At 49.2% G+C, this 53,723-nt stretch overlaps 4 protein-coding genes across 5 annotated transcripts; all 4 read left to right on the top strand.

Annotated features, from left to right (window-relative positions):
- The first annotated feature begins 5,983 nt into the window (after nucleotides 1-5,983).
- LOC141568878 (CMRF35-like molecule 6) lies at nucleotides 5,984-10,990 on the top strand. 2 transcript variants are annotated; one of them, XM_074319854.2, is made up of 4 exons: nucleotides 5,984-6,667; nucleotides 7,460-7,567; nucleotides 10,016-10,139; nucleotides 10,753-10,990. In XM_074319854.2, exons 1-4 carry the CDS (start codon nucleotides 6,607-6,609, stop codon nucleotides 10,898-10,900), a joined length of 441 nt encoding a protein of 146 aa, XP_074175955.1. In that variant the 5' UTR covers nucleotides 5,984-6,606; the 3' UTR covers nucleotides 10,901-10,990. The 2 variants fall into 2 exon arrangements, with proteins under 2 accessions (XP_074175955.1, XP_074175954.1); XM_074319853.2 differs by having other exon boundaries at nucleotides 5,987-6,667; nucleotides 7,232-7,567.
- Nucleotides 10,991-14,471: 3,481 nt separating this feature from the next.
- LOC141568911 (CMRF35-like molecule 7) lies at nucleotides 14,472-33,535 on the top strand. The gene is made up of 4 exons (XM_088802364.1): nucleotides 14,472-14,738; nucleotides 20,692-21,015; nucleotides 23,048-23,135; nucleotides 32,128-33,535. The coding sequence occupies exons 1-4, from the start codon at nucleotides 14,699-14,701 to the stop codon at nucleotides 32,132-32,134; spliced, it is 459 nt and encodes a 152-aa protein (XP_088658490.1). The 5' UTR covers nucleotides 14,472-14,698; the 3' UTR covers nucleotides 32,135-33,535.
- A 545-nt stretch (nucleotides 33,536-34,080) lies between these two features.
- Nucleotides 34,081-39,822, top strand: LOC148756588 (uncharacterized). Its single transcript, XM_074320091.2, has 3 exons — nucleotides 34,081-35,035; nucleotides 38,336-38,458; nucleotides 39,584-39,822. Exons 1-3 carry the CDS (start codon nucleotides 34,701-34,703, stop codon nucleotides 39,714-39,716), a joined length of 591 nt encoding a protein of 196 aa, XP_074176192.2. The 5' UTR covers nucleotides 34,081-34,700; the 3' UTR covers nucleotides 39,717-39,822.
- Nucleotides 39,823-43,398: 3,576 nt separating this feature from the next.
- LOC141568928 (CMRF35-like molecule 7) lies at nucleotides 43,399-52,000 on the top strand. Its single transcript, XM_074320227.2, has 4 exons — nucleotides 43,399-43,559; nucleotides 47,629-47,952; nucleotides 49,813-49,900; nucleotides 50,586-52,000. The coding sequence occupies exons 1-4, from the start codon at nucleotides 43,520-43,522 to the stop codon at nucleotides 50,746-50,748; spliced, it is 615 nt and encodes a 204-aa protein (XP_074176328.1). The 5' UTR covers nucleotides 43,399-43,519; the 3' UTR covers nucleotides 50,749-52,000.
- The last annotated feature ends 1,723 nt before the right edge of the window (nucleotides 52,001-53,723 follow it).

Genomic DNA, 53,723 nt, shown 5'->3' with positions numbered 1-53,723 from the left:
ATAGTCTGGCCCAGTCCCTCAGCCCCATCCTGCTCGTCAGCCTGGGCTATCTGTCTCAGTAGGGATCACCTTGTCTGTCTTGGGGCCGACCAGATGTGGGCTCAGACCTTCAGGGGACCAGCGTCCAGAGCTCAGGGTACAACCAGGGCTCTGGAACCCAGTGGGCAGTTCAGACTGGAGTAGACTGAGGCCCTAGAGTCTGGGCCCAGGGGCGGGACTAGAGCCAGGCAGGGAGGACTAGGACACATCTGACCCCAGGCCAAGCCTTCAGCTTTATGGAGAAGCAGCCTCACTCGGCCTTAGGATTCCTTACGTCCGGGAGAGGTGGAGAGACCCAACTGTTGTGCGGGGCGGCCTGCGGGGTCTCTGCTCCCGCTCCCCACATAAGAACACAGGACATGGTGAGGCCAAAAAGGAACATCAACGGAGCCATAGATAGGGGAGTCATACCATTATACTCTCGCTGGCGGCTGGGTTGGAGACACAGGAAGCAGGAGCCACATGATCTGCAACCTGCCGTCTACTTCTCTGCAATCCACAACCCACACTCCGCCGTGCTAACTGCAATCCGCTCTTGCCAGCCACCATCTTCTTGCTAGCCCCCATTTTTCTGCTAGCGTAGCCACAGCAGTTATATTAGTGGCCAATGGCTCATTGGTTACAGCTGATGGCCAACTAGCCACAGCTGATGGCCATCCAATCACAGTTGATGGCCATTTACTACCTAGGTGAGCACCTTTCCACGTAAGGGCGAGAGCCTGGAAACTGCACTCCTGGCTCTGTCCCCACACTGCACCCCTACAGGCTCTTGCCTCACATGTTACGTAACAAGCGTCTTCTGCGAGTGGCCCTGTGCAAGGAGCCTGGAGGTGAATGTAATATCCTGAACACAGCCAGGCTCTCCTGGCACAGACAGACTTCCTGGACACAGCCAGGGCTCTCAGGGCACTGCCACTCTCTCTGGGCCTCTCAGGGTACCATGCTGGAACAACAGCGGCTCACAGTCAAGGTACTTACATATTCTCGATGGCGGCCGGTCAAGACACAAAAGCAAACATCCACCAGTTCCACTACATGGTGGTAAGTTCCAAGCAAACAGTCAAACGGTCCATTAAATTAGGGATAGAAGGCAATTCCCCATAGTCCATAGTCATTCGGCAGGGCTGTCCTGGGGGTGAGGGATGACCTTGACCTCACCCACATCTCCCACAGAGGACTCAGCAAGCCTTTCCTCCTGGGACAAGTCCCGCATCCATGCTGCCTCAGCAAGAACTTCCCAGCTCACAGGGCCGCAACGACCTTCACTTTCTCCAGCCTATGCTGGTGGGAGAACCGTCCACGTCTTCCCACCCCTCCACGGGGGCTCAGCTCTCTGGCAGCTGCTCCTCCTGGTCTTCCTGAGACTGAGGTTTCATATGCACAAACTGCTCAACCATCCTTTGGAGAGCTTTGGCTGGCACCGTACCCTGCTCGCTGCACCATTTGTCATGCAGGGCGACCTGCGGAGTCTCTGCTCCCGCTCGCCACATGAGAACACAGGACACTGTGAGGCCAAAAAGGAACACCCACGGAGCCATAGAGAGGGGAGTCATACCATTATACTCTCGCTGGCGGCTGGGTTGAAGACACAGGAAGCAGAAGCCACATGATCCGCAACCTGCTGTCCACTTCTCTCTGCCAACCAATCTCACTTGCTAACTGCAATCCGCCTTTCTGCAATCCGCAATCCACACTCCGCCACTTGCTAGCTCAGCCACCACCTTCTTGCTAGCCCCCATTTTTCTGCTAGCGTAGCCACGGCAGTTATATTAGTGGCAAATGGCTCACTGGTTACAGCTGACGGCCAACTAGTTACAGCTGACGGCCAACTAGCCACAGCTGACGGCCATCCACTACCTGAGCCAGCACCTTTCCACATGAGGCCGAGAGCCTGGAAACTGCTCACTGGGGCTCCGTCCCCACACCAGCATTCCCAGGAAACATGTTCAGAGGCTTGGGACCTCATGTGGCGACAGCGATCAGTGCTTCTTATTACCCACGAAAAAGGGAGCACATTTTGAAGGACTGACTATGATCAGTGGCAGGAAAGGTTGAGGAAGGGCAGCTGTGGGATGGAAAACAGTGAGATGGAGGGGCAGGGGCTGAGCAAGCGGGGCAGGAAGTGGGGAGGCTGGGCTGGGCTGGTCTGTCTGCAGTGTCCTGGGAGAGTCTGCACTTGGCCCTGGCCTAGATCCCATGAATGGCCTCAAAGTCAGTCTTGAAAATTATCTCTAAATTGAATTATCTGTATGATAATGTTCTTGGGGCTGCGTTGACAGAAACGTTTATGCTACGTATTCTTCTATGTGTTGTATTCCCACCAACCACCAGGAAGTTAAATTTTCAATGCAATAATCATCCTTTTTTTATAATCCAATTAATTCTACTTTATGACCCTTTGTATCAAATAGGTTATTTGTGAACTTGACACATTTAAAATATACCACAATTTTTGTAACCCAATTTGACATCTCTCTTTTTTCAAGATGCTGAGAGCTTCAAAAATAAAAGTGGCCCTGGCCTCCCTGTTCCTCAGAGAGACCCTGAAGGCCAGAGAGGAACAAAGCAGCTACTTCTGATTCCAGCCCAAGGAGAGACAATGACACTTGGCTTTGACTTTATCTTGGCTTAATCATCTTGTCCCTTGCGGAAGAGAGACCCGATTCCCTCTATGGGTGGTTCCCATGCTATTTAAAGCTCAGCTTGCTGATTTCTTAGCTTTTATCCTCTGTTTCTCTACAGCAGCCCCTTGAACTACAAATATTTTATCAACTCTGGGAAACGTTTGTGGGAAGGTCACTCTGCAGGTGAGAGCAGGGCCGAGCTGGTGAGGTTTTGGGTCTTACTGTGTTGAGTTGTCACCTCAACATCCCGAGTTACGCTTGAGAGTTGAAGCCGTCAATTCCCACGGGGTCAAATACACACGCCTATCTGTCAGGGTTCTCTAGAAAAACAGAACCAATATATGCAACACACATATTGCATGAGCCAGTTCCTTATAATTTATATATAGAATTTATACATGGATTATATCTAATTTATATATGCTGTATAGATATAAATTATAAGGAATTGGCTCATGCAATTATGGAGGCTAAGCAGTACCACCCTCTGCTGTCTGCAAACTGGACACCCCAGAAAGCTGGTTGTGTAATTCAGTCCAGCTTTGAAGGTCTGAGAAACAGGAGTGCCAAGAGCAGGAAATGATTGATGTCTTAGCTGAAGCAATCAGGCAGGAAGGGGTGAATTCCTCCTTCCTCTGCCTGTCATTCTATTCAGCCCCTGAATGGATTGGAGGACGCCCACCCACACGGTGGGGAGGGCAACCTACTTTACTGAGCCCACTGATTCAAACAGAATCTCATCCGGAGACATCCTCAGAGACACACCCCGAAACAACGGTTCATGGGGGCACCACAGCCAATCAAGATGACTGACACGTACAGTGAATCATCACAGCTCGTACTCAAACCTAAAGCCAATGGCATAGTCCCAAATGCTGTTGCCTTTGCACTGTCCAGCTGTTAGATCTTCCAACTAACCAGCCCAGCCAGGAGCGGGCAGAAACTGTGTTTAGTTCAAGAAGAGTTTTCTGAAAACAAAGATGCAGAGGGGACGTAAGAGAGAAGGGAGAGAAAGTGGTGAGTGAAGAAGACTCAGCAAACACTGACGTCCTGTTGTTTCTCAGTCTGCGTTACCATGGCACCTGCTGCCTAACAAACCCCTCATTCTGTTTCCTGGGTCTGAAGATGGTGTGTCTCCATTTTGCTGGCCATGGGCCACTGTCTGCCCTTCAGAGTCATGGCATGGTGGAAAGACACTGGGGCAGTCATGCCAGACAATTGTGGGTTCACATCCTGCCACCATCACTTATGATATCCTTCTGGTCAGGTTGTTTACTCTCTGATCTGTGGGCGAGGTCATTGGGAGGAGGAGCGATGAATATATATAAACTCTTTGCTACTTGAAAAAAGACCATAAATAATAATCCCACCCCCCCAAATCAAGCAAACTTTCAGGGGTGTAATTTCATGTTTTGTTTTTTAAATTCTTCCATCGAAATATAAGATACAAACAGAGAGGTATACATATCATAAATATACAGCTCAGGGCAATTTTGGGAAGTGGATATTCTTCTGTATCACCTCCCAGATCAGACATTCCTGCCTTTGTGTGGGCCCCACCCACATTATATCAGAGTAGGTCTGTGTAATCCACGGATATGGTAGAAGCAATGGTATGTGACCTCCAGGGATAGGTCATAAAATGTATTAGGATCACTCACTCCGGGAGAAGCGAGTTGCATCTCATGAAGACACTCAAGCAGGTCTGTTGATCAAGGAGCTGAGGCTCCAACAGCCACGTGAGGGCCCCGTCTTGGAAACAGATGCTCCAGCCCCAGTCCCACCTTCAGATGACAGCAGCCCTGGCTGACATCCCGACTCTAACTTCCTGAAAGAGACACCCTGAGCCAGAATCTCTCAGATAAGCGCTCAGATTTGTGACTCTCAGGAAGTGTGAGATAATAAATATTTCTAGCCCCTAAGTTTTGGGGGGATTTATTATGCAGAGATGGATAGCTAATATAGTGGGACCACACTTGGCCAGGGCCAGTCTCTGCAGCCACCTCAATCCTGAATCATTCACTTAGTCACTCATTCTCCTAAAGCCCAATGCAGCAAGTATTTATCATTAGCTGACCATTTGTCACATACTGCAGTTGGGCACTGGGCGATTCTGGGATGAATGAAACAGACCCCAGATGCCACTATGATATAAGCTATATCCTAGTTGGGGAGAAGAAAACATACTAACAATGTCTGGTGAACTGTGGAGGAAACAAACAGGGAACAGCGATGGAGACAAGCAGGGTGACCCCTGGGAAGGGTGATCAGGGAAGGCTTTCTGAGGAGGTGACACCCAAGTGGAACGTAAAGGACAAGGAGGGGTAAGCAGTGAGGAGAGCTGGGGAGGGATCCAAGGAGAGGGACACACAGGTGCTAAGCCCTGCGGAGGGACAAGCACTGGGGCTGGGACACAGGGTCCCTTTGAGGCAGGGGGAGCGAGATGAAACTGCAGAAGCAAGCGGGGGTCGGGTCCACTTGGGGCGTGTAGGCCCAGCAAGGAGAGTGGGTTTTATCTGAAGAACACGGGGCCAGGCGTGACACCGACTACATTGGACTTCGCTGCAAGAGCTCTCTTGCTGAGAAGAGGAGAAGGGAGAGAAAGGGCATGAGAAGGATTAGGAAGAAGAGGGAAGTCACCGCAGAGGAGAGAGGACTCTTGTAACATCAGGGGGAAAGGAGGGGCAGGGGCAGGTTGGAGGGAGTCAGAGTAAGGACTGATGGGGAGTGAGGAGAGAGGAATCGGGCTTAGGGGATCTGGGTTGCAACTACTCAGAGGTTATTATCGCTCGTAGTATGAGAGTGAGGAAGAGGAACAGCTATGGGGAGAATGTGTTTACGGGGAAAGGGTAGATGTGGATTGCGCAAGACAAAGCCAAGAAACTGAAAATCCGAGAGACGTTAAATGGCCTCTCTGCCATTTCCAGGGTAAACTGACCCTAAAGCCATCACGACATGAGAGCAGACCTACCTGAATTAGGACAGACCCCTCTCCCCTACTCCGGGGAAGGACCATCCCCATCTCTGCAGCTGGATGAGGCCACTGGTCATCCCTGTGAACACAAGCGACACCAACTACCAGGCCTCTGGGTAGACTGCCTCTCGTCACACAGCCATGCGCTCTGTGCGTTTGGATGGAGAGGACAGTGTCAGTCTCAGCTTTACAGGCTCCCCAACTACCTATTTAGCATCTTCACCCCTCTGAACTGTCCTCTGTCCTGAATCTCACAGTGGAGTTGACTTTGAAGAAGAAAGAGGAAGAAGTGAAGTACTCAGAGGGTTGGTGACAGCGGCTCCACGTCTGGGGAACAGGAAGATACACAAGGAGGGAAGATGCAGCTGAGGAGTTTGTACCCTGGATGGGATCTAGAACCGAGATGGGACCATTGAAGGCATCTGAGGTCACAGTGCCAACCTGTGTGGGAAGAAGAGTTGGGGTCCCACAGGGGCAGGGCTCTCCATGGATGCCTAGAGCTGAAATTTGGGGGGTCATAACATCTCTGTGGTCACGACCAAGGCCAGAAAGGATGAAAAGTTCTGGCCTTCATCCCTAGAACCATACTGACCACAGGAAGTGACATATCATAGAAGTGGGAACGCCCCACTGAGGAGGAAATGTCCCAGCTTGGCTCTCGGGTGTGACACAGTGAGAAGAGCAGCTGCGGGCCATGAGGAAGGACCTTGGTCTTGTCCAGTCGTTGGGACTCAGAGAAGCCAAGGGCACCGAGAGCCAGGGGTCTGCACCAGCCCGTACAGCTTCTCTCCCTAAGCTTCCTGTACCCTGACCAGCTCCAGCATCGGACTCAAAACCAGGCTAGACAAGAAAGCAGAGGGGCCCAGAAAGGCAGAAGTGGGCACACGGACATCAGGCCCTCTGTGAGGAGGCTCGGTCTCATCCACGTCCAGAGCCTAGTGCTTCTGCAGGTGACATCTGTGCTGGGCAATGACCCTGAGGGTTGGGGCTGCATGGCTGCCTTCAGCCCTGCTCCTTCTCCAGGTCCTAGGTGAGCGAGCGGGCCTGGGTGGGGAGCTCTGGGTGTGGGAGAGAGGAAGGGCCCGGGTGGAGGTGGGGTGAGGAGCTAGCAGTGCCCAGAGGAGCGAGGGAGGGAGGACGTGGCAAGGGGCAGGGAGGCAGGGAAGCTCCAGGAGCGGTCAGGACCTGCCTCAGTAGCGTCCACGGGGATTCAGTGCATAAAGCAGGTGAGTATCGTCCACTGCCCTGGACAGAGTAGCGCTGGTGGGGAGGGAAGCTGTGATGGTCACCTGATTGTCACAGTCAGAGATGAGGTCTGGGTTCATCACACACACACACACACACACACACACACACACACACACACACTTGCACACAATTTTTACCATCAGGCCCCTCTTTTCTCCACGGACACCCTCCCCCCGTCCCACCTTGTGAGAAGGAAGCTACTCCCCCTCGTCCCGGTGCCTGGTCTGAGGGAAGGCCTATCCCTGACATGGCCTCCGGCCCCTGAGGGCCCTTGAGGGACCCGCACCCCAGAGCACCCGACCCTGGCCCATCTGGTGAGGAGCTGGGACGTGGCTGTGTCTTCCAGGCTCTTTGTCTCTGAGTGGCCCCCACACCGTGACGGGCACTGTGGGGGGATCCCTGAGTGTGCAGTGTCGGTACGAGGAGGAATTCAGAGAACATATCAAATACTGGTGTGACGACTCATGCTCGTCACTGATATTGAAGAAGATTGTGCAGACGACAAGATCAGAGAGAGAAGTGAGGCGAGGTCGCGTGTCCATCAGGGACCATCCAGCAAACCTCACCTTCACAGTGACCTTGGACAGCCTCACAGAGGAAGATGAAGGCACGTACACGTGTGGGATCGATATACCATTGGATCTGGACCCCATGTTCCAGGTTAAGGTGTCTGTGTTCCCAGGTGAGCCGCACACCCTCCCCTTGTACCAGCTCCGGGGCACCTGAAGGGTCTCAGGTCGGAGTAGCAGAGGCAGGAATCAGATCAGAGACTGTGAGAAAAACAGGAGCGGGGAAGGGGGGGGAGGGGAGAGAGAGAGAGAGAGAGAGAGAGAGAGAGAGAGAGAGAGAGAGAGAGAGAGAGTTGTTCTCTGCACCGACAGTGACACGCACACCTCGGGCTGTCCTAGACACATCTGTGGGTCACACCCTGGATGTTTCTGTGGGTCTCGGGCCTGGGTCTTTCCTGGGTGGGGCAGGGTGGGAACAGACCTGACTCTGGGGACATGCTGCCTTCCTGTCCTCACAAGAGCCATGTGACTCTAAAGGAAACCCTCTTTTCCTTCCGGCACCTCTCTTGGTCGTCCCTGTGGGAATGGTGCTGCTGGAACATTTTCTCCAGGCTGCCCTTGACCTGGTCCATGAGAGGACATCACTGTGCCATGGATGGTTGATGAGGTACCAGCCTCACAGCTGTGGGCCTGGGGGTCTGCTGCAGCCAGAGGTGGGAACAGAAGGTCCCTTGTGGGGCTCCTTTGATGTTCTGGGGACCACCCTACCCCTTCAGGCTGACCCTATAACTCCCCTTCTTTCTCTGACACCTTGTACGAGGTCACACAATTAAGTTCGCGAACTCATCCTAGAAAAAGTGCTACACACCTCATTGCTGAATATCACTACGGTCACCTTCAAAGTTGTCCCCTTGGGAATCTATTCACTGACGCTAGTGCCTCATCCACCCTTCAAAGCAGTTTAGGAACTCTTTTTCTGGAATGGTCACCAGAGCTGTCGTATTACACTTGATGTCCTGAATGTCATCAAAATGTCTTCCTTTCAATATTTCCTTTATCTTTGGGTAAAGAAAGAAGTCATTGGCGGCCAGATCAGGTGAGTAGGGAGTGTGTTCCAATACAGCTATTTGTTGACTGGTTTCTCCCTCACAGACAGTGCCGTGTGAGCTGGTGCATTGTCGTGATGCATGAATCATGAATTGTTGGCGAAAAGTTCAGGTCGTCTAACTTTTTCACGTAGCCTTTTCAGCACTTCCAAATAGTAAACTTGGTTAACTGTTTGTCCCGTTGGTACAAGTTCATAATGAATAATCTCTCTGATATTAAAAAAAAGGTTAGCAACATCATTGCAACAAGTTCGCAAACTTAATTGTCAGACCTCGCATCCACAGGAGGGAACCCAGAGAAACCCCTGAAAATACCTCCCTCAGATAAAGGCGAAGAAGATGATTAAATGGGCTGTTAGGTGCTATGGCCCCCAAAGTTCTAACGTGTTCTCCAAACAACTCTTCAACAGATCATTGGTTTTTATCCCAAGAACTGAATCAAGACCGTGTGTCTGTGTGTCCATTTTCCCTTGCGTCTCATTCTGCCGTTGTCTCTGACTTCCTTCTTGTGGGTCTTAGTTTCTCGCTCTCACAGGGAGGTGTCCTCACGTGTCCTTTGTGCGTTCCTGTTTAAGATTCAGGAAAAGAAAATCCACTGATACGGCTGGTGTGTGGGAGGGGGTCTGTCCAGTTCACTCATGTTCCGTGGGGTCCACCTGGTGTGTGCCTCTCTAGATCTTTCTTTCCGCTCAGTCCCTCCCCCACAGAGCCATGTAGTGGCCGCCCGAGGCCATAGGCCAGGCTGACAGTTTCGGGGGACTGAGTGTACCTGCTTAGTCCTTTCGGGCGGCGGTAACAAAATCCCCCAGACTGGTAGCTTATAACCAACAGAATGTACAGCTCGCTGTGCCTGAGGCTGGAAGCCCCCGGTCAGGAGGTCAGCATGGGGGCTGAGGGCCTCACTCTGGGTTGCAGACTTTTGCTGTATCCTCACGGGGTGGGGGGGCCCTTTATACGGACACCCATCCCGTGGATGGGGTCTCCACACTCATGAGCTAATCACCCCCCAAATGCGTTAATTCCTACACCATCTCTCACTAGATTTTAAACAAAAGGATTTTGGGGGACACAAACACTCAGCCATAGCATGTACTGAGGGATTGCGGGGTGCTGTCCGTGCACACGCTGCTGCAGGCCCTGTCTCATCTGAGCGTCACGCCAGCCGCAGACGTGCCCGAGGGCCCTATCTCCCCACCACCCAGTCAGTCGCTACAGAGTAAATGTCAGCCCATCTCCTGCAGGGTGGACGAGGAGGAGGAAGGTGTGACTGTGGCTGGGCTGTGACCTGGAGCCCAGGGCTCTTTCCAGACTCTCAAACCCCCTGGTGAGCAGAGCACCCAATGGAGAGGGGGCCCAGCTGCTGGTCAGTCCTGGCTGTGGCCATTCAAGGTGTGGGACACAGCACATCTGTCCAATAGCCTGAGTGACCTTGACTGCTTGAGTCAGAGCCACACAGCTGACAGAGTGGGGGGCTCAGGGGGAGGCCACGGGGCCTGACGTGTGCTTCTCCCTTAGCCCCCACAGAAACCCCCAGCACAAAGGTCTTCACTAGCAACCTGGGCCCTGCATCCTCTCTGCCAGCGACCACCTGGCCCAGCATGACCAGGCAAGACACCCCGGACCCCAGGCAACACCCTCGGTAAGGGGTCTGCCTCTGGAGACTTTGACACCTGGGTGGTTTCTCTTCTAGGTGAGATTCGGGCTGTGGGATGTGGGTGTCACCCCCTCATCCAGGTCCCTCATTTATCTACCTCTCCCACACCTAACTGTGACACTCCGACCAGGTGTTCTCAGCTTTGGGACACAGCATGAACCACCCAGACATCATCCCGCTCTCACAGGAGTTGTGATCTAAGGGGATTTCACACAGTGAACAAATCATACTCATGTTAACATATGAATATGCCAGCTCGTGATAAACACTATGGAGAAAAGACATCACTGGGCAAGCTTTGTGGAGGGTGGTGGGGTTTGCTATTCTCACAATCATCAGGGAGCCCTCACTGATTAGAGGACGCCTGAGTGGAGACGTGCAGGATTGGGAGGGCCAGGCACTTGTAATTCTCACGGGCACTTGTTAGGCAGAGAGGCAGGGGGCGGTGGCCCTTCCAGTGGGGCCGCCCTGTCCATGGTTGATCTCTATGTGGAGTATCATGGCTGTGGATCGGGGCTCAGGGCCTGGAGGAAAGTGGAGGCCCCCAGGGCCTCCCCCTGATGACGTGGCTCACTGTGTATCACTGTGTCCCCTGCAGGTCCTTACTCAGCGACGTCCACTTCCTGCTGCTGGTCTTCCTGGAGCTGCCCCTGCTCCTGAGCATGCTCAGTGCTGTCCTCTGGGTGAACAGGCCTCAGAAGAGCTCTGGGCGGAGGGGGAACCAGGCTGATTATGAGAACCAGTAACACTTGTCGCCCATCGATGCCCCGCCCGGGAACCCAGCCCCTCTGGTGGATGGAAATGATCTTCTGACTAATAAACCCAATGTCATTGTCCACGTTTCTGTCAGAATATTCTGTAAACTTTTTGAAAGCTTTTTCTTGCAATATATCAGACATGTACAAACACGTGTCTAATAAGTGCATCCTCCTTAAGCCAGGAAGACTCTTCCACACTGTGTGGCCGCCTCGTACCTTAAGTAGTAAATAGCATTAATACTCCTGTTGCCCTGAGCTCCTCCTCTGAGGGAGCCAACCTGACTTTCATATTCATCATCGCCATGGTTTGGCCATATGTATTTATACGTGTTTCCGGAGAGTATCCGTGTAGTTTATAACAGTCCCCAAGGTTAATATATCTTATTTTTCCTGCGTTATTTGGATGTAATTAACATACAGCACTGTATAAGTGTAACGTGTACAATGTGTTGATTTGATTCACTTATTTATTTTAAATACAAAATGATTAACGATATAGGTAGCGAACATCTCGCTCATGTCACATAGTTGCCATTTCTTTTTTTGTGGTGAAAACATTTCAGATCTACTCTCTTAGCAACTTTCAGGCATATAATACAGTACCAGTAGCTGTCATCACCATGGTACATTAGACCCCGGAATTTATTTTACAACTGCTAGTTTGACCCTTTGACCAATATCTCCCCATTTCCTCACACCCCCAGGCCCCGGTAACCACAACTCTACTCTGTTTCTCTGAGGTAGGCTCCTTTAGATTCCACCTGTAAGTGGCATCACACACTGCTTTTGTCTCTCAGTGGACACATTTCACTTAGTTAGCGTAATGCCCTCCAGGTCCACTCCTGTGTCCCAAATGGCAGCATTTCCTTCCTTCTCCATTTCCTTCTTATTCCATTGTGTGTGTATCCCACGTCTTTATCCATTCATTCATTGACGGACACTTAGCTTGTTTTCGTATCTTGGCTGTTGTGAATAATGCTGCAGTGAACATGGGGTGCAGAGATCTCTGTGTGATTTTGTTTTCATTCCTTTGGATGTGTACCCAGACGTGCGGTGGCTGGATCACACGGAAGGTCTATTTTTAATGTTTTCGTGGAACCTCTATGCTCTTTGTTTTCCATAGTGGGTGGACCAGTTTATATCCCCACCAAAGGTGCACAAAGGGTTCCCTTTTCTCCGCACTCTTACCAACACGTGTTATATGTTGCCGTTTTGGTGATAGCCATTCTAGCAAGTGTGAGGGGATGTCCCATTGCGGTTTGGTTTGCATTTCCCTGATGATTTGTGCTGTTGAGCAGGTTTTCATGTACCTGTTGGCCATTGGTATGTCTTCCTTGGAAAAATGTTCAGTTCCTCTGCCCACTCTTTTAACTGGAGTGTTTGGGTTTTGTTGTTGTTATTGAGTTGTATGAGTTCTTTATGTATTTGGGGTATTCACCCCTTATCTTATATATGATTTGCAAATACTATTTTCTCTCAGTCTGTAGGTTGCCTTTTCATTTCATTATTTCTTTTGATGTGCACAAGCTTTTAAATTTCATATAGTCCCACTTATTAATTAATTTTTGCTTTTGTTGATTGTGGTTTTGGTGTCATAGCCAACGATGGTTGCCAAGATCAGTGTCAAGGAGCATTTTTCTGTGTTTTCTTCTAGCACTTTCATGGTTTCAGGTCTTATGTTTCAGTCTCACACCCATTGAAGTTAATTGTAGTGAGTTGTGGAACATAAGGGTCCAATTTCATTCTTCCGCACGTGGTTATCCAGTTTTCCCAGCACCGTTTCTTTAAGAGATTATTCTAACTCTGTTAAGTATTCTTGGCTTCATGTCAAATATTAGTTGACTGTATATGCAGGGGTTTATCTGTGGGCTTCCAATTCTGTTCCACGGGTCTACGTGTCTGTTTTATGCTAGTACCATACTCTTTGGATTACTAGTATATGTTGGTAATACGGTTTGAAATCAGGAAGTTTGATGCCTCCAACTTTGTTCTTTCTCAGGATTGACTTGGCTATTTGAAGTCAAATTTTAGGATTGTTTTTTCCATTTCTATGAAAAATGTCACTGGAATTTTGATAGGGATTGAACTGGATCGTAGATGGCTTAGAGCAAAAGCTATAAACCTTTCACTACTGAGTACGGTTTTAGGGGTGAGCTTGTCATCTATGGCCTTTATTATGTTGAGGTTTGTTCCTTCTATAGCCAACTTGGTGAGATTCTTGTTTCGTTTTGTTTTTCAATCATGAAAGATGTTATATTTTGTCAAATGCTTTTTCTGTATCTATTGAGATGATTGTATGACTTTTTTTCAGACTATTAATATGGTATGTCACATGTCTTGATTTGTTTATATTGAAACATCCTTGCATCCCAGGGATAAATCTCACTTGGTCATGGAGTATGATCCTTTTCATGTACTGTTGAATTCAGTTTGCTAATATATTGTTGACAATTTTTGCGTCTCTCTATATGAAGGATATTTGGCTTTGGTATCAAGGTAATGCTGACTTCATAAAATGAGTTTGGACTGTTCCTCCCTCTTCAATTATTTGGAAGATTTTGAGTTGGCATTAATTCTTCTTAAATGTTGGTAAAATTCACTTGTGAAATTATGTGGTCCTGCGCTTTCTTTTGTTGGGAGGTTTATGAGTAGTGATTCAATGTCCTTCCTTGCTATTGGTCAGTTCATATTTTCTGTTTCTCCATGATTCAGTCTTGGTAGGTTGTATGTTTCTAGGAATTTTTCCATTTCTCTAGGTTATCCAATTTGTTGGCATATAATTGTTCTTAATAGTCTCTTATGATCCTCTGTATTTCTGTGACATCAGTTGTAATGTCTCCTCTTTCGTTTCTGACTTTATACATTTGACTCTTTCTTTTTTTCTCAGTTGGTCTAGCTAGAGATTTGTTGATTTTATCTTTTCAAAAGACCAGTTCTTAGTTTTGTTGATTTTTGCAATTGTTTTTCTGTCCCGTATTTCATTTATTTCTGTACTGATCTTTGTTATTTCCTTCCTTCTGTTTTCCAGCTTGCCTCCTGTTAGTTATTTAGTTTCTTACCATTTGGTCAGAAAAAAATATTTGGTATGATTTTAAACTTCTTAAATTTGCTAAGATTTATTTGGTGACCTAACATATGATGTACACTAGAGAATGTTCTGTGTGCACTTAAGAAGAATTATATTCTTCTGCTGTTGGATGGAATGTTCTGTGTATGTCTGTTAGGTCTATTTGACTTATAGTATAGTCTGTCTAACTCCACAGCCCACTCTTCTGCACACGGCTGTACCACTTGAATAAATGCATCTCGAAATATGTCAAGCTTGTGCACCTGCCACCTGAGTTGGTTGGGGAGGGGGTTTACCTGCTTCTGGCACCCATTATTGTAGTGAAGAGCCATTTCAGGAGTTGGTACACAGACTGCTGTACACCTTGAACCCAAGACCTGATAGGCCAGAAGCCCTCTCTTTGACCTTTGCACAGAGACATCTCCCACAGCCCCTTCTCACCCTACACAACTCCCTTGCTTCCTCTTTCTTACGACCACATGGGGACTCTGATGCACTCTGCTACAGACTTACTAAGAAGTGACAGTCTTCTTGCTCAATAGTTAAATGGAGGAAATGCTAACTTTATAAAAGTGAGTGAATGAGAAAGTAACACAAAGGCAGTTTGGATAAGCAGAAAGTGCAAGCCTGGCATCAGTAGAGCTTCAAGTGTCCAGCTGGGATCCAAGTGTGCTCTCCAGTTGTAGGTCCAGGGGTTGAGGAGCAAGAGAAGCAGGACCATGTGGCTGCCTCCAGCTCTACTCCTTCTCATCCTCCCAGGTGAGTGCTGCTGGGGCCTTGGGAACTTGGTACTACAGGGGCAGGGCAGGGGGCAGAGAGCATCCCTCCAAGGTACAAGGGGAGGGTCACATCTGGGGTAACTGAGAGGTGGCTTTGTTAATTCATTCAGCAAAAGCACACTGGATTCCCAGTTTGTACTAGGTGTGCATCAGGCCCTGAGGACATGAAGGAAAAAGAGAAATAGGGGGGAAAAGAGGGAAAAATAGGACTTGTTTTTAAAAGGAGAACCCCACAGCTTCAGTGGGTGAGATACACAGACAAACAACACTGAGTGGCAGGACACAATGAGCACTGATGGTCATGGAATCAGAGGATGGAGCATGGCTGACTGGGGGGCTAGAGAAAGCTTCAAAGTGGGCTGTTCATTTGAAGAGCCTGGAGGAAAGGTAACAGCCCTTCCAGCAGAGAGGGGAGAAGAGCATTCTGGGAGAGGAGACTGCTTGACCAAGGCAGAGGCCTGAGAAGGATGGTGCGTTCACACAGAGGGGGCTCTCCGTGTGCAGGCTGAGTGCTGGCACATGAGGCTGGCACACGAAAGACAAGAGCAGCAGGGCCACAGACACCGTGCTCAGGAACTGAGCCTTACAGAGAGAACATTGCTCAGGAGCCCAGGTGGGAGATCGGAGGGACACCAGGAGCTCTTCTCCTTGTGGAAAACCACTGGAGACACGTAAGAGAACACTGGGAGACAGTCTGGCAGTTTGCACAATGTATGCAGTATGTGTGGGTCACACAGCCCTCTCTGGGGGTCTGGGCACTACCCGTCTGGCACAAACCAATTGGTCCAGAGATGGACCACGGGAAACTGCATAGTCATGGAGTTGAGAGACCTGAGTTGCAGGCCTGGGTTCCAGGGTGCATGACACAGGCAGGTCCCTCACTGTTCAAAGACCTGGCTTCTGGTGTGAACGGAAAGTTCCTGAAGCCTTTTGTAGCTCTAACCATGTAGATCTCTGCTATTCAGGTCGGATATCAATGGATGAGGGCTGTGGGCGTTCCCCGAGTGATCACGGCCCTTGTTGATTGTCCTGATGATGAAGAAGCCCCGTGATGCTACCTGCACACCTGCTCTGAGGGGGTGGCTTATCGGGGAGGGCCTTGTGTTTTAGCAGGTCACCAATGGCCCAGAATTCCCGGAGGACAGCAATTCAGATGTCTGCCCTCTCTCTAGGCTCCAGCTTTACATTTGAGTTCACAACCCCCATCTGCTCCCACCTTTAATCTCAACATCCAGCTCATCCGAGGCCAAGGAGAAGGGCTTGGCTAAGCCTGGGCTCACACACACTCACACAGCACACACAGTGGAGTCAAACCCACACACCCACGTGCAGCCGCACCTCTGAGCACATCTGTGTTCTCACACACCCCACACAGTCTCTCTCTCATACTCACACGCAGGGCCACACTCATACGTACACACAGGCATGTACTCACTCACAGCACACCGAGTGGCACACACGCTGGCACACACTTGCACTGTCAACTCCCTCACACACCGTCCCTCATAGGCACACTCCCACACAAACACCCCTCTCCCCCAACAAAGACTGAAGCCCCCCATGGCTGCTGATCTGGGGCTTGGGGAGGGTGGGGTGCTGTAGAGACAACATGGAGGCCTCCCTCCTCCTCCCTCCAACTCTGTGAGTGAACGGGAAGGGAGTGAACTTAGTCAAGGATGAAAGAAAAGCCAGCCCACCAAGTTCTCACCTACAGACTGGCATTAGCTACTGAGGGGTTACTTCTGTGAAATGAAGAAGGAGAGAAAGTGGGTGGGGTGATGTCAGAATGAGCCATTGTCTGGTAGGGCGTTCCCTTATCTGCTCGGTTACATGAGCCCCCCAACAATCCTGAGAGGAAGGTAGGCCACCATCACAGAGTAGGTGTTGGGTAAGTGTTTGCAAGTGGAAGAGCTGACCCTTGTTCTCCTAACAAGGAAAGTGATGCAGGAATGGCCAGGGGCACAGACCTGCACCCCAGAAATGGCCCTTCAGAGCTTGGGCTGGCAAGACTGCATGAGGACGTCAGCAGAGACACCTTGCCCCATAAGTGCCAACAAGATGGGCCCCAACCCCATTGCACACACACACCCCACAGTCGGTCGTCTGTGCTCTAGCTCTCCTGTGGCCGCCTTTGTCCCATTTGTGTCATTTGTCACTTGCTGTCAGCCCAGACCCAAAGCTCAACCATTTTCTCAAATTTAAGACAAGAATATTCACACAAGAATTTCCCACACATGGCAACGTTTCCTGAAGGATTGACACCTTGGAGGAAGTCTGAGTCTCAGATTCACTGAAGGAAAAATTGAAATTCAAACAGTCTAATGCTTTTAAAACCTGTCAGCCCCCCGTTCCCCAGGGTTCTGCTTCCTGCCAACTGCTGTCCTCTCCTCCGTGCCACCTCTCCCCCTTCCTTAAACAAACTTGAAAATTCACAGAGGCCTAATTAATAGTTCCATCCATCATAATATGTGTTTATGAAAACCTTCCACGTATTTTCAATAAATGAATCCAATCATATTATGAGTGATTTCCTGTGAGATTAAATGACCAAATCGGGGAGGGATGTAGCTTCTAGTTCAAAGCAGCACCATCTCTTCTTGCTCTTTGTGATTGAGCCTCTGTTTTCTACTGTAGCTGTGACCCCATCTGCTGCCTCCTGCATTTGTTTTTAATGTACTGGTTCCTCAGTTGCTGTCTCCTAATTGACTCTTTTTTTATTTTTTTAAAAATTATATTTATGGTTTTATCAGTTAATGATATTGTAAATATTTTAACATAATAGAAATGTGTGATTTAGAAAGTGACATTTCCCCCAGAAAACCCAGTCTCAGCTCTAACCACTGTTTAAAGTGTAGAACACATGTTTTCAGATTTTTCCCTTCTCACGAGATGTAAAAGCCACAGAAATGGAATCATATCCACTCTGTTAAGCAATGTTTTTTTTAACTTGATGATAATATATCTGGGACATTTTCCCATCATTATCTGTGAGGTGACTTTTTCTTTTCACCCATGTTATGAATGGATCGTAATTTATTAGGCCAAGCTCCCATTCACGGCATCTGAGTCTGTTTCCAGCAGTTACTATTCCATTAGTACTGCATTAGCATCTGTACACTTGTCCTGCCGTGGAAACCATAGCTCATCCCAGAATCAAAACGATTATGTCCAAGATCATGCTGACCAGCGTCCTTTCCGAAAACAGTCATAAACGTGAGGTACCTACCAAGTCCAGACATTGTGCAAGACATGGGGGGCAGGGGTGGGAAGAGGGAAGGAAAAGAAACAGGAGATCGCTGCTCTTCAGGACGGAGCAGCCGAGCAGAGAGAGACTGCTAAGGGTAACGAAATACCTGTGTGGCAACCTGTGTGGCAATCAGGTTCCTATAAAGCACCTTCTGAGCAACAGAGGCAGCAGTTCTTGTTGGGAAGGGGAATACGAGTCTGCAAAGAAGGCGGAACCTTGAAGGGGACCTCAGGGTGACCAGTAGATGGGAGGGATTAGAGAAAGAGTTTCCAGGGGAGGGAAGGAAATGAGCAGTGAAGCAACCGCCTGGGAGGACACATGAGAATCAGGGGAAGAGAAAAGTGGGGGGTGTCATAGGGTCAATTGGGAGGCAGCTAGTGGCTCTGGACTTGCGTGTAGATTATAGAAAGATCTGAATGCCAAACTAAATCATTTCACATGGTTCCAAGGCAGTGGGCAGTGGCTGCAGGTGAGGTTCCAAAAGATTTCTAAGTGCTCACAGCAGTTGCAGAGAAGGACACGGGAGGGACAATTTCAGGGCCAACCTCCAGCAGCCAGATGCAGAGGAGAGTGAGGAGGGCTGCAGCAGGAGCTGGGACCTCCCCAGATGCTACTGCCACGGTCCAGGCGCCAGATGTGCACACGACCTGCTCACAGGCTATCGCTGATGACGTGACCCCATGACTGGGGTTTGACTCATGTCCGCGTCTTATAACGACGTGTGAGCTGGAAAGCAGTTTCGCATTTTACGCAAAAGAAGTGAGATTGTGAGAGGTTAAGTACACTCTCCAAGGTCTCCCATCTAGTTTGTGGTTAACGTGTCTCTTCGTGTCCAAAACTCATTCTCTCTCTGCCATGTCATACGGTCCTTGTGGACTGAGACAGCAGAGAAGGAAGAAAGAAGACCATTTTGAGAGCATTTCTGAGGTAGAGTTGAGGACCCTAGTTACCAGCGAGCTGTGGAGGGAAGAGGGGATGGGATCGGTGAAGAGGTCAAGCTCTCCAGTGAGGTGTGCTGGCGTAATCGTTGCTTGAAAGAGCATAAAGTGGGTTCTGCTGGAGGAATACTATGTTACTTGCTGATACAGGTTTATTAAGTTATAATTCTGAAGTTCAGAAGTCCAAATGGTCTCACTGCTAAAATCAAGTGTAAGAAGGTTGCATTCCTTCCAGAGGCCCCAGGGAAGAATGTCTTCTCCACTTTCCCAGCTTCTAGAGGCTGCCCTCATCCTTGGTTCAAGACACCTTTCTCCATCTTCAAATCTCCTTCTGACTCTGACATTATCTCTCCTTCAACCTATAAGTACCCTTGTGATGGCACTGGGCCCACCTGGATAACCCAGGATAATATCCCCATCTTAAGGTTCTTAATTTAATTCCATCTGCAAAGTCCCTTTTGCCATGTAAGATGACATAGTCACTATTCTGGGAATGAAGATGTCACCATCTGTGGGGAGGGCCTCTAAACACCACTACAACTGCAAACCTCCAGGAAACTCAAATAGCTTCAGGTAAAGGTCTAAGGTGTGAGGAGGCAGAACCTTCCAGGTGCTACAAGGACACATCCCACTGCCCACCCCCCAGCCTGGCCCTGAAGCTCCGGGACTGTGAGAGGGTCAAGAGGGTTTCGGCTCTGCTTCTCTGGTTCTCGTGCTGATGCATTTCCGGTGGTCAAGGCAAGAGGTCATCGCCATGGACAGGGAATGTATCTGAACAGTGAGTTTAACGGGAGTAGGTCCACAGAACAGCAGAATTCCCACGCAACTTACATGCATCTCTAACCTGTTCCACTTTCCTCAGGCCTTTGTTAGTCTGTCCACGTGGACCCCCCACTAGAGGGAGGAAAGACTGAAGAAGAGTAAGTTCAGGGCAGAAGAGGCGGTGCACTGAGTTCTGTAACCATTGCATTTGGGGTGGAGAAGTCCACGGTGTATTTATAAATGGTAGGCTGGAGGGAACGGGAGCATTTGGGCTACAACTATGGGTTTGGGGTTCATCAGCATAGAGGCAATGCCTGAAACCAGGGACCTGGAGATTCAGTCCATGGGGACAGAATAGAACGAGGCAAGATGAAGGCTGGAGAGGGAGCCCAGGTCCCCGCGGTGTCTTGGAGCTGCTCACACTGGTCACAAGAACCAAGGCCAAATAGCTCTTCCCACCTCTGTGCCCTGGGCGTCATATTCATCACCTGGAATCATCCCTGTGGAAAGTGTGAAATGCTACAAACTGCAGATTCTCCCCCTCCCCGCCCCTCCCCCAGAGGGCTGGTTGTTAAATACTTATCTACACACCCCTCGTTACACTAAGGTTTAAAGAGAGAGGAAAAGGAACCAGTAGGGGCCTCTGAGACAGTGTAGTCAGAGACAGAGGTGATCAGATGAGAACAGGGTTGAGCGGACAGTTAGGAAAGTGTCAGGAGATCAGCGTGTCACATGCTGTGAGTGAGCATGTCTGGGGAGAGGGAGACCAAGGACGCCAGAGCATTGTCACCGAGGGAGCGAATGGGGAAGGTGGATAGAGGAGAAGGTGGATGTGAGGTGTCAGCTAAGGGGGTGGCTGGGAAGGCTGGGGACCCTGGTCTAGACCCTGGACATCCGTCTGGGTCCTTCTGAGCCCAGGGGACTCCCAGGTCAGGCTTGGCTCAGGGGCGGGGGCAGCATCTATATCTTGGGGCTCTGTTTTGCAGGCTGCTTCTCCATCCAGGGCCCAGCGTCCGTGAGAGGCCCAGAGCAGGGCTCACTGACCGTGCAGTGTCGCTATGACCCCAAATGGGAGACCTACGTGAAGTGGTGGTGTAAAGGAGCTGATTGGGGTCCCTGCCAGATTCTAGTTAAAACCACTGGATCAGAGTGGAAGAAGGACCGTGTGTCCATCACGGACAATCGGACAAGCCACATATTCACCGTGACCATGAAGAAGCTCAGGCGAGATGATGCAGACACTTACTGGTGTGGGATTCAGAGAACTGGAACTGACTTTGGGGTCCAAGTTGTAGTGACCATCGATCCAGGTAAGAGTGGATGTGTCTCTTCATGGTCTGCTCTGTCTTAGTCCCTAGGGTCCCTCTGTAGTGACTTAACTTGGCAAGATGACCAAGACACCTACTGGTGTGGGATTCAAAGGCAAGGAACTGAACTTGGGGTATCAATTAAAGTGAATATTGACCCAGGTAAGAACTTTCTTGTATATACTATGAGGCCCTGACACTCAGGACTAAAAGAGTGAGGGCTCCTGCAACCCTCCTCCAAAGGCAGAAGGGAAATCAGTGAGTTGCTGAGAATCAGTGTGTGAGAGAGCGAGCGAGAGACAGACCGATAGATGGGGAGGGAAGTGAAAGACACTGAGGCAGAGTAGCAGCCCCGTCGTGTCCCCCATCACAGTGCCCTAGGTCTCCCCGAAGTATCCGGCTGCCATATGGCAGGAATGGAAGGGTGTGTGGTGGGGGTGTGGATGTGGACCACGGCTTCCATGACCATGGCTCAGTCCAGCTCTCCCAGGACTGGACAGCACTGAAAGCCCCCCATTTTATTATAGGAGCCCCAGTGGGCCTTGGATGCCTGCAGAGGGTCCCAGGACATCACTCTAGGAAGTGGTCAGTCTCTGTCAGTCACTCCCTGGTTCTGTCCTTACATGGGGAGGGGGTGACACCTGCAACAGCCCAGAGGGACTCCACACTGAACCCTAGGAACTTGGCCAACCCAGAGTGGCTCTGGGCATGTACAGTGCTCTCCTCTCTGGGTCCCCAGCTGCCCCTCCTCTCCTTTGTCTGGCTGCATAAGAATAAGCCAGGAGTGAGAGGGACCCATGGACAAGCTCGGGCGTCAGTGGGCACTTTAAGGAGAAAGGAAGGTTTCACCATTAACTCAATATCAGGGACCACTCTGGCTGCCCTGGAATCTCTTCGGGGTCTGAAGGCATCAAAGGGTTCGGGGCTCTTCCTGGCAGCACAGCCTGCTGCTGAGGCTAGTGACCGAGAGACAGCCCCTCTCTACTGCCCAGCTCGGCTGTGTCCTGTCACCCCTCGGCCCGGCGTCCACTCAATAGATGCACAATAGAGGGTGACATGCAAATAGACAACGCCGACCTTAGAACCCTTTATTGTCAGGGTTGGAAGCAGAGAGAGACGGGGCTGCCACTGGGTGGAGTGGAGTCCAGGGCTGCCCAGTAGCAAAAGCCGAGATCTTCAGGGACAGAAAAGGGATTGATTAAGGCACATGAGTCGAGACCGAGACAGGCTAACGTGTGCCCCGTGGGGAACCTTAGGGAGAAAGGCAAAGTTTAAGGGTCTTGGGTGCTGAGCCCAGGGAGGGGCCATTTGGTAAGGACACCAGGGGCCTTCAGAGGAGCTGTTGTGACAGCTGTGACATGGAGCTCAGCTAGGAGCCACCCAGCATGACCAAAGATGGGACCTTGCAGAACAGAGTTTGCCAGGCCTGGGCCTCAGATACCAGGCAGATCACCGCCACTTGGTGCAAAGCGGGTCTCAGGAATCCATGACCAAGCTGCTCACCATAAATAGTCTCATAGTTTTTCATACAGATGATTCATTCCTCAAAGTCACTGTTCACTATTTAACCAGATGGGCCCTCTTCTTCACAAGTCTTCCGGCATCGTTCTCTCTCTCACCACCCCAATAACTAGAGGCCCCCTTTCCAGAACCATCTGTCCCTAAGCCATGCTCAGACCTTGCTTGAGCAAAAGGACCAGGGATTCCCCACTCCCCCCCGCCATGACTCAACCAACAGTCCCACTTAGAGGAAGAAGTGGAGAGAACCTGGAAGGTCTATCTCTGTCCCCAGAATAAATTAAATAGCCTAATCCTATTTAATTTTTATGTCTTCTTGCCACACCTGAAAGTGATAGAAACCATGGCTGTGTGTTGTGGTTCAGATGATGCAATAGAACGGGGAGAAGCCCGAGGGAGTGACCCAAAGAGACGAAGCCTCCTAATCCAGGGGAGATTAGGGGTGTCTCGTGGTGAGGGCAGTGGCAGTGTGAGCCAAGCACCGAACCCCATTTGTGCCGTCTTTGCCTGTCTCTAGAGGGAACAGTCATGACCAGCTCAGAGAACCTGCTCTCTAGGACAATTGCCACCAGCCACGGAGGGTTGTCTTCTGTGTCCAATGTCAGGTGAGTGGCTACGGTCCTTTCTCCTGCCCCAACCTGTGGCCTCCCCCATGAAGCCCTGAGCCTGGAACCCCTGTGCTCCTGGGAGGTCACCTGATGCCAGAGCCAGTCCCAGCCAGAGTCAGGCCCCAAACTCCTCTCCGTCTCACTCTGCCTCCCTCACTGCTCAGCCTCCACCTCCCAGCACAGGCTTCACCAGAAAACCGCTCTGCAGAGCACTCCTCGCTGAGCAGTATCATCCTGCTCAATTGTCAACAACAAAACATTGGCGACCTGGTGGGTGCCAGGGGAGATGAGACACAAATCTCCACAATGCAAAGTGTCAGGTGCCACAGAGCAAGCGGGTGGTTTAGCAACCTGGAGTTGGCATGAATAGAGCAGGGAGGACACTGAGGCAGCCGACAGCCTGTCCTGGGTGACCTGCAGGCCCATCTACTGGGCTGAGGTGCACTTCGGGCAAATGGCGTGTCTCAGAAGGAAGGTGGGCCCAGTACAAAGCAACACCAAAATCTGAGGTTACCTCTGAGGAACCCTCATGGTTGAACCATTGAGGAGGCTTCTGGAGGTCTTCAGAGTGAGTAGGGCTGCCAGCCCCAGGGTCATAGGCTGGCTAATGCCCACAGTGTCAGGGCACTGGGAGCAACGGGGCCTGGATGGGCCGAGGGCCCTGACCTCTTTGCTCTCTCTCACCGGACCCACTACATCCTCCTGGTATTTGTGAAGGTGCCCGTATTGCTCATCTTGGTTGGTGCCATTCTCTGGTTGAAGGGCCCTCCGGGTGTCCCCGAGGAGCCATGGAACAGCCTGTCTATACACACTTGTCCTCTGACCTGACCACAGTCATAGCCCCTTAGATAGATGGATTTGAAGTCCCTTCTGACCCTGGACCCCATTTCCAGAGGCGACATGGACTGTGAAAGGAACATTTCTGTGGCCTCAGGATGCAATGGCTGAGGCTGGGAGCCCTATGCTCTGCACAGCTCAAGGACACGGCTCAGGCCCATCCTGAGATGTCCCCGCTTCCTGGAGTGCCAGCACCTTGTTCCCATTCCTTCAGGTAGAAACAGCTACCCCACCCCACTATGGGTCAGGAGCTATTGGGATGGAGCCCAAATTCAGAGAGTTGTGTCCCCAGAGCAGAACCAGGGACTCAGGCACAGAGAGAAGCAGCAGGAATGCGAGAGAAAGAGACAGCGATGGAGCCCTGACGAGCCCCTGGTTTCTATCATTCCTGAGACCAGCTCCACACCTTCTATGCCTGAGCTTCTGATACATGTATAAGTTTTTTAAAATAATTTATTCCTTAGGCAGTCAGGTAGGGTTTTGATGGTTCTTGCCCATGTAAACCCTGAGTGTAGCAGGCACGTGTGCACACACACACACACACACACACACACGAAAGAGGGTGATACTGTGATGAGTTCCTGGTTCTGAGGCCTGAGAAGCTAGATGTCCCCTCTGCCCTGAGAGGACACGGCTGTGAGTCACTGGGCTGAAGAGAGACAGGGAGCCTCTGGCCTTCCTCATTCTTCCTCCTCCTCCTCCCTCTCTCCCTTTTCCACCTCCCTTCTGGCTCCCACGTCTCAGGGGCTGGAGCTCCCTGGGCGCCATATTTGGGAGTCTGACCCGAGCTTCTCCTCTCAGCACAACTGCTCAGGTCTCCCATGGGGCTGCTGGGCCTCAGAAACTGCCTCAGGGTCAGGAAGGGCGGTCATAAAAACTGAGGAAAAAAACATCTCAAGGTGATGTCATTAAAATGGCAGCGTGAGGTGAGTCTCGTTAATCTCTCCGGGAATTTACAACAAACCAAACAACTATAACACCACAAAGGACTCCCTGCACAGCAGGCAGACAAGATGAAGAGGCCCACTACTGAATTCATCTAAAGGTGGGCAAATCGCGCGAGCAAGGGAAGAGGGAAGGGAGAAGTAAGGAGACAGAGCCGCGCAGGCGCAGGACGCAGACCTAGCTCAGTGCTCCGAGCTCACTGCATCCTGGAACTACCGCAGCTGCAGGAGAGGGAAGAACTCGGACTGCTAGGGCTCCTCTTATGGCCCACAGGGCTGAGGGGGCAGCATATAACATGGCTGAACCCAACGCTCACGGCAGAGACCTCGGAGAAAAGACTGAGAGAAGAAGGCTGAAAATGGTGGTTTCAGCCCTTACTGCCACAGAGAACAGAAGACTTAGGCAATGAGTCTAGCTGCCCCCTCCCTACTCTCCCAGAGCTCACCCCGCCTCCACCTGCCTGGTTCTAGAAGCGGAACAGTAGCAGTGTCACATCAAAAGAACAGAATATTTGCAGCTCTGAGAACTGTGGAATGCAGAAACAGATTTGCAGCCCAACTAGTTCTGGCAAAGAGGAGGGAGATATGGAAGCAGGACCGGCTGTGGTGGTGGTTGCCGCCATTGCTCTGGGCCACATCTCACAACTCACCTCACTCTTGGCCCCACCTATCTGGGCAGATCCCTGCAGGAGTAAACAGAACTGCTGAAACACACGGGCTCTGAATCTGGTGCAGGAAGAGCTTTGGAACTTCAAAAGCTCTCCACATACCACCATGGAGGTGGCGCCATAAGATCCAGGTGAACTGTTCACAGAGGAGAAGCCTGCCTTCCAGGGATCCTCCCATTGTGTGAGAAGTTGGAATAGTGCAGAGAAAACATAACACTACAGTGTGGGAGACAATAAAAGGCTGCACTCAGAGAGAAAATAGAATATTCTACCAACACCTACTGGAAAACAAAAGAAAGACCTATTTCTATCAACCTGTTGCAGGACCCACTCCTGCAGATGTCTAGGAAGAAAAATAGTAAATCATTAATTGGCATGAATAACCAAGGTAACAAGACAGCTCAGATAGAAAATGAAAAGTCTCCAGAAAATGAACTTAAAGATACGGAAATATGTGACTTAAATGACAGAGAATTCAAGATTGCAGTTGTGAAAAAACTCAACGAGATGCAAGAAAACACAGACAGGCAGTTTAAGGAACCCAGAAACACAATCAAAGAACAAAATGAACATTTTATCAAAGAGATTGAAATTTTAAAAAAGAACCGAACAGAATTTCTGGAGATTAAGAACTCAATAGAAGAAATGAAGAATGCAATAGCCAGCTTAGGTAGTAGAGTTGACCAGATGGAGGAAAGAATCAGTGACATCAAAGATAGAAACCTGGAAATGACACGGACAGAAGAAAGAGACTTGAGACTTAAAAGAAATGAAATAACTCTACAAGAACTTTCTGACTCCATCAGAAAGAGCAATATAAGAATAGTGGGCATGCCAGAAGGAGAAGAAAGAGAGAAGGGAACAGAGAGTATAGTCAAACAAACAGTTGATGAGAACTTCCCAAACTTGTGGAAAGAACTGGATCCTCAAATCCAAGGAGCAAACAGAACACCTAATTACCTCAACCCCAACAGGCCTTCTCCAAGGCACATTGTATCGAAGCTGTCAAAAATCAACAACAAAGAAAGAATCCTCAGGGCAGCCAGGGAAAAGAAGACGGTAACCTACAAAGGACAGCCCATTAGCATATCATCAGATTTTTCAGCAGAAACTCTGCAAGCCAGGAGGGAGTAGAAACAAATATTCAAACAATTGAAAGAGAGAAATTATGAGCCAAGAATAATATACCCAGCAAAGATATCCTTTAGGCATGAAGGAAGAACAAAGACCTTTCCAGACATACAGAAGCTGAGGGAATTTTCTAACACACGACCTGCACTACAAGAAATACTAAAGGAGGCTATTCGATCACCATCAACAGGGACAATTTGTGGCAACCAAAACATAAAAAGGGGGAGAGTAAAGTCCTGAACTGGAGTATCGGAATGGAGAAAGTAAGCATGCTGAAGAAAATGGAATACTCTAAATATCAAACTTTCTTTTACATGAACTTAATGGTAACCACTCAAAAAAAATCCAGAACTGAAATATATCCTGTAATAGAAGAAGAAACAGAGGGAAAAATCATAGAATACCACTACAGAGAAATAATAGACAACAACAAAAAGGCAAAGAAACAATGGAGACACAGTCTTACTAGAAAACTAAAGATAGGATGATAGGAAATCCTCATAATTCAATAATTAACCTAAATGTAAATGAACTGAACTCGCCAATAAAAAGGAAGAGAGTAGCAGATTGGTTCAAAAAACTAAACCCAACCATATGCTGTGTCCAAGAGACACATCTCAGCTACAAGGACAAGCATAGACTCAAAGTGAAAGGGTAGAAATTGACACTCCAAGCAAATAGTTTCCAGAGAAAACCAAGAGTAGCCATACTGATATCAGATGAAACAGAGTTCAGGGTAAAAAAGGTAACAAGAGACAAAGATGGATATTTCATAATGGTAATACAACAAGAAGACATAACAGTCATCAATATTTATGCCCCCAATTAAGGAGCACTGAAATATACCAAGCAACTACTAGTAGAACTAAAGGGAGAAATTGACCAAAACACAATTATACTAGGGGACTTAAACACACCATTGACAGCTATGGATAGATCATCCAAAGAGAAAATAAATAAAAAAGTAGCAGCCCTAAATGACACATTAGATGAAATGGACATAACTGATATTTATAGAGCACTCCATCCTAAAACATCAGACTATACTTTTTTTTTAGTGGAACCTTCTCAAGGATAGACCATATATTGGGACATAAAACTAGCCTCAGCAAATTTAAGAAGATTGAAATCATACCAAGCATATTCTCTGATCACAAGGCTTTGAAATTGGATATGAACTGCAAAAAGAAAGCAGGAAAAAACACAAATACGTGGAGATTAAACAAAATACTTTTAAAGAACAACCGGGTCAAAGAAGAAATAAGAGGAGAGATCAAAAGATACATAGAAACAAATAAGAAAGAAAATACACCCTACCAAATTTTGGGGATGCAGTGAAAGCAGTTTTAAGAGGGAAATTTATATCATTACAGGCCTAACTCAAGAAACAAGAAAAATCCCAAATAAATAACCTCATGTTACACCTTAAAGAACTAGAAAAAGAAGAACAAGTGAAACCCAAGGTCAGCAGAAGAAAGGAAATAATAAAAATCAGAGCAGAACTAAATGAAATAGAGAACAAAAAGACAATAGAAAAAATTAATGTGACAAAGAGCTGGTTTTTTGAAAAGATTAACAAAATTGACAAACCCCTGCCTAGACTCACTAAGATAAAAAGAGAAAAGACACTAATAAACAAAATCAGAAATGAAAGAGGGGAAGCTATCACGGATGCCACAGAAATACAAAGGATCATCCAAGAACACTATGAAGGACTATATGCCACCAAATTCAATAACCTAGAAGAAATGGACAAGTTTGTAGAAACATATAGTCTTCCTAGGCTGATCCATGAAGAATTGGAAAATCTAAACAGACCCATCACCAGTAACGAAATTGTGAATAGTATTGTTTATCATTTTGGTTTCTGCCTGCTTGTTGCTAGTATATAGAAATATATGATTTGTGTGTGTGTGTGTGTGTGTGTGTGTATGTGTATGTGTGTCTGTATTGATCTTGTATCCTGTGACCTTGTTAAACTCATTTATTAGTTCTAGCAGTTTTTTGGTAGATTCCTGGGGATTTTCTATACAGACAAGCATATCATCTGCCAAAGAAGATCATTTGATTTCTTCTTTTCTAATGTGTAAGCTGCACTGGCGTCCTGGAGGCCCTAGGGAGCCCCTGGAGGATTTGAAACCCTCTGAGGGCTGTGTGGCACCTGTGGCATTGTGCTCTCAGGCTTTTCTACTTTTAAAAGAGAAGCCAAAAGGGGAATTCCTCGTTTAATATAGGCAACAAACTTCATTACAAACATACTGTCATCAAAGCAAAATATGTTTGTAAGTCCATGCAAGTCATGAATGCAGTCTGTGAGCTCTGAGGAAAGTGGAGAAAATGCAGCGTGTTGTGTCTGTCCAGTATCTAGGCCTGTTTGCAAAGGTACCCAGATGTACCCAGGGTTTGTTTTAAAAGGGTAGGTAAGTCACGCAGACATGGAAATGACTGTCATGAATGAAGTTTGTACTCATAGATCCCACCACACAGGACCCCCAGAGGAAGGCCCTGGGTCCAGCAGGAGGCGGAGACAGGGCGGAGACGGAGGCGCTGTGGGCGGGGCCATTATGTGGTGTTTGCTGGAAGGAAAGGGTGAAGCAAGGTAAACAAACGGAGCATGTTTAGGATGGGATAGTCTGAATAATTTCAGGAGGCTCTAGGCTATCAGACTGGCTCCCAGTTGTTCAGTTCCTGGCTCTGGGGTGATTTGGGGCCAAGGGATAAAGTCCCAAACTGCAGGAGCCTGGTGAAATGAGACACGTGGGAGTAGGATTTGGGATTGGTTCGTTTGCATATCAAACACGTGCTTGCAGACAAGTCCTTTACTATCTAGAGCAGGGGTGCTCAAACTTTTTTCAACGTTTTTTTACCAAGGGCCATATGCAGTAAAACACACAGACAACTGGGCCACTCACTCGAGGTGAAGTACGTATTGCCTCACCTGGTTTATTTAAGTAAACTAAATATATTTTTAGAATTTGCTGCAGGCCAATTAAAAATGGATTGCGGGCCGCAGTTGGCCCGCGGGCCGCAGTTTGGACACCACTGATCTGGAGGAATTAGCTAACCCAGGAGGGGCAGTCCTTCCCTGGGTTCCACAAGGCCCTAAGACGTTAAAGCATCATAAAATATGGAATTATTTTTAAAAAACACATGATTGATAGTAGAGTAATAATTCATAGTAATTAGTAATAATAATTAATAGGGTTAATCAGTAGAGCTATGATGAGAGCTGACCATCCTGCATCCTTAGATGTTGGATTGTGGGCACTGCGCTCAGCATAAGGTATTGCTCATGACTCCCCATCTTGATGGGAGGAGCACAGTTTCAGGACTCTTTTTTTTACCATTATAGCTTTTATTCCACAGGTTATTGGGCCAATGGGAGGGCTCTGGCTGCTCTTGAGACTATGTGTCCTGGTAATATACTCATGGATCTGGGATGTGGCCAAAGGGTGAGGCCACAGAGATGGAAGCTTGGGTAGAGATGAACTTTCCCTTGCTGAGAACGTTCTCCATGTCCACGCCACATGCCAGGCAGAAAGCTTTGGGATTGTTTGGGGTAACTGGAGCGGGGGGCGGGTGGAAGGGGAGGGGAGCCCACTGTCCCATCTGTCCCTTCTCAATTCTGTACCCAGTTGCTCTAAAATTACCTGCAGGCTCAGCATTGCCCCAGCCCCAGAATCAACCTCAGACAGGACGCAAACCAACAGCCCGAGAAGTCCCAGCTGGACTGTTAACACCCAAAGCTATTCACTCAGCCAAGCCAGCTGGGCATGTGTGGGTCCCCAGAGTGTCACGTCCTGCATGCCTCCGTGCCCCCAAACCTCTGCATCCAGCATTCTTAGGCCTCCTCCTTGGTGATAGTCTTTGAGGATCCGCTTTATTTCTCTTTCTGTGATTTTTAATCTTGAAAACACCCTAGAAATCCAGACCTGAGCTCAAGTCTATCTCACTCAAGACCAAAGATCTTTTTTCAAGGAGCTGGAGCCTTTCCCCCAGGTCCAGCCCTCTGTCTGGAGGGAGCTGGAGGAGTTCAGTGTCAAAGCCGGATACTCAAGTACATGGGGATGAGGGAGAAGGTGAGGGGATTAAAAAGTACAATAAAGCCACGGGGATATGAAAGACAGTATGGGGAATACGATCAGTAATGTTGTCAAGATTTTGTAGGGTGTCAGATGGGTGCTTGTCTTATTAGGGGGACCACTTTCTGGATGGTGTAGATGAGGACCACTGAGCTATCCACAGAAGCATTTCTATTTCACGGGTTGGAAGGAAGGTAACAGCCAGAGCACGCTTGTGGCAGTTCTCCAAGCCACCAGTAGATGGCACTAGTGACCATTTGCAAAGCTTCACTACAGACCACTTGAAGGACTTGGAAATAATTCTTCTCTAACAGGATTGCTTCTCAGCTGCTAGGTCCCTCCCGCCTGCTTCCAATATCCTGACTCTGGCCACCGCGAGTATTAGAGCCAAACCCATTGTATCCTGTGACCTGTCCTCCAGGCTGAGTCCCATAGTCCTGCCCAGTCCCTCAGCCCCATCCTGCTCATCAGCCTGGGCTATCTGTCTCAGTAGGGATCACCTTGTCTGCCTTGGGGCTGACCAGATGTGGGCTCAGACCTTCAGGGGACCAGCGTCCAGAGCTCAGGGTACAACCAGGGTTCTGGAGCCCAGTGGGCAGTTCAGACTGGAGTAGACTGAGGCCCTAGAGTCTGGGCCCAGAGGTGGGACTAGAGCCAGGCAGGGAGGACTAGGACACATCTAACCCCAGGCCAAGCCTTCGGCTTTATGGCGAAGCAGCCTGACACGGCCTATTGGATTCCTTACGCCCCGGGAGAGGTGGAGAGACCCAGCATCCCCAGGGAACATATTCAGAGGCTTGGGACCTCATGTGGCGACAGCGATTGGTGCTTCTTATTACCCACGAAAAAGGGAGAACATTTTGAAGGACTATGATCAGTGGCAGGAAAGGTTGAGGAAGGGCAGCTGTGGGATGGAAAACAGTGAGATGGAGGGGCAGGGGCTGAGCGAGTGGGGCAGGAAGTGGGGAGGCTGGGCTGGGCTGGTCTGTCTGTAGTGTCCTGGGAGAGTCTGCACTTGGCCCTGGCCTAGATCCCATGAATGGCCCGAAAATCAGCCTTTAAAATTATCTCTAAATTGAATTATCTGTATGATAAGGTCCACGGGGCTGCGTTGACAGAAATGTTTATGCTACGTATTTTTCTATGTGTTTTATTCCCACCAACCACCAGGAAGTTAAATTTTCAATGCAATAATCATCCTTTTTTTTTATAGTCCAATTAATTCTACTTTATGACCCTTTGTATCAAATAGCTTATTTGTGAACTTGACACATTTAAAATATACCACAATTTTTTAACCCAGTTTTGACATCTCTCTTTTTTCAAGATGCTGAGAGCTTCAAAAATAAAAGTGGCCCTGGCCTCCCTGTACCTCAGAGAGACCCTGAAGGCCAGAGAGGAACAAAGCAGATACTTCTGATTCCAGCCCAAGGAGAGACAATGACACTTGGCTTTGACTTTATCTTGGCTTAATCATCTTGTCCCTTGCGAAAGAGAGACCCGATTCACTCTATGGGTGGTTCCCATGCTATTTAAAGCTCAGCTTGCTGATTTCTTAGGCTTTTATACTCTGTTTCTCTATAGCAGCCCCTTAAACTTAAATATTTTATCAACTCTGGGAAACGTTTGTGGGAAGGTCACTCTGCAGGTGAGAGCAGGGCCGAGCTGGTGAGGTTTTGGGTCTTACTGTGTTGAGTCGTCACCTCAACATTCTGAGTTACGCTTGAGAGTTGAAGCCGTCAATTCCTTCGGAGTCAAATACTCCGAGGGTTCTCTAGAAAAACAGAACCAATATATGCACACACGCATATATCCAGTTCTTACAATTTATACATAGAATTTATACAGGGACTATATCTAATTTATATATGCAATATATATATGAATCGTAAGGAATTGGCTCATGCAGTTATGGAGGCTGAGCAGTACCACCCTCTGCTGTCTGCAAACTGGGCACCCCAAAAAGCTGGTTGTGTAATTCAGTCCAGCTTTGAAGGTCTGAGAACCAGGAGTGCCAAGAGCAGGAAAAGATTGATGTCTTAGCTGAAGCAATCAGGCGGGAAGGGGTGAATTCCTCCTTCCTCTGCCTGTCATTCTATTCAGGCCCTGAATGGATTGGAGGACGCCCACCCACACGTTGGGGAGGGCAACCTGCTTTACTGAGCCCACTGATTCAAACAGAATCTCATCCAGAGACATCCTCATAGACACACCCCGAAACAACGGTTCATGGGGGCACCACTGCCAATCAAGATGACTGACACGTACAGTGAATCATCACAGCTTGTACTCAAACCTAAAGCCAACGGCATAGTCCCAAATGCTGTTGCCTTTGCACTGTCCAGCTGTTAGATCTTCCAGCCCAGCCAGGAGCTGGCAGAAACTGTGTTTAGTTCAAGAAGTGTTTTCTGAAAACAAAGATGCAGTGGGGATGTAGAGAGAAGGGAGAGAAAGTGGTGAGTGAAGAAGACTCAGGAAACACTGACGTCCTGTCGTTTCTCAGTCTGGGTCACCATGGCACCAGCTGCCTAACATACCCCCTCATTCTGTTTCCTGTGTCTGAAGATTGTGGTTCTCCATTTTGCTGGCCATGGGCCACTGTCTGTCTTTCAGAGTCATGGCATGGTGGAAACACACTGGGGCAGTGTTGCCAGACAACTGTGGGTTCACATCCTGCCACCATCACTTATATCAGGGGCGTCCAAACTTTTTTCAACGTTTTTCACCAAGGGCCATATGCGGTAAAATACACCAATAGCCATGCTACTCACTCGAGGTGAAGTACATATTGCCTCACCTGGTTTATTTAAGAAAACTAAATATATTTTATGGAATTTGCTGCGGGCCAATTAAAAGTGGATTGCGGGCCGCAGTTTGGACACCCCTGACTTATAATATCCTTCTGGTCAGGTTGTTTACTCTCTGATCTGTGGGCGAGGTCGTTGGGAGGAGGAAAGATTAATATATATAACCTTTTTGCTACTTGAAAAAAGACCATAAATAATAATTCCCCCCCCCCAAATCAAGCAAACTTTCAGAGGTGTAATTTCATGTTTTGGTTTTTAAATTCTTCTATTGAAATATAAGATACAAACAGAGAGGTATATATATCATAAATATACAGCTCAGGGCAATTTTAGGAAGTGGATATTCTTCTGTATCACCTCCCAGACCAGATACTCATGCCTTTGTGTGGACCCTGCACACATTGTATCAGAGTAGGTCTGTGTAATCCATAGGTGTGGTAGAAGCAATGGTATGTGACGTCTAGGGATAGGTCATAAAATGTGTTAGGGTCACTTACTCCAGGAGAGGCTGCCCTCTTGTCACACAGCCACGCGCTCTGTGCCATTGGATGGAGAGGAAAGTCTCAGTCTCAGCCTTACGGGCTCCCCAGCTACCGATTCAGCATCTTCACCCCTCTGAACTGTCCTCTGTCCTCATCTCACAGTGGACTTGACTTTGAAGAAGAAAGAGGAAGAAGTGAAGTACTCAGAGGGTTGGTGACAGCGGCTCCAGGTCTGTGTCTGGGGAACAGGAAGACACACAAGGAGGGAAGATGCAGCTGAGGAGTTTGTACCCTGGATGGGATCTAGAACCGAGATGGGACCATTGAAGGCATCTGAGGTCACAGTGCCAACCTGTGTGGGAAGAAGAGTTGGGGTCCCACAGGGGCAGAGCTCTCCATGGATGCCTAGAGCTGAAGGTTGGGGGTTCATAACATCTCTATGGTCACAACCACAACCAAAGCCAGAGAAGATGAAAAGATCTGGCCTTCATCCCCAGGAGCATACTGACCACAGGAAGTGACATATCACAGAGGTGAGAACACCCCACTGAGGAGGAAATGTCCCAGCTTGGCTCTCGGGTGTGACACAGTGAGAAGAGCAGCTGTGGGCCATGAGGAAGGACCTTGGTCTTGTCCAGTCATTGGGACTCAGAGAAGCCAAGGGCACCGAGAGCCAGGGGTCTGCACCAGCCTGTACAGCTTCTCTCCCTGAGATCCTGCACCCTGACCAGCTCCAGCATCGGACTCAAAACCAGAGTAGACAAGGAAGCAGAGGGGCGCAGAAAGGCAGAAGTGGGGACATGGACATCAGAACCTCTGTGAGGAGGCTCGGTCTCATCCACATCCAGGGCCTGGTGCTGCTGCAGGTGACATCTGTGCTGGGCAATGACCCTGAGGGTTGGGGCTGCATGGCTGCCTTCAGCCCTGCTCCTTCTCCAGGTCCTAGGTGAGCGAGCGGGCCTGGGTGGGGAGCTCTGGGCGTGGGAGAGAGGAAGGGCCCGAGTGGAGGTGGGGTGAGGAGCTAGGAGTGCCCAGAGGAGCGAGGGAGGGAGGACGTGGCAAGGGGCAGGGAGGCAGGGACGCTCCAGGAGCGGTCAGGACCTGCCTCAGTAGCGTCCACGGGGATTCAGTGCATAAAGCAGGTGAGTATCGTCCACTGCCCTGGACAGAGTAGCGCTGGTGGGGAGGGAAGCTGTGATGGTCACCTGATTGTCACAGTCAGAGATGAGGTCTGGGTACATCACACACACACACACACACACACACACACACACACACACAGTTTTTACCATAGGCCCCCTCTTGTCTCCATGGACACCCTCTCCCTGTGCCACCTTGTGAGAAGGAAGCTACTCCCCCCTCGTCCCGTTGCCTGGTCTGAGGGAAGGCCTATCCCTGACATGGCCTCCGGCCCCTGAGGGCCCTTAGGGACCCGCACCCCAGAGCACCCGACCCTGGCACATCTGGTGAGGAGCCGGGACGTGGCTGTGTCTTCCAGGCTCTTTGTCTCTGAGTGGCCCCCGCACCGTGACGGGCACTGTGGGGGGATCCCTGAGCGTGCAGTGTCGGTACGAGGAGGAATTCACTAAATATATCAAATACTGGTGCAAAGACTCATGCTCGCCACTGAGGAAGAAGATTGTGGAGACGACAAGGTCAGAGAGAGAAGTGAGGAGAGGCCACGTGTCCATCACGGACCATCCCGAAAACTTCACCTTCACAGTGACCTTGGACAGCCTCACTGAGGATGATGAAGGCACATACATGTGTGGGATCGATGTACCATTTGCTCAAAACCCCATGTTGCAGGTTACGGTGTCTGTGTTCCCGGGTGAGCTGCACACCCTCTCCTTGTACCAGCTCTGGGTCACCTGAAGGGTCTCAGGTCGGAGTAGCTGAGGAAGGAATCAGATCAAAAACTCGGAGCAAACTATGAGTGTGTGTGTGTGTGTGTGTGTGTGTGTGTGTGTGTGTGTGAGTGTGTTGTTCTCTGCACACACACATAGTCACATGCACACCTCAGGCTGTTCTAGACACACTGTGGGTCACACCCTGGAACTTTCTGTGGGTCTCAGCCTGGAATTTTCCTGGGTGGGGCAGGGTGGGAACAACCTGACTCTGCGGACATGCTGCCTTCCTGTCCTCACAAGAGCCATGTGACTCTAAAGGGAACCCTCTTTTCCTTCTGGCACCTCTGTTGGTCGTCCCTGTGGGAATGGTGCTGCTGGGACATTTTCTCCAGGCTGCCCTTGACCTGGTCCATGAGAGGACATCACTGTGCCATGGATGGTTGATGAGGTACCAGCCTCACAGCTGTGGGCCTGGGGGTCTGTTGCAGCCAGAGGTGGGCACAGAAGGTCCCTTGTGGGGCTCCTTTGATGTTCTGGGGACCACCCTACCCCTTCAGGCTGACCCTATAACTCCCCTTTTTTCTGTGACACCTTGTACGAGGTCTGACAATTAAGTTTGCGAACTCATCCTTGAAAAAGTGCTACATACCTCATTGTTAAATATCACTACAGTCACCTTCAGAGTTTTCCCCTTGGGAAGCTATGCACTGACACTAGTGCCTAGTCCACCCTTAAAAGGAATTTTGGAACTCTTTTTCTGGAATGGCCCTCAGAGCTGTCGTATTACACTCGATGTCCTGAATGTCATCAAAATGTCTTCCTTTCAATATTTCATTTACCTTTGGGTAAAGAAAGAAGTCATTGGGGGCCAGATCAGGTGAGTAGGGAGGGTGTTCCAATACAGTTATTTGTTTACTGGCTAAAAACACCCTCACAGACAGTGCCGTGTGAGCTGGGGCATTGTCATGATGCAAGAGCCATGAATTGCTGGCGAAAAGTTCAGGTCGTCAAACATTTTTATGCAGCCTTTTCAGCACTTCCAAATAGTAAACTCAGGGAACTGTTTGGTACAAATTCGTAATGAATAATCCCTCTGATATTAAAAAAAAGGTTAGCAACATCGTGGCAACAAGTTTGCGAACTTAACCATCGGACCTCGCATCCACAGGAGGGAACCCAGAGAAACCCCTGAAAATACCTCCCTCAGATAAAGGCGAAGAAGATGATTAAATGGGCTGTTAGGTGCTATGGCCCCCAAAGTTCTAACGTGTTCTCCAAACAACTCTTCAACAGATCATTGGTTTTTATCCCAAGAACTGAATCAAGACCGTGTGTCTGTGTGTCCATTTTCCCTTGCGTCTCATTCTGCCGTTGTCTCTGACTTCCTTCTTGTGGGTCTTAGTTTCTCGCTCTCACAGGGAGGTGTCCTCACGTGTCCTTTGTGCGTTCCTGTTTAAGACTCAGGAACTGAAAATCCACTGATACGGCTGCGTGTGTGGGAGGGGCTCTGTCCAGTTCACTCATGTTCTGTGGGGTCCACCTGGTGTGTGCCTCTCTAGATCTTTCTTTCCACTCATTCCCTCCCCCACAGAGCCATGTAGTGGCCGCCCGAGGCCATAGGCCTGGCTGACAGTTTTGGGGGCTGAGTGTACCTGCTTAGTCCTTTCGGGCGGTGGTAACAAAATCCCCCAGACTGGTAGCTTATAACCAACAGAATGTACAGCTCGCTGTGCCTGAGGCTGGAAGCCCCCGGTCAGGAGGTCAGCATGGGGGCTGAGGGCCTCACTCTGGGTTGCAGACTTTTGCTGTATCCTCACGGGGTGCAGGGCCCTTTATAGGGACACCCATCCCGTGGATGGGTCTCCACACTCATGAGCTAATCACCCCCCAAATGCGTTACTTCCTACACCATCCCTCACTAGATTTTCAACAAAAGGATTTTGGGGGACACAAACACTCAGCCATAGCATGTACTAAGGGATTGCGGGGTGCTGTCCGTGCACACACTGCTGCAGGCCCTGTCTCATCTGAGCGTCACGCCAGCCGTCAGACGTGCCCGAGGGCCCTATCTCCCCACCACCTAGTCAGTCGCTACAGAGTAAACGTCAGCCCATCCCCTGCAGGGTGGACGAGGAGGAGGAAGGTGTGACTGTGGCTGGGCTGTGACCTGGAGCCCAGGGCTCTTTCCAGACTCTCAAACCCCCTGGTGAGCAGAACACCCCATGGAGAGGGGGCCCAGCTGCTGGTCAGTCCTGGCTGTGGCCACTCAAGGTGTGGGACACAGCACATCTGTCCAATAGCCTGAGTGACCTTGACTGCTTGAGTCAGCTCCACACAGCTGACAGAGTGGGGGGCTCAGGGGGAGGCCACGGGCCTGACGCGTGCTTCTCCCTTAGCCCCACAGAAACCCCCAGCACAAAGGTCTTCACAAGCAACCTGGGCCCTGCGTCCTCTCTGCCAGCGACTACGTGGTCCAGCATGACCAGGCAGGACACCCCAGACCACAGCCAACACCCTCGGTAAGGTGACTTTGACACCTGGGTAATTTCTCTTCTAGGCGAGATTGGGGCTGTAGGATGTGGGTGTCACCCTCTCATCCAGGTTCCTCATTTATCGACCTGTCCCACACCTAAATGTGACACTCCGACCAGGTGTTCTCAGCTTTGGGGCACAGTATGAACCACCCAGACACCATCCCGCTCTCACAGAAGCTGTGATCTAAGGGGAATTCACACAGTGAACAAATCACACAAATGTTAACATATGAATATGCCAGCTCGTGATAAACGCTATGGAGAAAAGACATCAGTGGAGAAGCTTTGTGGAGGGTGGTGGGGTTTGCTATTCTCACAATCATCAAGGAGCCCTCACTGATTAGAGGACGTCTGAGTGGAGACCTGCAGGATTGGGGGAGCCAGGCACTCAGGTATCTGCAGAAATTGGGGTCCAGACAGAGGGAAGAACCAGTGCAAAGTCCTGCAAAAGGAACCTTCAGGATCCTGGCCCAGGCCAGGCAAGAAGCAGAGTGCCCTGGGGTTGGTGGCCTTTACGCTCTCTCTCCTGCCTTCCCCGAGCCCTGGGCACAAGTGTCACCCTGAAGAACCCCGGCCTTCAACAGGGAGGTGAGAGCTGAGTGGTGTCATTCATTCACTCATTCACTCCATCAACTACCACTGAATTATATTAAGTGCAAACATTTTGCAGACGCTTGCCAGGCACCAATTACTCACTGTAAATAAACCAGAACAGTCTCTGCTCTTATGGCGTGTGCAGTCTACGTGAGACCAGACGTCAAACAAACATCCCCTTTATTGATTCCTATACCGCAGGTGGGGTAACCTGCAAATGCGGAGGGTTTAGGAAGAAATGCTTCTCCTGACACAGGACCCACCTGGATCCCTGGGACTCCCTCACATCATTCTAATGGCAGCCCTTCCCGTGTCCCCAGTCCTAATTCTCACGGGCACTTGTTAGGCAGAGAGGCAGGGGGCAGTGGCCCTTCCAGTGGGGCCGCGCTGTCCATGGTTGATCTCTACGAGGAGTATCTTGGCCGTGGATCGGGGCTCAGGGACAGGAGGAAAGTGGAGGCACCAGGGCCTCCCCCTGATGACGTGGCTCACTGTGTATCACTGTGTCCCCTGCAGGTCCTTACTCAGCGACGTCCACTTCCTGCTGCTGGTCTTCCTGGAGCTGCCCCTGCTCCTGAGCATGCTCAGTGCTGTCCTCTGGGTGAACAGGCCTCAGAAGAGCTCTGGGCGGAGGGGGAACCCAGGCTGATTATGAGAACCAGTAACACTTGTCACCCATCGATGCCCCGCCCGGGAACCCAGCCCCTCTGGTGGATGGAAATGATCTTCTGACTAATAAAGCCAATGTCATTGTCCACGTTTCTGTCAGAATATTCTGTAAACTTTTTGAAAGCTTTTTCTTGCAACGTATCAGACACGTACAAACACGTGTCTAATAAGTGCGTCCTCCTTAAGCCAGGAAGACTCTTCCACACTGTGCGGCCGCCTTGTACCTTAAGTAGTAAAGAGAAGTAATACTCCTGTAGCCCTAAGCTCCTCCTCTGAGGGAGCCAACCTGACTTTCATATTCATCATCGCCATGGTTTGGCCATATGTATTTATACGTGTTTCCGGAGAGTATCCGTGTAGTTTATAACAGTCCCCAAGGTTAATATATCTTATTTTTCCAGCGTTATTTGGATGTAATTAACATACAGCACTGTATAAGTGTAACGTGTACAATGTGTTGATTTGATTCACTTATTTATTTTAAATACAAAATGATTAACGATATAGGTAGCGAACATCTCGCTCATGTCACATAGTTGCCATTTCTTTTTTTGTGGTGAAAACATTTAAGATCTAGTCTCGTAGCAACTTTCAGGCATATAATACAGTACCAGTAGCTGTCATCACCATGCTACATTAGACCCCGGAATTTATCTTATGACTGCAAGTTTGACCCTTTGACCAATCTCTCCCCATTTCCTCACACCCCCAGGCCCCGGTAACCACAACTCTACTCTGTTTCTCTGAGGTAGGCTCCTTTAGATTCCACCTGTAAGGGGCATCACACACTGCTTTTGTCTCTCAGTGGACACATTTCACTTAGTTAGCGTAATGCCCTCCAGGTCCACTCCTGTGTCCCAAATGGCAGCATTTCCTTCCTTCTCCATTTCCTTCTTATTCCATTGTGTGTGTATCCCACGTCTTTATCCATTCATTCATTGACGGACACTTAGCTTGTTTCCGTATCTTGGCTGTTGTGAATAACGCTGCAGTGAACATGGGGTGCAGAGATCTCTGTGTGATCCTGTTTTCATTCCTTTGGATGTGTACCCAGACGTGCGGTGGCTGGATCACACGGAAGGTCTATTTTTAATGTTTTCGTGGAACCTCTATGCTCTTTGTTTTCCATTGGGGCTGGACCAGTTTATATCCCCACCAAAGGTGCACAAAGGGTTCCCTTTTCTCCGCACTCTTACCAACACGTGTTATATGTTGCCATTTTGGTGATAGCCATTCTAGCAAGTGTGAGGGGATGTCCCATTGCGGTTTGGTTTGCATTTCCCTGATGATTTGTGCTGTTGAGCAGGTTTTTATGTACCTGTTGGCCATTGGTATGTCTTCTTTGGAAAAATGTTCAGTTCCTCTGCCCTGGAGTGTTTGGGTTTTGTTGTTGTTATTGAGTTGTATGAGTTCTTTATGTATTTGGGGTATTCACCCCTTATCTTATATATGACTTGCAAATACTATTTTCTCTCAGTGTGTAGGTTTCCTTTTCATTTCATTATTTCTTTTGATGTGCACAAGGTTTTAAATTTCATATAGTCCCACTTATTAATTAATTTTTGCTTTTGTTGATTGTGGTTTTGGTGTCATAGCCAACGATGGTTGCCAAGATCAGTGTCAAGGAGCATTTTTCTATGTTTTCTTCTAGCACTTTCATGGTTTCAGGTCTTATGTTTCAGTCTTATACCCATTGAAGTTAATTGTAGTGAGTTGTGGAACATAAGGGTTCAATTTCATTCTTCTGCACGTGGTTATCCAGTTTTCCCAGCACCGTTTCTTTAAGAGATTATTCTAACTCTGTTAAGTATTCTTGGCTTCATGTCAAATATTAGTTGACTGTATATGCAGGGGTTTATCTGTGGGTTTCCAATTCTGTTCCACGGGTCTACGTGTCTGTTTTATGCTAGTACCATACTCTTTGGATTACTAGTATATGTTGGTAATACGGTTTGAAATCAGGAAGTTTGATGCCTCCAACTTTGTTCTTTCTCAGGATTGACTTGGCTATTTGAAGTCAAATTTTAGGATTGTTTTTTCCATTTCTATGAAAAATGTCACTGGAATTTTGATAGGGATTGAACTGGATCGTAGATGGCTTAGAGCAAAAGCTATAAACCTTTCACTACTGAGTACGGTTTTAGGGGTGAGCTTGTCATCTATGGCCTTTATTATGTTGAGGTTTGTTCCTTCTATAGCCAACTTGGTGAGATTCTTGTTTCGTTTTGTTTTTCAATCATGAAAGATGTTATATTTTGTCAAATGCTTTTTCTGTATCTATTGAGATGATTGTATGACTTTTTTTTCAGACTATTAATATGGTATGTCACATGTCTTGATTTGTTTATATTGAAACATCCTTGCATCCCAGGGATAAATCTCATTTGGTCATGGAGTATGATCCTTTTCATGTACTGTTGAATTCAGTTTGCTACTATATTGTTGACAATTTTTGCGTCTCTCTATATGAAGGATATTTGGCTTTGGTATCAAGGTAATGCTGACTTCATAAAATGAGTTTGGACTGTTCCTCCCTCTTCAATTATTTGGAAGATTTTGAGTTGGCATTAATTCTTCTTAAATGTTGGTAAAATTCACTAGTGAAATTATGTGGTCCTGCGCTTTCTTTTGTTGGGAGGTTTATGAGTAGTGATTCAATGTCCTTCCTTGCTATTGGTCAGTTCATATTTTCTGTTTCTCCATGATTCAGTCTTGGTAGGTTGTATGTTTCTAGGAATTTTTCCATTTCTCTAGGTTATCCAATTTGTTGGCATATAATTGTTCTTAATAGTCTCTTATGATCCTCTGTATTTCTGTGACATCAGTTGTAATGTCTCCTCTTTCGTTTCTGACTTTATACATTTGACTCTTTCTTTTTTTCTTAGTTGGTCTAGCTAGAGATTTGTTGATTTTATATTTTCAAAAGACCAGTTCTTAGTTTTGTTGATCTTTGCAATAGTTTTTCTGTCCCGTATTTCATTTATTTCTGTACTGATCTTTGTTATTTCCTTCCTTCTGTTTTCCAGCTTGCCTCCTGTTAGTTATTTAGTTTCTTACCATTTGGTCAGAAAAAAATATTTGGTATGATTTTAAACTTCTTAAATTTGCTAAGATTTGTTTGGTGACCTAACATATGATGTACACTAGAGAATGTTCTGTGTGCACTTAAGAAGAATTGTATTCTTCTGCTGTTGGATGGAATGTTCTGTGTATGTCTGTTAGGTCTATTTGACTTATAGTATAGTCTGTCTGACCCCACAGCCCACTTTTCTGCACATGGCTGTAACACCTGAATAAATACATCTCGGAGTATGCCAAGTATGTGCACCCGCCGCCTCAGTTGGTTGGGGAGGGGGTTCCCTGCTTCTGGCGCCCATTATTGTAGTGAAGAGCCATTTCTGGAGTTGGTACACAGACTGCTGTACACCTTGAACCCAAGACCTGAGAGGCCAGAAGCCCTCTCTTTGACCTTTGCACAGAGACATCTCCCACAGTCCCTCCTCACCCTACACAACTCCCTTGCTTCCTCTTTCCTACGACCCAATGGGGACTCTGATGCACTCTGCTACAGACTTACTAAGAAATGACAGTCTTCTTGCTCAATAGTTGAAAGGAGGAAATGCTAACTTTATAAAAGAGAGCGAATGAGAAAGTAACACAAAGGCAGTTTGGATAAGCAGAAAGCGCAAGCCTGGCATCAGTAGAGCTTCAAGTATCCAGCTGGGATCCAAGTGTGCTCTCCAGTTGTAGGTCCGGGGATTGAGGAGCAAGAGAAGCAGGACCATGTGGCTGCCTCCAGCTCTACTCCTTCTCATCCTCCCAGGTGAGTGCTGCTGGGGCCTTGGGAACTTGGTACTACAGGGGCAGGGCAGGAGGCAGAGAGCATCCCTCCAAGGTACAAGGGGAGGTGTCGCACCTGGGGTAACTGAGAGGTGGCTTTGTTAATTCATTCAGCAAAAGCACACTGGATTCCCAGTTTGTGCTAGGTGTGCATCAGGCCCTGAGGACATGAAGGAAAAAGAGAAATGGGGGGGGGGAGAGAGAAAACTAGGACTGGTTTTTAAAAGGAGAACCCCACAGCTTCAGTGGGTGAGATACACAGACAAACAACACTGAGTGGCAGGACACAATGAGCACTGATGGTCATGGAATCAGAGGATGGAGCATGGCTGACTGGGGTGCTACAGAAAGGTTAAAGACAGCTGTTCATTTGATGAGCCTGGAGGAAAGGTGGCAGCCCTTCCAGCAGAGAGGAGAGAAGAGCATTCTGGGAGAGGAGACTGCTTGACCAAGGCAGAGGCCTGAGAAGGATGGTGCGTTCACACAGAGGGGGCTCTCCGTGTGCAGGCTGAGTGCTGGCACATGAGGCTGGCACAGGAAAGACAAGAGCAGCAAGGCCACAGACACCGTGCTCAGGAACTGAGCCTTACAGAGAGAACATTGCTCAGGAGCCCAGGTGGGAGATAGAAGGGACACCAGTAGCTCTTCTCCTTGTGGAAAACCACTGGAGACACGTAAGAGAACACTGGGAGACAGTCTGGCAGTTTGCACAATGTATGCAGTATGTGTGGGTCACACAGCCCTCTCTGGGGGTCTGGGCGCTACCCGTCTGGCACAAACCAATTGGTCTATAGAGGGGCTGTGGGAAATTGCATAGTCATGGAGTCGGGAGACCTGAGTTGCAGGCCTGGGTTCCAGGGTGCATGACACAGGCAGGTCCCTCACTGGTCAAAGACCTGGCTTCTGGTGTGAACGGAAAGTTCCTGAAGCCTTTTGTAGCTCTAACCATGTAGGACTCTGCTATTCAGGTCGGATATCAATGGATGAGGGCTGTGGGCGTTCCCCGAGTGATCACGGCCCTTGTTGATTGTCCTGATGATGAAGAAGCCCCGTGATGCTACCTGCACACCTGCTCTGAGGGGCGGCTTCTCGGGGAGGGCCATGTGCTTTAGCAGGTCACCAAACGGCCCAGAATTCCCGGAGGACAGCAATTCAGATGTCTGCCCTCTCTCTAGGCTCCAGCTTTGCATTTGAGTTCACAACCCCCATCTGCTCCCACCTTTAATCTCAACATCCAGCTCATCTGAAGGCCAAGGAGAAGGGCTTGGCTAAGCCTGGGCTCACACACACTCACACAGCACACACAGTGGAGTCAAAGCCACACACCCACGTGCAGCCACACCTCTGAGCACATCTGTATTCTCACACACCCCACACAGTCTCTCTCTCATACTCACACGCAGGGTCACACTCATACAACACACAGGCATGTACTCACTACAGCACACCGAGTGACACACACACTGGCACACACTTGCACCTTCAACTCCCTCACACACAGTCCCTCATAGGCACACTCCCACACAAACACCCCTCTCCCCCAACAAAGACTGAAGCCCCTCATGGCTGCTGATCTGGGGCTTGGGGAGGGTGGGGTGCTGTAGAGACAACATGGAGGCCTCCCTCCTCCTCCCTCCAACTCTGTGAGTGAACGGGAAGGGAGTGAACTTAGTCAAGGATGAAAGAAAAGCCAGCCCACCAAGTTCTCACCTACAGACTGGCATTAGCTACTGAGGGGTTACTTCTGTGAAATGAAGAAGGAGAGAAAGTGGGTGGGGTGATGTCAGAATGAGCCATTGTCTGGTAGGGCGTTCCCTTATCTGCTCGGTTACATGAGCCCCCCAACAATCCTGAGAGGAAGGTAGGCCACCATCACAGAGTAGGTGTTGGGTAAGTGTTTGCGAGTGGAAGAGCTGACCCTTGTTCTCCTAACAAGGAAAGTGATGCAGGAATGGCCAGGGGCACAGAGCTGCACCCCAGAAATGACCCTTCAGAGCTTGGGCTGGCATGACTGCATGAGGACGTCAGCAGAGACACCTTGCACCATAAGTGCCAACAAGATGGGCCCCAACCCCATTGCACACCCCACACCCCACGGTCGTCTGTGCTCTAGCTCTCCTGTGGCCGCCTTTGTCCCATTTGTGTCATTTGGCGCTTGCTGTCAGCCCAGACCCAAAGCTCAACTATTTTCTCAATTTTGAGACAGGAATATTCACACAAGAATTTCCCTCACATGGCGATGTTTCCTGAAGGACTGACACCTTGGAGGAAGTCTGAGTCTCAGATTCACTGAAGGAAAAACTGAAATTCAAACAGCCCAATGCTTTAAAACCCGTCAGCCCCCCTGTTCCCCAGGGTTCTGCTTCCTGCCAACTGCTGTCCTCTCCTCCGTGCCACCTCTCCCCCTTCCTTAAACAAACTTGAAAATTCACAGAGGCCTAATTAATAGTTCCATCCATCATAATATGTGTTTATGAAAACCTTCCACGTATTTTCAAAAAACGAATCCAATCATATTACGAATGATTTCCTGTGAGATTAAATGACCAAATCGGGGACGGATGTAGCTTCTAGTTCAAAGCAGCAACATCTCTTCTTGCTCTTTGTGATTGAGCCTCTGTTTTCTACTGTAGCTGTTTTATTTATTTTTAAGATAGAAAGTGACCCCATCTGCTGCCTCCTGCATTTGTTTTTAATGTACCGGTTCCTCAGTTGCTGTCTCCTAATTGACTTTTTTTATTTTTTAAAAAATTATATTTATGGTTATGATATTTATTTATAGTTAATGATATTGTAAACATTTTAACATAATAGAAATGTACGATTTAGAAAGTGACATTTCCCCCAGAAAACCCAGTCTCAGCTCTAACCACTGTTTAAAGTGTAGAACATATATTTTCAGATGTTTTCCTACTCATGAGATATAAAAACCACAGAAATGGAAGCATATCCACTCGGTTAAGCAATGTTTTTTTTACCTGATGACAATATATCTGGGACAGTTTCCCATCATTATCTGTGAGGTGACTTTTTCTTTTCACCCGTGTTATGGATGGATCGTAATTTATTAGGCCAAGCTCCCATTCACGGCATTTGAGTCTGTTTACAGCAGTTACTATTCCATTAGTACTGCATTAGCATCTGTACACTTGTCCTGCCATGGAAATCATAGCTCATGCTAGAATCAAAGTGATTATGTCCAAGATCATGCTGACCAGCGTCCTTTCCAAAAACAGTCATAAACGTGAGGTACCTACCAAGTCCAGACATTGTGCAAGACATGGGGGGCAGGGGTGGGAAGAGGGAAGGAAAAGAAACAGGAGATCGCTGCTCTTCAGGATGGAGCAGCCTAGAGGGGAGACTGAGATAGAGACTGCTAAGGGTAACGAAATACCAGTGTGGCAACCAGGTTCCTAAAAAGCACCTTCGTAGCAACAGAGGCAGCAGTTCTTGTTGGGAAGGGGAATAAGACTTTGCAAAGAAGGCGGAACCTTAAAGGGGACCTCAGGGTGACCAGTAGATGGGAGGGATTAAAGAAGTAGTTTCCAGGGGAGGGAAGGAAATGAGCAGTGAAGCAACTGCCTGGGAGGACACATGAGAATAAGGGGAAGAGAAAAGTGGGGGGTGTCATAGGGTCAATTGGGAGGCAGGTAGTGGCTCTGGACTTGGGTGTAGATTATAGAAAGATCTGAATGCCAAACTACGGGGCCTCTGAGACAGTGTAGTCAGAGACAGAGGTGATCAGATGAGAACAGCGTTGAGCAGACAGTTAGGAAAGTGTCAGCAGATCAGAGTGTCACATGCTGTGAGTGAGCATGTCTGGGGAGAGGGAGACCAAGGACAGCAGAGCATTGTCACTGAGGGAGCGAATGGGAAGGTGGACAGAGGAGAAGGTGGATGTGAGGTGTCAGCTAAGGGGTGGCCGGGAAGGCTGGGGACCCTGGTCCAGGCCCTGGACATCGGTCTGGGTCCTTCTGAGCCCAGTGGACTCCCAGGTCAGGCTTGGCTCAGGGGCGGGGGCAGCATGTATATCTTGGGGCTCTGTTTTCCAGGCTGTTTCTCCATCCAGGGCCCAGCGTCCGTGAGAGGCCCAGAGCAGGGCTCACTGACCGTGCAGTGTCGCTATGACCCCAAATGGAAGTCCTACGTGAAGTGGTGGTGCAAAGGAGCTGTTTGGAGTTCCTGCCAGACTCTAGTTAAAACCACTGCATCAGAGTGGAAGAAGGACCGTGTGTCCATCAGGGACAGTCAAAGAGAGCACTTCATCACGGTGACCATGAAGGAGCTCAGGCGAGATGACCAAGACATCTACTGGTGTGGGATTCAAAGGCAAGGAACTGATCTTGGGGTATCAATTAAAGTGAATATTGACCCAGGTAAGAAGTTTCTCGTATATACTTTGAGGCCCTGACACTCAGGACTAAAAGAGTGAGGGCTCCTGCAACCCTCCTCCAAAGGCAGAAGGGAAATGAGCGAGTTGCTGAGAATCAGTGTGTGAGAGAGAGCGAGCGAGAGTCAGACCGGTAAATGGGGAGGGGAGTGAAAGACACTGAGGCAGAGTAGCAGCCCCCTCTGTCCCCATCACCGTGCCGTAGGTCTCCCCGAAGTATCCGACTGCCATATGGCAGGAATGGAAGGGTGTGTGGTGGGGGTGTGGATGTGGGTCACGGCTTCCGTGACCATGGCTCAGCCCAGCCGTCCCAGAATTGGACAGACCTGGAAGCCCCCCATTCTCTTACAGGAGCCCCAGTGAGCCTTGGATGCCTGCAGAGGGTCCCAGGACATCACTCTAGGAAGTGGTCAGTCTCTGTCAGTCACTCCCTGGTTTTGTCCTTACGTGTGTGTGTGGGGGTGACACCTGCAACAGCCCAGAGGGACTCCACACTGAACCCTAGGAACTTGGCCAACCCAGAGTGGCTCTGGGCATTTACAGTGCTCTCCTCTGGGTCCCCAGCTGCCCCTCCTCTCCTTTGTCTGGCTGCATAAGAAAAAGCCAGGAGTGAGAGGGATCCAGGGACGAGCTCGGGCGACAGTGGGCACTTTAAGGAGAAAGGAAGGTTTCGCCATTAAGTCAATATCAGGGACCTCTCCGGCTGCCCTGGAATCTCTTTGGGGTCTGAAGGCATCAAAGGGTTTGGGGCTCTTCCTGGAAGCACAGCCTGCTGCTGAGGCTAGTGGCCGAGAAACAGCCCCTGTCTACTGCCCAGCTCGGCTGTGTCCTGTCACCCCTCAGCCCGGCGTCCACTCAATAGATGCACAATAGTTGGTGATATGCAAATAGACAACGCCGACCTTAGAACCCTTTATTGTCAGGGTTGGAAGCAGAGAGAGACGGGGCTGCCACTGGGTGGAGTGCCCAGTCACGTGCCCAGTAGCGGAAGCCGAGATTTTCAGGGACAGAAAAGGATTGATTAAGGCACGTGAGCCGGGACCGAGACAGGCTAACGTGTGCCCCGTGGGGAACTTTAGGGAGAAAGGCAAAGTTTAAGGGTCTTGGGTGCTGAGCCCAGGGAGGGGCCATTTGGTAAGGACACCAGGGGCCTCCAGAGGAGCTGTTGTGACAGCTGTGACATGGAGCTCAGCTAGGAGCCACCCAGCATGACCAAAGATGGGACCTTGCAGAACAGAGTTTGCCAGGCCTGGGCCTCAGATACCAGGCAGATCACCGCCACTTGGTGCAAAGCGGGTCTCAGGAATCCATGACCAAGCTGCTCACCATAAATGGTCTCATAGTTTCTCATATAGATGATTCATTCCTCAAAGTCACTGTTCACTATTTAACCAGATGGGCCCTCTTCTTCACAAGCCTTCTGGCATCGTCCTCACTCTCACCACCCCAATAACTAGAGGCGCCCTTTCCAGAACCATCTGTCCCTAAGCCATGCTCAGGCCTTGCTTGAGCAAAAGGACTAGGGATTCCCCACCCCCCACCCCCACGACCCAACCAACAGTCCCACTTAGAGGAGGAAGTAGAGAGAACCTGAAAAGGTCGATCTCTGTCCCCAGAATAAACTACAGTGCCCACTCCTATTTAATTTTTATGTCTTCTTGCCACATCTGAACATGGCTGTGTGTTGTGGTTCAGATGATGCAATAGAACGGGGAGAAGCCCGAGGGAGTGACCCAAAGAGACGAAGCCTCCTAATCCAGGGGAGAGGCGGGGTGTCTCGTGGTGAGGCAGTGGCAGTGTGAGCCAAGCACCGAACCCCATTTGTGCCATCTTTGCCTGTCTCTAGAGGGAACAGTCGTGACCAGCTCAGAGAACCTGCTGTCTAGGACAATTGCCAACAGCCACAGAGGGTTGTCTTCTGGCTCCAACGTCAGGTAAGTGGCTACGGTCCTTTCTCCTGCCCCAACCTGTGGCCTGTCCCATGAAGCCCTGAGCCTAGAACCCCTGTGCTCCTGGGAGGTCACCTGATGCCAGAGCCAGTCCCAGCCAGAGTCAGGCCCCGAACTCCTCTCCGTCTCACTCTGCCTCCCTCACTGCTCAGCCTCCACCTCCCAGCACAGGCTTCACCAGAAAACCGCTCTGCAGAGCACTCCTCGCTGAGCAGTATCATCCTGCTCAATTGTCAGCAACAAAACATTGACAACCTGGTGGGTGCCAGGGGGAGATGAGACACAAATCTCCACAATGCAAAGCGTCAGGTGCCACAGAGCAAGCGGGTGGTTTAGCAACCTGGAGTTGGCATGAGCGGAGCAGGGAGGACACTGATGCAGCCGACAGCCTGTCCTGGGTGACCTGCCGGCCCTTCTACTGGGCTGAGGTGCACTTCGGGCAAATGGGGTGTCTCAGAAGGAAGGTGGGACCAGTACAAGGCAACACCAAAAGCTGAGGTTACCTCTGAGGAACCCTCATGGTTGAGCCATTGAGGAGGTTTCTGGGGGTCTTCAGAGTGGGGTTGCCAGCCCCAGGGTCATAGGCTGGCTAATGCCCACAGTGTCAGGGCACTGGGAGTGACAGGGCCTGGAGGGTCGAGGGCCCTGACCTCTCTGCCCTCTCTCACAGGACCCACTACATCCTCCTGGTATTTGTGAAGGTGCCCATATTGCTCATCTTGGTTGGTGCCATCCTCTGGTTGAAGGGCCCTCCGGGGGTCCCTGAGGAGCAATGGGAACAGCCTGTCTACATGCACTTGTCCTCTGACCTGACCACAGTCACAGCCCCTTAGATAGACGGATTTGAAGTCCCTTCTGACCCTGGACCCCATACACAGAAGAGACATGGACTGTGAAAGGGACATTTCCGTGGCCTCAGGATACAATGGCTGAGGCTGGGAGCGCCATGCTCTGCACAGCTCAGGGACACGGCTCAGGCCCATCCTGAGGTGTCAACGCTGCCTGGAGTGCCAGCACCTTGTTCCCACTCCTTCAGGTAGAAACAGCTACCCCACCCCACTATGGATCAGGAGCCATTGGGATGGAGCCCAAATTCAGACAGTTGTGTCCCCAGCACAGAGCCAGGGACTGAAGCACAAAAAAAACAGCAGGATTGCGAGAGAAAAAGACAGAGATGGAGCCCTGATGAGCCCCTGGTTTGTATCATTCCTGAGACCAGCTCCACACCTTCTATGCCTGAGCTTCTGATACATGCATAAGTTTTTAAAAATCATTTATTCCTTAGCCAGTCAGGTAGGGTTTTGATGGTTCTTGCCCGTGAAAACCCTGTCTGAAGCAAGCACGTGCACACACACACACACACACACACACACACACACAGACACACACCAAATGGGTGATACTGTGATGAGTTCTTGGTTCTGGGGCCTGAGGAGTTAGATGTCCCCTCTGCCCTGAGAGGACACGGCTCTGAGTCACTGGGCTGAAGAGGGACCGGGAGCCTCTGGCCTTCCTCATTCTTCCTCTTCCTCCTCCCTCTCTCCATCTTCCACCTCCCTTCTGCCTCCCACGTCTCAGGGGCTGGAGCTCCCTGGGCGCCATATTTGGGAGTCTGACCCGAGCTTCTCCTCTCAGCACAACTGCTCAGGTCTCCCATGGGGCTCCTGGGCCTCCGAAACTGCTCAGGGTCAGGAAGGGCGGTCAAAAAAACCTTAGGAAAATGGTGTTGTCTCCTTTAAGTAATGTGACTTAAATGCAGTTAACTAAAACTGCCTGAGGGAAATAATGTTGCCTCTCTTAAATGATGTTTTAAAAATAATCTGAATTAAAAATGTCTCAGGGAAACGATGCTGCCTCTTTCAAGAGCCTCAGTCCCAACCACGACACCCCTGGACTCGGTCACTTTGTGCCACTTGGGTCTTGGGTCCTCACACCAAAGGAGCATTATTTCCTGTGAGAAGAAACAGTCCCATTTGAGACGTGCGCCCCACAGGCAAACACATACATAGACACATGTTTGGAACGTGTCCTTTTGTGGTTTTTCTTCCCCAGCTTTATTGAGGCATAATTGACAAATAAAAATTGTATATGTTTAAGGTGTAAATGTGATTTTTTTTAAAGGTGTGCAATGTGATGATTGAATATACATACAAATTATTATAATAACCACAATCGAGTTAATTAACACATCCATCACTTTACAGAGTCATGTTTTTTTTGCATGTTTGCTTGTTTGGTGTGGTGAGAAGCGTAAGGTCTACCCTCTTAGCAAATTTCAAGTATCACTATAATATTATTAACTGTGGTCACCAGGCCATACATCAGATCCTCGATTCATGCATCTTCTAACTGAAACTTTGTGCCTCTGACCAGTGTTGCCCCATCTTCCCCACGCCCCCAGCCCTTGGTTCTATGTGGAATGTTTCCCATGAACGCCCGTGAGGCTATGCCCACCCTGCCCTTTGTCCTAATAGGTGGGCCCTGGTTCTCCACCTCAAGAGGCCACGGGAAGATGCCTCAGAAGCGGGTAAAGGAGAAGGGAATCCCAGTTCCCATCACGGTAGCTGAAACCTTCCCTCCCCACTGGGACGCTACAGTCCCTTCTCTTTCCCCTCAGACAATGAGAAACTCTCTCCCACTTTACACTTTGTTTAGGGCTCTGGTCAGTGACGGGCCTGAAAATTCCATCGTATTCAGACAGGACAGAGTTTGAGCCAGAATAAGACCTTCAAGTCACTTTGCTGGAGTCCGAGGCCCATAGTCCACCGGCTCCAGAGACCCCCATTCGGTGAATACTTCCTGCATCCAATCTCCCAAAGATCCGGCCAGACTCAGGTGATCCAGCAGCGCTGTGGGAGGCAAAACCAGCACCCAGCTCCTCACCAGCTGGTGCAAATGGATGAGGGGCCATCAATGCTTGCCAACCTAGTGCAATGCTTTTCCCAGTTTCTTACTGTTGATATTCAATAACCCCCTGATGAGGAGATACCATGGTTGGGATGGTACTCTTATAACATCATCAAAGAGAATCCACTGGCATGGGCATCTATTGTCTGTCTGTCCTGAACACCACCCCATCTCTCTCTCTCTCTGTCTGTCTGTCTGTCTCTCTCTCTCTCTCTCTCTCTCTCTGTCACACACACACACACACACACACACTTCTGGGAACTGCCCCTTAGGTTCCAGTGAAACTGTCAAGCAAAGCTTGCCTAATATGCCGGGATAGGGCGAGAGACAGACATTAAATAAATCAGCCACAAGAGCTAGCTTGGCGTTTTCCAGCAAGTGTGTCTCCATAAAGGAGCCTGGCGCAGAAGCCCTCAGGCAGCTAGACTGGACGCTTCTCGTGCGCTGACTTGAGCGTGGATGGTGACCAAAAGCTGGTAGAGGTGGAGAAGTGGAGAGAGCAGGTATGGATTGCTCTTTTCAGAGGAAAGCACTTCTCCTTTCTCGTGAGTTCCTCCTCACCAGCCTTCACTTCTGTGCAAGAATGTGACCACAGAGATAGTTCACAGGGACAGAGAGAAGCTGGTTGGGGGAGAAGGGCCCCTGTACCCAGACCTGGGCTATGGCTTCTTTCTTCTTGATGCTGCATGTGTCCTCAATGGTATTTCCTTAATAAATGAGGCTAAAGTAATAAGTTTCCAGCACTTTCCTCACCTTTCCTCTGAAACTTCTCTCTCCATGCCTCCCTTGTCAGCCTGACCTCAGTCCACTTGCCTCACGCTTTCCAAATCCTCATGGCTGGGTCTGCTTATGTCTGCACTGCAGACTTCTGCCCCCTGTGAGTCTGGGAGTCAAGGCTCCA

This window comes from Rhinolophus sinicus, chromosome 12 (genome assembly GCF_057876585.1).
Source record: "Rhinolophus sinicus isolate RSI-liver-muscle chromosome 12, RSI-T2T, whole genome shotgun sequence".
Taxonomy (NCBI): Eukaryota; Metazoa; Chordata; class Mammalia; order Chiroptera; family Rhinolophidae; genus Rhinolophus; species Rhinolophus sinicus.
The sequence above is the reverse complement of the archived record's forward strand: the minus strand, read 5'-3'. Positions and strand labels throughout refer to the sequence as shown.

What these genes read in the sequence shown, in the direction of transcription:
- LOC141568878 (XM_074319853.2), top strand. Translation starts at nt 6,607, where the DNA reads ATGACCCTGAGGGTTGGGGCTGCATGGCTGCCTTCAGCCCTGCTCCTT. An exon ending in TAAGGTGTCTGTGTTCCCAG is followed by an intron (nt 7,568 to 10,015) that starts GTGAGCCGCACA and finishes CTTCTCCCTTAG; the next exon opens with CCCCCACAGAAACCCCCAGC. An exon ending in GACCCCAGGCAACACCCTCG is followed by an intron (nt 10,140 to 10,752) that starts GTAAGGGGTCTG and finishes TGTCCCCTGCAG; the next exon opens with GTCCTTACTCAGCGACGTCC.
- LOC141568928 (XM_074320227.2), top strand. Translation starts at nt 43,520, where the DNA reads ATGTGGCTGCCTCCAGCTCTACTCCTTCTCATCCTCCCAG. An exon ending in ACTCCTTCTCATCCTCCCAG is followed by an intron (nt 43,560 to 47,628) that starts GTGAGTGCTGCT and finishes TCTGTTTTCCAG; the next exon opens with GCTGTTTCTCCATCCAGGGC. An exon ending in TAAAGTGAATATTGACCCAG is followed by an intron (nt 47,953 to 49,812) that starts GTAAGAAGTTTC and finishes GCCTGTCTCTAG; the next exon opens with AGGGAACAGTCGTGACCAGC.
- LOC148756588 (XM_074320091.2), top strand. Translation starts at nt 34,701, where the DNA reads ATGAGGAAGGACCTTGGTCTTGTCCAGTCATTGGGACTCAGAGAAGCC. An exon ending in GCTCCTTCTCCAGGTCCTAG is followed by an intron (nt 35,036 to 38,335) that starts GTGAGCGAGCGG and finishes CTTCTCCCTTAG; the next exon opens with CCCCACAGAAACCCCCAGCA. An exon ending in GACCACAGCCAACACCCTCG is followed by an intron (nt 38,459 to 39,583) that starts GTAAGGTGACTT and finishes TGTCCCCTGCAG; the next exon opens with GTCCTTACTCAGCGACGTCC.
- LOC141568911 (XM_088802364.1), top strand. Translation starts at nt 14,699, where the DNA reads ATGTGGCTGCCTCCAGCTCTACTCCTTCTCATCCTCCCAG. An exon ending in ACTCCTTCTCATCCTCCCAG is followed by an intron (nt 14,739 to 20,691) that starts GTGAGTGCTGCT and finishes TCTGTTTTGCAG; the next exon opens with GCTGCTTCTCCATCCAGGGC. An exon ending in TGTAGTGACCATCGATCCAG is followed by an intron (nt 21,016 to 23,047) that starts GTAAGAGTGGAT and finishes GCCTGTCTCTAG; the next exon opens with AGGGAACAGTCATGACCAGC.